This window comes from Hyposmocoma kahamanoa, unplaced genomic scaffold, assembly GCF_003589595.1.
Source record: "Hyposmocoma kahamanoa isolate Upper Pololo Valley unplaced genomic scaffold, ASM358959v1 161, whole genome shotgun sequence".
Classification (NCBI taxonomy): Eukaryota; Metazoa; Arthropoda; class Insecta; order Lepidoptera; family Cosmopterigidae; genus Hyposmocoma; species Hyposmocoma kahamanoa.
In genome coordinates, this window is record NW_020653581.1 from 402,717 (window position 1) to 474,805 (window position 72,089).

Here is a 72,089-nt window from a genome sequence, read left to right on the forward strand (position 1 = left end):
GCTCTACCTCTCCAATTTAAACATAAAAACGTTAGCGACCGATTTCGTTCGTAGAACCTATAAATCTACCTCCTAAAAAGTTGTAATTTTACAAATGTAGCCTTATTGCACGAGGTGCGAGTTAATGTTGAAAAATTTAAGTTATTGCTTCCCTCACTTTAGTTATCACGTGTAATGTAAATGGAAGGAAGGAAGGCTGGAGTGAAAACAAGGGGTTTGTATGAAAAGATTGATGATGAATGTAAGTAAAACAAGAGGGTTTTGTGAGAATCGTACTAAGTGGTGTTCAATTGTTTCAGCTTACTCCAACGGGAATCCAAGTGAATATATAAATAAAAAAGTTATAATTAGTAGCAGCAGAGTCCTAGTGAAAGAGCTTGTCCGGGGAAGTAATGCCACCTTATCTATTTCTACCACCAAGCGGTAATGTGAGTATTACTGCGTTCCAGTTTTTAAGGGTAAGGGTGCTGGTGAAATTAAAGGCACAAGGGATTTGTCAACTTTGCGACACACTTTGACAACTATGAAACAAGCGATTTAAAGCTCTGAGTGGCAGTACAGCTGTTATAGACAGGCGTGTCGCTAACCACCAGTTCGTCACTAGATATAATAAAAAAAGGATAAAAGAAAAAAGTATTAACAAAATTGTCGTTGCTATTTGATATCTTTGTCAATAGGTAGTGTAAAGTCTTACTTAAAACTAAACAAAAGGGATCCCTAAAACAAAGAACGAAGTAAATATGTTTATCAAAATAAATGCGTTTTACTTTGTCATCTGAGCAGTAAGCCGTTGGCAGTTATCGTGGGAAGGGTACAATGAGTAACAAATTACGTAGTAGATAATACCGCAGGGCGCTTATCTCGGTGAGACGCATCACCTCCCCTTGCCGCGGGTCTTTTCTGTCTTTGTTAGGAGATGCTGTTTTGTTGCTTTCAATGTTAATATTAAAATTCAATACATTTTGTTTAATTCTTCAAGTAAACGATTAATCTTTGAAACAAGCATGGATATACCTTACAACACGCGCGAACGGGGTATTTATTAACTTTGAAATGTTTGCGCTATATATGATTGAATTTTGGCAACCATCTTGTGTTTTTAGTAGAACATATTTTTTGTTTTATATTCCCAAATAATATGGTGAATTCCCAAATAATATGGTGAGTGACAAGAATCTAACTTTTATTTTGGATGATGTTGATGGTAGAGAAACTGTACCCATTACTTTATTGATAACGTACTGAAAAAAATTTCACAGTAGAATCTTAGTATCTCTTATTTTCAAAAGGAAGCTTCAATCGCTTTTGCAGTCTGTAAGAATAATTCTATTAACTTGCTTTAGAAGATAAAACGTTTACTCAACACAAACCAAACAAACACAAATATTTACAAATTTCTAATTCACAAAATGTATCATAAAAAACCTGACCAACTTTGTGTTGAAAAGGCACTGGCTCTACATTGTTGCCATTGCGCGTAATCCTAGGTCTGTGGATGTCATAGAACTATAGACTTTGACAGACTATAGCCATTGACTTACAATTATATGGACGTCGGGTCCGCGCTAAAAAGTGTCCGCACTTGTAAGGCGCTAAAATCGTATACAGAGCGCGACACTCCGCTTTAGTCTTCATTTGTTCTACGGACAGCGCGATACTGCGATGACATAACAATTTAAATTTCGAATAGGTTGACTTGGGACATTTTTTTCGTTGTTTTTGTATTAGACCCGTCGTCCATTTATTTGTAAGTCAATGACTATAGCACTGTTATTCTGCCAGTACATCTTGGTGAGCAATCGGACTCATATAAAAATTAAATGTAACTCAATGGCATATTGATTCAATAACATTTTTCGTATAGAATCATAACATACATTGCACGAAATTCAGCATCTTTCTAAATACAATATACGTGTTTTCCAATATTCTCTCTTCTTGAATTCTTTTTCAATTGATGCCATGTAAACGGTACTTCCCTTAAGACTCGCGCTCCCCTACGTCCCAAAGTTCCAAACCTTATCTAAAGCAAACAGTTTTGCAGCAAATGCGGAACTCGTGCGAAAAAAAAATTACCGGTACGCATATCTTCTAAATGTCTTCTTCCTATAGAAACAGCCCGCTTTTATCAACTTTGCGATCTTTTTGGATACATGTTTCGGCACCTGCTTTACCATGTTGTGGCCCTGTTTTAAGCTTTTAAACTTTGTAATTCAACCGCATTTTTTTGGTTCTCTCACAATGATCATATATTTTGTTGAATTTAACGCAAAAAGTTGGAACAGTATTGATATGAAGGACAATTTTCATATACATCTAAATTAAATACTTTGGTTACATATAGCACAAAATCCAAGAATTGTGTGGTTCTGTCCCGACGTAAAAAACGGTGTGATAAGTTTGAGAGTCTTTTCCATGATTCTCCTTCATGAAATATCCTTTACTTATTAATACAAAAATCAAACACAAAGAAAAATGCCATCGGTCTGACAGGACTCGAACATACGTCTGTGTCACACCAGGACGACATTCTACCAACTGAGTTACAGATCGAGTCGCAGACTTCACTAATTCATAAATTTTTCTACGCATTTGTTCATAGATTTCTCACAGATGGCTCTACGGCAAAAAATCCGTTAAAATAAAGAACAAAGATTTGTAACAAACACATAAAAAAATTGTATTGTTTGCTGATTCTATCTGTAGCCCAGTTGGTAAAGCGGTCGCTATAATACAGCCCAGATGACGGTTCGAGTCCTGACGGATCGAAGAAATTTTTCTCTGTGTTCGATTTGTATTAATAATTATAATAAACTAGTCATATTACAAAAAATAAACGAATATCAGAATAGTAAAACATCATAATATTCATTACAATCCATATTACCATGTATCCTTGTTTATAAAATTCCCTTTCAGAAAACAGTGTTGCTAATGTGCCGCACAAACTTGGTCGAGATTATGAGAAATAAATGAGCACATTAGGTAGGACAGTTGGTGAATATGTTTCTATTCCCTACACTCGTAGCCATTATTAGGATGAGGGTGTTTTATCAAATACGGCCAACTATATTTCATAAGGTATTTATACTTCCGAGTTCACAAGTTTAACATTCAGTGACAGAATTACAACACAATGTAAGTATTTTATTTGTTTTGCTTTGTATCTTGTTTACTGTGTATGCTTAATGTCACCATGATGTTTGCATACTTGCGTAAATGTATGGTTTCTAATTATATTATATATACGTTTCAAAATAAATTATGAATAGTTTTCAAATTACTGCCTTTTGTTACAAAATGTATATACTCATCTACAAGGTATTAGAAGCTAAAGTAAATCAGGCTTTTCTTACGAGTAATATCTCTATTCTAACGCATTTACAGTTTCCAAGATATAACTTTATAAAACAAAATTAAATTTAAACTCTATTATCTAAATATCGTTGGTTTAATACTGCAAGCTCGTCGATACAGCCGGAAGACAGACAATGAATTCGGACTAATACAGCAACCCTCGTACAAAATGGAAAGTGCCGTAGGCCCACGATTTCCGGTTCCCCTATTGTCTGCCTCACTGGGTGCAACCCTTCCCTCAATGTCTACAAATTTATCTATGCAGTGAAAGCCGGCGCCATCATTGTTTATTTCGCTACAGTTTACATTTACATCTTCAGTGCAGGATTTTTGCGTCTACTTTATGTAACTTGGTTTTAATGGAACTTGTATTAAAATAGGGAAACTTTTATTCGATTGTCTGATTTGTATGATTAAATTCTTCAATTTATTTAAAATTTACGTCGTAAGGGAGATTGTATTTAGCTCGTCAATGTGGTACCTAGAACAACAATAAATGTCTTTATATGGATAAAAATATATACAACATTGGATAGTAACAGCTGTGTGAATATTCTGTTGTAATGTATGGAGTATTAAATTTAAATTATCTTTTCATAGATGTAACTAACTACAGGCTTTTAGCACACTATTGTAGTGTTTGAGTTTTCTATCTACCTCACTGTGCACTAGTAACAATATGGCACTAATAACGTTTGTGATATACAAAGCCTTCGTGTGTCTTGTTCCGATCATATTATTTAAGCTAGTGATGACGACAAGTACCAAAGTGCCATTATGCGACCATCGGATTTCAATAATTGTTTTGCTTGAGGATGCACTGATATAACACATCGACATATCACATACGCCAAATACATCAGGTAAGAATAAAACGTCCATTCAGTTGTTTAACGTTCTACATTGAACTAACGTCGATAGATTTTTTATTAAGAATTCGTACCTGATTTCGTAGATTAAATAAATTAGTTTTAACTGAGTCATGAAGATTATTCTACTGTTATTGATAATATGCGTTCTGACTCGTTGCAAAGATTTGATAGTAGGTGAAAACCAGGGTGCAACTATCTATGAAGAAACTATAGAATTTTATGGAATACCATACTTTAAAAGAACTCACGAAGTTTTCTACAGTAATATCTCTCATAAGAGGATAAAAGTAAGTACATATAATAAATTTCACTTAAATTGAACCTTTCTGTGCGCGTATATTCTAATAGAAACTGTGAAAAGTAATAATAATAATAATACAAATAAGTAAATATCTAAGTGTGCACCAGAATATAAAAAGTAAATAATATTTATAGAAGTTAGTTAAAACATATAATAGACATTTAAGAAATGTTATTCCACAAAACCCAACATGATATGAACATTTAATAGATTATACATGAATTTCCTCAATCAAGGAACAGAGAGAAGAAGCAAACGTCATTGTTTATCCAACAAATATTCACTTTACAAAATGTACCACTTTAAACCAGGTGAACCGTCTTGGATATTTACCTAGTACAATGAAGCTAACACATAGTTACATAAGCTGATCAACCATCCGCAGTGTAATAGCGCTAGACATTATGCGATTAACAGGAAACCAATTGTTAATTCGTGTTTCCGGTAACTTGAGCATTGATTCCGTTGTGACTAACCCATTGCGTTATAATTCAATAGTTAAGTACTTATTCCTGTTGCCAGTTATCTTTCTGGCATTCTAAAAATTACAATTTAAACAGTGAAATTGCAGTCCAAATTTCAAAAATTTTGATAACCTAAATAAAAATACATAACGTGCTCCATAACATAAGCGAGTACCTCATCTAATCAGTGACTTTTTTTGCAGGGCATCGAAGTGTTGGAAATATTACGTACAAAAGCTACAGTATCAATAACTGCTGGTGGTATTAGCTTCGAGTACGTCAACCTTAAATTCACAAGCCAAAGATCATATGGATTGTATTATAACATAAAAATTTACTAATTATAACATGGAATTGTTTCTTTTAGTATTGCTGTTATACTGTTTGTCATAAAGATAATATTTCCTACAAGATAAAATAAAACTATCAACACTTTCCTCCAGAGAGCAGACGTATTCAAATTCTCATCTGAATTTCAAAATGTACGAGTATCTTTAAAAGTGTACAACGACCCCTTCACGTCAACCTGAAGACATTCTGATATTAGCCGGGAGCCGCGCAAAAGGGCAAATTGTATCAGAAGCGAATACGAGTCGCAAAGTGAGAAGTGACAGCCGGGCCAAATTGCAGACGACAACATGCTTTTAGCGACTTGTGGGCCTTAGATAGCGGTACAATAGGATCACCACTTCAAACTAATTTAAAATATAAGAGACTAGCGATCATTACAGAAAAACGAAAGGAAAAAATCTGCAATTTCTGAAGTTTACAATCTGAGATACATTCAAACCCAAAGTGAACGCCTTCCAGCCGTTGGTATACAGGCTTCTTTTGCCAATTCTTCAATATTACTAATTATGTAAGCGTGTAATATGCATATATATAAATAAAACATATGTAGATATAAAAACAGCGTTACTACGAGTTTCTTGGTTAACGATAACATAATATACGTATAGTCACTATGATCATTTCCGAGCCATTGTATTGTAACTCATACTTCTTGAGAAACGAGAGGGAAGTCCTTGTGTGTATTTTTATAGTTCAGTCCATAATTAAGTAGATATTTTGCTTAATCGGAATGTTACATAGGCATTTTTTTTTTACTCCAACTATGTTCTTTCAACGCATTGCACTATTCATTGTACTCAAACTTTCTATGCTTCCTCATTTCATTCCCCACTTTTCACGAATGAAAGTGAACATTTCATATTCAAGCAGTTGTTCAACATTATTCATTTCCACAAGTCATATCACGCACTGTTCTATAACATAAACCAATTTTTTTTTATTTTAAACAGAGTTCAATTTTAACAATGAAAATTCAAATTCTGTTTTTGTTACTGGTCAATGTTATGCTAATGAAATGTGAAGATATGATTCTTGGCGATGTGTCTGAAAACAGAGTTGTTGTGCATCACACATCTGCCCAATATCCAGGGATTAATAATCTAAGGAGACTGAGATACGTCGTCTGGACCAGTTTGGATCTTAAGCCTATATCTGTAAGCATTTTATTTAAGATTATTAATTTAATTAAAAAGAACTGCTAAAAGTTTCAAAACCTATATACAATAATATATTAGTTCATTATTAATATACCTTGTTCACCTTCGTCCTTTTACGTTTTTGGTGTTATATATAGAAATGTTTCCTGTACTATATTTTATCATAGTTCATTGTACCAGAACAACAATGTATCCATGGAACAACAGCGGTTATTAGACATTATCGTTATAAGGTCTACTGCACAATGAATTTAGACTCATAAAGTTATCTACATTCTTTCTCACACGTGCGATGTTGTGACATTTAATTTAATTTACATAAAAGTAGTTTCAAAATTACCAACGTTCACTTAAACTTGTCTATGTCAACGTTCACTTAATCTACCTGTATGGTAGATTTTTTCTAATTTTGCACAACAAATCCAAAAGAATTGAGTTTCTATAACACGGTTACTTTATATACAAATTTGTCGATATGTTCCAGGGTATTGCAGCAATAGACAAAATGAAATCCATGGCCCATGCAAACGTCCTCGCTGGTGGGATCGGGTTTGGTTTCGTTACCATCAAACTGAAAAGTGAAAGATCCAAGGGTCTCGATTATGATATTAAGATTTATTCATAAAACTACGAAATTTGAATAAATAATTGTAAGTAATAATTTGTGGTAATAATAAATTATTTATTGCCAATAATTAAATTATAAGCATGAATTCATTGAGTTAGAACTGATAAACCCCGTTTCATGATAAAAATTTACTTAATACTAATTTTACATCTACTGCAATAAATAACACAAATTTTCGAGTCCATGTCTCATACTATTTTTAATCCTAAATAGTTGCGCTTTTTCAAGAAACAAAAGAAGTTCAAAGAAAATTAGTTTCTAGTTTCAAGAAAATAATGTAACCTTTAAAAACAAATTGCAATTTCAATTATGATCCCAATGATATTATCTTATTCCTTTTACCACAAGCTGTCTGTTCTCTAGTAACTATTATAAGAGGTTGTTTGAAGCGTCTAAACTTCAGCGAATACTTAGCGACTTTGCACAAGCCTTTGACTAAATTACTTTAATAGTTGCAAAACTGAATAACCACTAGTTTCATGTCAACATACATAATTTCGATCGGCAGGTGAAAAATATCAGAACACAAAAATAATTATTCATGCATTCTATGGTTCTTATAGAGGTAATTACAACTTTCATTAACATATATTAGCTCGATTAGGCTACCGCTAGATATAAGCGTTGCTCAAGGCATACCACTGAGCCCAAATTTGAACTATTTTTACACATACCACCGAAAATCTATACAGATGTCGCATCGCGTCCATTAAATAAAAGGTCACACTACGATACAATACGCTACTAAAATTTAAATACTTTAAAATTAAAAAAAAACTTTAGATATTACGTTTTATAACCGTGAAAGGATTAGATTACGCAAGAGCTTTAATTCGTACATTTGTAGTAATTTTATATATCATTATTTATTACTAATTGTCATGTAATCCCACCAAGCCATTAAACCCACAAACTGCTAGTACTAAACTATGGGAAAGCCTAGTAAATCGGTATGCAAACGAGGCATTAGCTTTATCGCCGTTACTATGTTTACAAGCGCCAAACATAGCTAACTGCCTTATAGTTAAGTGATTAACTTTAATGCAGAAATAATGGTACCATAAAATATGGTTTTGATTATGTTTACTGCTGCTAATAGGGCGATACAGTAAGTACGATTAATTCGGTATGTTGCAAGTGTTACTTATGAAGTGACTTAACATACATACTTATATTTTGAATTTAACAAAAAACTATGCGGTACCTAAAAGGAACCCAAAGACGAAATCAACTGTGCCCAGAACTGGGATGCACATGATAGGATAAAACAATTTTTTTTATACGAGACCAAGTGACTGGACGAACAAGTCGCCCACCTGGTGGTAATTGATACGCCTGTCCATAGCAGTTGCAGTACTGCTCAGTGCTTTAAATCACAAAGATCTGAGCGGCACTGCCACTGCGCCCATCACCCTGAGACATAAGTTGACAAGTCCCATAATGCTCACATTACTGCTTGCCGGCAGAAATAGGTAAGGTGGCTGTACTTCCCTGGACGAACTCTTTCACAAGAAGCTCTACTGCTACTATATTTATATATTATTTCATTACAGCGCTATACTAAAGAAATATTATATAAATAATGTTTGTTTCTTTTAATTTTTTTTTTTTAAAGCGCATTATGCTGTATAAGCCCGTTAAAGGGAACCGTTATAGACAGGATAGTTTTAAGATTTATTTCGTCTTCACAAAGTCTCAAATTCATTTAAGGAGCACTGTATACGCTTCCATAATAAGATTCCGATTGATATTCAAAATTTGCTATTTACGAGATTTAAAACTATAGTTACACCCCGGACACTCCATACAACGGTCGAAAATCATTTACCTACTACTACTACATACAGCAAGGCGCTATCTACACATGCGCAAATGTGTGCGTGAAGTGGCAGGGTTACCCATCACTTTCTTGCACGTTACGTGATTAGAGCGGCAACATAGCGAAAATGCTAACGGGAATCTATTATCTATGATTCTATTAATATAACCCAGAATGCTAATAATTACACACGTCTGTTATGTATATATATAGCGATATAATATAATTTTTTTCATTAGCTCACTAACTAGAGTAATATTGAAGACTTATTTAAAAAATGTATTAAAAGCACTTAAAATGTTATATTTTGGACATGTACTTTTAAATAAGTTAACCAAGGTATTTGAAATTGATTGTCCAAGTTGATCATCATTACTTAGTTAATAATTAGGTATATTCGCTACTTACGTAATATTTATCGGCAATATGAATTGAAAATTCGAGAAATATAATAAATCTGTATTTTTTATACATACATATCTGTAGTAAATAAATGAAGAAAACAATAACTGAATGATTCTTAGACATAAGTTTTTTTACTTAACTACTTCGTTTCATCTTTCGGAAAATGATGATAACCAGCCGTACACAGCACTATTCACGACCATTATAAATAATAAGGTAAAATAATGTTTTATATTAACGTACAAGATTCGTAATGAATAAATGTACACTATATTCAAATATCAAAGCCATCTTCGCGTGAAAACGGCTCGTCGGCAGCCTTGTTGTCATTCAGTCAAAGTGACCGGCAATGTGCGGGGCGTGGTGCGGTATCTAAAGCTAGGGAGGGGCGGAGAGTGTCCGTTCTTTTTACTTTTTGTTCTCTGCTATAGTGAAACAAAATCTTTATACTAACAGCTTCTGCGTACTTGGATCACACATTCGTGATAGCGACCGCCGTTTAACTCTTGCAGGTAGTCTCTGTCTAGGATGTTTAAATTAAATATTATAATGATAAATGTATTCAAATGTATATTTACAAAGAGTAACCCCTAGAGTTTCTTAGTCATTCTTCTCAGGGGAAGTTTAATCGGTATGACGATTTCAAGTGTAATTTGCTTACCTATGAAATAAATATAAAAGATCTTAGTCTTGACCTCACAAGACTAAAAGAGGACGTGACTTAAAGAACCACTGTTACATATTTTGTTTTGGATAATATATGAAAAACATACACAAGATACATTATATGATACAACTGACAATACAATAAGAAGGCAAAGTTAGGGTTAAAATACGTATTGTGAGATACTTTACCAATCCTTTAACGTACGATTGTATGAGTCTTCTCTAGAAAAAGACTATCGGCTAACAGTCATCATTGTTAAATATTAACTACACCCGACGATCCGTTCGAATCATTTGCTGTAAAAAGTTTTCTATACTATAGTGTTAGTACACTTGTATTTTAAGATCGTTAAAAAGGCTTCCGTTATAGCTAGGCTTCGATTCGCCTCAATATTTTTGCATCGTTTTCAAATATGTTGACGCATAAATACACTCTTCCCACAATATGAAAACTAACATAACGTAACAACTAAAAATCTGTACCCCTTAAATTTTTTACTCAAAACGTCATATAAAAGCTTAGAGCATAAAAGGCCATTGGAAGGCACATCTAGGTCGTTGTAGATTAATCGTCCAGGACCCCAATTCAGAACTATTCCATATTTTAACCGAACCGTTCGATTAAATATCGTTTTCGAATCGAAGGGCACTATCCGAGCTATTCAGATCATTCGAGTTAAACGTTCGATTTGGATGCGATATCGTTATCCAACAGTTGACGGAGTTACTCGGTGAAATAGATTATAAGAAAAATGAAAATCCTTCTAAACAGATTTTTAAGACTTTAAAGGCCTATAGTCTCAGTACAGAGTACTAAAAAAAGCGACCTCAAAAGTACGTGGAATTACGTCTATTTGTTAAGTTTTATTGAAATATCCTTAAATTCGATACCATATAAGACCTGACAATGGAGATAATAAAAATCGGTTCTCACTACTCAAAGTATATTGAGAAAAAAACGCCTTGAATTGGAGAAATAGCAAAATCAACCATTAAAATAATTGCTCCTTAAGTAAAATTTAAGCGCTATTTATAAAAATTAATCTTCATGCGTGAACAGCCCCCTTAGAGGTAAATGATTTTCTTCAAAATGAAATGGGACCACTATGGAAGTACCCCCTTTCCAACAACAAAAGAATCATGAAAATTTGTTCACAAATACCGGAGTTATCGCGACATACAAAAAAAACATACAGTCGAATTGAGAACCTCCTCCTTTTTTGAAGTCGGTTTAAAATATAGGAATGCATTAGTCTTGCATTAAAAGAAATTAATAAAATTGAACAAAATCCAGACCTTATTTAAAATAATAAGAGCTATGAATACTACATTCTTGGTCTGTAAACAATAGGTCGTTCGGTAACTTTCTTTCAATAACTGTGTTCTGAATAAAGTTTGTAACCTTTGCCGGTCGAGAAGTATGAGTAATCGTACGGGTGTGACGTCATCTCGGTTCGGTTAAATCGAATCGGTCGACAACTGAGTTGTCGCAAGGTTCTGAATCGACCCCCTGAACCGCTATTACCGGCCGAGTGTTAATTCTCAACTGACGATGACAAATGCGATCGTTAGTGTTATAGACAGGCAGAATTGTTCTACGAGGGATGTCACTGGACTGTGTCAAGGGCTCTTTTTCTGGCTTAGTTTATTTTAGTTATATTATATTTTTTTAAGTTTTTAGTGTATAACAATGACGTGGTTTTAAACTTTAATTGATGGTAACTAGTATTAGATACAGCGTCTAACAAGCTTTAAATAAGTTTTGCTAACAAGCTGAAACCTATTTATGAAAAGAAAATTTTAACCTATTTCGTGATAAAAAGATAGTGTTATGAAAGCCGTGCGAAGTTTCCTTGTTGTGCATTGACGAATACCAACGAGTTAAGGTTGTCACACACATTATATAAAAAAACAAATTTAAATTGTAATAATATGGAAAAAAAATCCGATAAAAGCCTTTTTGTATTACCTCTTTTAATACACATCATCTCTCTGTGGAAAAACATTTGTAATTTAGATGTTAGAATAGAATAGGATAGAATACACATTTATTGCAAGGCTACAATACATAGATGCAAAAAAATATTTGTAACACTTACACAAACAAAACAAAATAAAAAGAATTAGTATAAAAAATATAATAAACAACATGAAATAAGATAAAAAAAACAATATACATATAACGACTACAAATTGTACTGTCATTTATGAGGTGGTGGCGTACGCAAAAGGACTTCATTCATCTTATGCCACAGCCATAATAACCCGTGGCACTGATGTTCAATGAGCCATGTTATCATTCATCATCATCAGCTCACACGCAACCATTGCTGGATATGAGCCTTGCCCCTGTGCACGCCAACTCTCACGGCCCCCTTTCTGAGGTCGTCCATACATCTTCCGAGCTTCATCAGCCGAGACCTCGACTGCAAGAAGTCGTTATCTGAGACCTCGACTGCATGAAGGTAATAAAGACTTCACGCATTAACAGCATGTAGTCGATATCGAGTTCATGCAGCCGAGATCGACTGCATGCAGTTAATGCGTGAAGTCATTATCAAGTTCATACAGCCGAGACCACGACTGCATGAAGTTGATTACGACTTCACGTATTGACAGCAAACGTGTAGTTAATCTGTTAGCAGCCTAAGCCTTGACGTGGTAGCCACTCTAGAATAAGTCTGCTCCTTCGGCCATCAGCCTTCCTGCAGACATTAGTTATTAACCGACTTAAATAAAAATATGATTAAGTAATTATGCGTAATACATATATTACAACATTCAGCAACAGCATTCAAGATCCACCAAACATTTCAGGAATTATTAACCACTTATCTGAAGCACCTAAAGCTAAAAATAAATATGTTCATCGACTCAAAACAAATTCATCGACTACCAGAAATTAAAAAAATAATAAGCATTATATTGCTTGCAACCCTGGGGCTGTTGTCTCAGACAGGACTGTGAAACGTAGCATTTTTGTCCCCTACAGATATCCTTGTGTTATAAGATAGCAGCACCATGCTTTTGTTACTTTACAATTGAATTCCAGTTCTCGCGAGATAAAATTCAACTTCGTGCGATATGAAAATGGGGAGTGACATAATATTTCAACACCATCTTTTCTAAAAATGTCTGTGCATTACTTGAATTTTCTTTCCAAGTCTGAAGTATAACATTTTAGTTAAATTAGATAAAGTAAATTAATATAAATAAAGTTGCCACGTTTTCTAGATATATAATAATAAATATAGAGGTATAATAATAAGACATATTAAAATACACTAATATTAAATAATTGAAAATTCATAACACACTATCGCATAATATACTCAATAACTTGCGTACTCATACAAGGACACACTCCACATACATTCTGAGAAATTAAGTTGTCTTCCATTTTGGATTCCGCGACACAAGCCTAGAGCTTAGTGCGGGGTTCGCAGATAATTGTGTCTTAGTCATAACACTTTCTTTTGCTATGGAATTAAGAAAAAGAAAATCCATTATCTAAGAAATAAACCAAATAACTATTACAATGCTCTAGCTACAAAAGGCAATAAATATGAGTACCAGATTAAGTTACTTCACTCTGAAGTACTACCAAATCACCCAGTATAGAACCAATTCAGAAAAGTCCATTTCTCAAATTGGCCTTACCGGGAATCGAACCCAGGAACCTTCTTTTATGATATGAACCGACGGGCTGAACAAATCGTGGGCGTAGTGGTAAGCCACACGCCTATCCATGACAGCTACAGTGCCACTCAGAGCAGCGCCCATCGCACAGAGACATAAGTTGACAATTCCCATGTGCCTGTAGTTTCACCAGCACCCTTACCCTTCAAACCTTCCCGGGATAAACTCTTTCACAAGGAGCGCTACTAAGACCTCCCTTTTTTGATTTTTTTTATTTGATTGGGCTACTGGTCATCAATAAATAAACTGATCATATTGATCGTATTTCAAAAGGACATTCAATAATAATAATACCGGAGCTCTTTGATGACCAGTGGGGGCAGTTCTGAACCTGAAATACGAAGACGAATTGGGATAGCAAAGACAGCAATGACTCAACTGATCAAGATATGGAGAAACAGGAATATCAGAAACCGAACTAAAATATGTCTAATTCGCACTCTTGTCTTCTCCATCTCTTTATACGGTGCAGAGACATGGACACTGAAAGCAGCCGACTGGCAAAGAATTGATGCCTTTGAAATGTGGTGCTGGCGCAGAATGTTAAGGGCACCGTAGACAGCCCGCCGCACCAAAGTCTCTGTACTTGAGGAAGTCAAGATAAAGAATGCATAGCGTCTGTCTTCAACTTGCATGCAACGTGTGATACACTATTTTGGTCGCGTGTCACGTAGAGATACTGATAACCTTGAACCTTTGATGATGACAGGGAAAGTGGAGGGAAAGCGACCTAGGGCAGGAGTTCCAATAGCAACTTCGAGCAACTGGAGATACCAGTCAGCGCCGCACTACATCATGCGACTGAACGCCACAAATGAAGGCAAGTGGTTGGCAGGATGAAGTGGAGTCACGATCCTCAGCAGTAACGAAGCGATTAAGAAGAAGAAGAGATTCAATAAGAAGAAACAATGAATGTTATGATCGAAGCTTTGTGCCTACAATCAGAAGCGTGACGACATCTGTACCTATTCAACACTAAAAAACTGTAGTTTAGATATTTGCAAGTGGTATAATATTGATGGTCCCAAGGGATTAAATTTCATAAGGCTGTAAATGGTACAAAGTTTTTATTCTTTTTAAGATTCAAATTGCCAACATTCAATTCATTCCATGTTTGTATTTGTGGATTGTGAAGCGACATTACAATATTTTCTCGTTGATGCTAGTAGTGTTAAAAATACCTAGTGATTTTTTTCAACTTGTATTTCTGAGAGGTGAGAACTTGGTGGCCTGACGCACAGGCATTTTTATGCTCAGTCTCCCACAAAATGGTCCTTACCAAAATTTTACGTGTTCCTTGCTATAATATGTATTTTGGGAAAAGAAAATAAACGTTATTAATGTAATTATTTAAAAAAATATCTATTCTCGATATAAAGAAAAAATAATATAATACACTCGGCATATCAGCAATTAGTGCGTGCACATTTGAAGGCTTCAATTCTACAGATTATTTGTAAAATACAACCTCGCAGGACTATATTACTAACATCATAAATGACCCATGACTTTTAATAATTCATCACATTTTACTTTCACACAAAAATAAAATATTTAAAATATATCGCTCTAATGACTCTGTGCAAAAGAAAAGAGCCCAGTTGGGGGTTGTCGAGGAGGAAGCATACATGCGTTTAACCTTACTACCAAATATAGATATAAAATAAGAGAGAGAAATAATTCCTTCGAAAAATTTTTTCAAAAATTAGTTTTTTAGGGCGAGGACCCATGCGCGTCCGGGGATCCCGTCTGGACCGGGTGCCGTTTTCTTTGCTTGAAGCCACAACACGGCTGCACCCAGCTCACCCTCTGACACTTCCGGAATGTCCCCATCTGTCATAGGGCCCGTCTGTGTATCCGTAGGGGCGTCATTACAGGAGAGATGTAATGGGACCTCCTAGGGAACAAAGTGCTCACCACCCTGTTCAGAACCTCGGGTGGCATTGAGGACGTCAGTGGCGGGGTCCAAAGGCGGAGCTTGCTCATTACTAGTTTATATGGCCGCCCCCACGGATCACCATCAAGAATCGCTAGGAGCTCTTCCCAGCTGACCTGTTTGGCTATCCAAATGGCTGTCCTCAGCGCCAGCTTCGCCTCCTTGTACAAGGTATGCAGGCGAGACTCCTCCTCCTCGTCTCGCTGTGTCCGTCTCCGTCTCCGGTTATTTCTGGTTAGGGCGAACAAATGTTATTTCGATTTAAAAAAAAATCGGTTATCTTATTTTTGGTGAACTTATTACGTTTTGTAAAAAGTCATGGAACAAAAATTGTTGTATATGACGATAGTATTCTACGAATAACCCGGTATATACGTCCAGCATAAAAAGAAAATAGTGACTAATACGAGTTTCGCATTTTTTATCGTTCATTGTGAGGGGTTAATCCAGTAGTCTGGCATGACGTGAGCTGGGTATGCGAACAATTAGTGCCTGCATATCGATTCGAGCGCAATTATACTTGGACATAAGGAATACCTAAATTTCATTCTACGTATTGGATGTATTGTCTAATTTTAACACCATTCAATTTGATTATTTTAAGTTTTTAGAGCATGAATAGAAGCTAATTAATAAGTAACTATCGATAGATTAATTTTTTACTGCAACAAATATTTTGTATTTGTCTCTTTCATTTTGTCTTTAGAGGCGAATTTGTAAACTGTTAAAAATAATAACTTATTAATTAGAATGATGCTATTTTTGCACCTTCAGTTTCAGGAGAGATGTTTAAAGATTCTACGAGCGAAATTTTGTTGATAAGTTTATATATTATGTTTTTTGTTGATAAGCTTAACCCGTTTGTGAATAAGTACCTACTTAAGTAGTACCGCACACAAAAAGTCACTACTTTTATGCCATAGTGCTTATTTTAAATCAATATAATAGTTATGCTTTATCACTGACAGCTGATCTCGTCAACATTCTCGTATAAAAAAAAGAATGCAATGATGCGTGCTAGAGAAAAAATATTGGTTAAAACTTACTATTCCTGTTAAAAATTTTAACGTCACTGACATATATACTTATACCACCTCATACAAATACGTCGGTGTCCATGTAAATAATGTCAATACATTGTTGGTATTTCTCTAAAGAAAAGCAGTAGGCGGCAACTACTCAGAAAGCACTTGGAAATCATGCTGTAAAGCCCGTATTTGGTTTTTGGAGATCCATATAGCGAAACGGTACCCCGTATATGTTCTAATAACCAATTTTACGACAACCGCCGTTACTGTCCATAAAAGAGTTAAATAGGAAATTTTAGTTAGAAAATTTCATATTATACGTAATTTGTTTCATGTAGTTTTATGTGACAAAAACACTGACGTATTTGTGTCATGTCACTGAACTATGTTCACTTTTACAAGTTACTATTACAAGTGTACTATTTTTTTGGGTCTAAGAGCCTATATACACGGCGTATTTTATACGCGCCGACGACGACGCGCGTAATCGCACGTCATCTGCGCGTATACGCGCCGCTTCCGAGGCGCTGATAGGTAGTCGCCCGTATTAATCGCACATTTTGATAAGAGATAGTTTTAATTATAATATTGTTTGTTAATTTCAGTTAGTTTTTGAAATTAAACAACTGCGTGAAATTCTAAGTGCTCTGGATCTTACTTGATGCAACAAATTTCGATGGCTATTCAGCTCGGTAATGCTGCCAGTGTTATGGGGACGTTTGAGCCAGCTAAGATTCGGGGCGGTCCTGTTTCATTCTTATAGTTAAATATAAATGACTAAGTCTAGCGAATTAAATTATTAATTTCTTTGTGATGAAGCCTGTTGCTGATTTATATTTGTGTCTTCCCGACAAAGCCTACAGTGCGGTTTGACATAATCATGTAATTAATTTAGTTTTTAAATGAATTGAATTTTAAGTGAATGAATTATCAAAGCGTTGGAAACGTATTAAAAAATGACAAACAAAAAAATTTAGTTTTATTTTATTTTAGTTTCTATAATTGTTGATTAATTATTTTGACCATAACTGTAATTAACATGAAAAAAAAGTGCAAACTCTAGTGGAATATGTAAACTTCTTTGTTGCAACGCGATGTTCATTTGGATATGTAGTCGTTTTGCTACCAAGTCATTATAAGTTACAGTCTTTCTGCAGAGGTGGTCGTTTTGAACATATAGTCATTATGATATCGACCCGTTTTTATTTTTCAAACAAACAAACATTTGCAGCTGACTAATGGCTATCAATAGGGAAAACCTAAGAACTCAATCATTTATAAAGACCTCCTTGATTCTTGATACATGGTATGTCTACGTATGTATGTAACTCAACTACTACGTACTTGACCCGATTTTTGTATAGCTCATATCTGGCACACAATAAACAAGGGTACGATTGTCTTCCCTTTGTTATCTCTGTTTTCGTCCTTTTTATTTGAGAACAACGTAACATCTAGCGCATTAACACAATCTATGAGCCATACTTTTGATAGTAATGGCCTTGTTTATACCAACTCCCAGCGCCTCTTGATACGAGAGGAAATGTCTCTAAGAAAATAATACTAAACTTGTCTTGGAGAAAAATATTTTCAGTTGTGCCCGTCCCCTACGTTTATGGGATTTTCTTGGAGTGAAAGCCGTAATTCTATTTTGCTGGGATTAAAAAGGGGATCGTTGCATGATTTGATAGAATCATCTCTTGCATTTTTTATAGCGAATTTTCGAACATTTTGTTTCTCACAAATTTTTTTTTCTGAGTAGCACATACTTCATACCGGTAATTCTTGGACTAGTGTTCACTACTTCCTTGGCAATTTTTATTAATAAGTATTTGATTTTTTTCTGTAAAATATTCAATAAATACACGATAACACACTTGAACATTTAAATAATAAAAATTGTCACGGAAATTAAGCAGTGAACATTAGTCCGAGAATGACCTAAACAAGGATTGCATTTATTTAGCTATAATAGGACGGTGCATAAATTTAAGAATAAAACGTACCCTTGGTATAAAAAATCACAAGTGATCATACATCGGGGGCAATAATATATGAACCAATTTTTTTTAATATTTCAAGTTACAGGACAAACAAGTCGTGCGCCTGATGCTAAGTGATACGCCTGTCCATAGCAGTTGCAATGCCATTCAGAGCTTAAATCGCAAAGACGTGAAGGACACTACTACTGCGCCTGTCGCCCTGAGACATAAGTTGACAAGTCCAATGTGCCTGTAATTACACCAGCACCCTTACCCTTCCAAACCGGAACGCAATAATGCTCACATTACTGCTTGGCGACAGTAATAGGTAAGGTGACAGCACTTCTCTGGAAGAACTGTTTTAAAAGGTGCCCTACTGCTACTAAAAGAGCGTTTACCTGAAAGAGCGTTTCAGCTTCCTTAGGTCCCAGGATAAACCCTGTCGCTCTCTTGTTAGGTCCCAGTTATCTTTTCCATGCTTCAATTCCGGTTTCTATTCTCACTCCTTCACTGTTCATGCGGTCAGACTTTGGAATGCACTTCCTATTACTGTTCACGAAAGTAAATCGTTAGCTATTTTTAAAGTGAGAGTTAAAGAGCATTATTTGTCTACTATTCCATCCATATCTTAGGTATTATATTATAAAATATGTATTTATCTAAGTATTTATATAATTTAAAACAATTTAATATTTTTATATTATTTTTATATCATTTTTTTTTTTGCTTGTTTTGTTGTGCACATATGCCCGTTCTTTTAGTTATAGTGTCCTGTATTTAGGTCTGCAGAAAGAAATTTCTATTAGAAATAAGCAGAACCTTTTGTTTTTAATTTCGCTTGTATTCTTTGTGACTTGTTGTATTTTTCCTGTACAATAAACTGTTAAATAAATAAATAAATAAATAAATAAATAAATAAAATTACGTACATTATTATGAAATTTTATCTCTCATTAAACTTAAAAAGTTGTCAACTAATTTCGTTCGTAGAATCTTTGAATCGTGGTGAGAGACCAGAATATTTTGTAATTTTGCAGAAGTGGCCTTATTACACCAAGGGTGCGAAAACTCTTATCCAACTTCTAAAGAACTTTGAATAGGAAATCCAATTGATTAAACAGAAAATTCCATAATAGAGTAAACAGAGAGGGCTTCAATGATATTTGCGTTCGCTGGTAATACAATTTAAAGTTTTCGAGCCAATATGAGCCTTAGTTATGTTGACATGGTAACGCCCCATCGCTGTTCCCTAAAGGAATAACACAGACTTTACTACGCTGTTTTGTAGGCGATAAAAAGTCCAAGATCTATCCATTAGCTGTTCCCATTTTGTCAAACTCAAGCTCGAACTTTAAATAATCTTTATTTCTTTGGTAAGCACATTACACTTGAAATCGTAACAATGATTTAACTCTACTACGTACTCATTCGTAAGGCAGATAAAAGTAAGCAAGAAACTTTAGGGGCGGCTCTTTGTTAATTTGAACACATTTATAATTAGCAATTAAAATATTTATTTCAAATATCATTGATCGAGACAACCTGCAAGAGCAAAACGGGTTGCTGTCATGGTTTTTTATCATCCAAGTACGCAGAACTTGTATAATAAATTAATTTTGATTAGAAAATAATTAGTTTCTGCGTAAAAAAATTTTGGTTTTACTATAGTTTTAAAACCTCGTCAATAGCAAATATTGAATATTAACCGGAATCTTATTAGTGAAGCGTATACATTGCCCTTTAAATGAATTTGTGATTTTGTGAAGACAGCTGTGGAGAACTGCCAGTTTAGTTTCATTCCTCGTATTAATGTTATATTTATGAATATTTTTAATTAGTAAATTAGTATTTTAAGTATATTAACTTCTTCAAACTTCTGTTTTCTATTTCAAATTGCAAACTTTTACTACAGTTGCCCTTTTATGAGTATTCTACAGAATGCATCACGGAGATTGTGCGATGGAATTGCATGATTTAATTCCGCCTTCCCCATGCCATCATCGATTGACTAGACGTAGGCTGTGGTTCCATGCCTGTGTTGTGGATATTCCAAACGCATTTCGCTTCTACTTTTACACGGCGAACGGGAAAGGAGTGGAATTCCCTGCCTGCAGACTTGTTCCCCGAATGCTATAACTTGGGCCTTTTCAAGGCGCAAGTGAATAGGTGTTATGTCGCTTTCATAAGGTGAGATATACGTCATACGCGCACTTATATACTTATAAAAAAATCTTGTTAAAAATAATTTTAACAAGCCTAAATTATGAAAGACGAATTATGTACCTACTACGTATAAACATAGTAGGTACATAATTTCGTCTTTTGTAAGTTAAAGGTCAATGTACTAGAATGCATTCTCATAATTATTATCAAAAACCGACAGTGATCATATTGTACTCCATCTGTAATAATACTAAGCTTAAATTGAGTTAACACAAGACTGAGCACGAAAGAAGCAATTTTCCGAAAAGATTAATGTCGTTAAAGAATCTAATCCGATGATCTCATCTTGTTACCGATTCCATTAACTCAACAAACTGAGTTAAACGGGAATATTTACTTAATATTATGAGAGAAATCGTATTTGTGGGTATTTAGACATAATATTGTATCGAGGACCTTTATTCAAGAAAAACAAAATTAATTCTCTAAAATATCATATAATATTATTATGTACTTTAGAGAGACGAATTAAGATTAATAGATCTTTTATAGTGTCGCAGTAAAAAAACTCATATGGCATAATATAATTTATGCCATATGAGGTTTTTTTCAGCAGTTAGGTTTTTTTAGAGTCCCTAAAAAAACCTTTTGTTTCGCTTGCGTAGAGGTATTACATTTAAGAAAAACAAATTTCGAACCAGTGGTGCGCCTGATGGTAAGCTATACGCCTGTCCATAACAGTTGCAGTGCCACTCAGAGCTTTAAATAGCAAAAGATCTGAGGCGCACTGAGACAAAAGTAGACAAGTTCCATGTGCCTAGAATTTCACCAGCGCCTTACCCTTCAAAACCGGAACACAGTCATGCTGACATTACTGCTTGGCGGCAGAAATAGATGGCAGTACTTCCCTGGACGAACTCTCAAAAAAAGGATGCATACAATATATTTTGGAGAGACGAATGAAAGCAGATAGATCAATTATAATGTCTCCACTAAAAATAATTTCATATTATGCCATATGAGTTTTTTTAGTGAGGTATGAGGTTTGTCTTCTTAAAGGATAATTTATATTATCCGACTGGACGCGAATCACTGCGCTACGGATCGAGTTCGTAACTCAGTTGGTGAGAGTTAGCCCCGGTTTGGCAAACAGTCCTTGGTTTGAGTCCAGTCAGAAAAGAAAGAAAAAATAAATTTTCTTTGTTTTTGTTCGATCTTGTATCAATAATAGCAAACGACAAACAAATGGTATTGCCACAAGTCAGCATCATGACACACAGTGTACTATTTATTTGGGCACCTACTAAATATGTAGGTCAGGTGTATCTTTATTTTGGCAAGCTTTCATCCAGATTACATTTACACAGGGAAAAATGTTTTGGCAAGTAGGGACAATGAGAAGACATCCAATTTTCAAAGACCCTCCCTCACTTGAGCTTAGAATACGTTTGGGATCCGCAATATCTACTTACGTTCTGAAACTAAAGCCAACATTTCACATACTAACAACTTAGACTTATTTATTTACGGCAATACAAAAAAACAATTTCTCCCATCCGATACAAACAGCCATTTTAAACCGCCCCACAAAATAAAAACGCCATGGAAGTACGAGATAAAACGAATCGGGGTATATTTTAAGAGGAAAAACCCAATCCTTCGGGTGGGTTGGATATATCACTGTAGGCAATGGAAAAAAAAACATCGTCGCCAACAGTCGCGTTTATACTCCCCCGTATTTACAGTAGGGATTTTCTGATTTTAGCTGGATTTTTCTCACTACCTCACTCCATTTCCTTTGTGGTAGTTATTTTACATAATGCTTTTGTTATTTTTTCCTTCTTACAAGAATTCTGTACATTTTTATACCTAGGGATAAGGATACGATAAGGATATATTTATAAATACTATAAGAAATGATGATGTTAATAATGGACGTGTTGTTAATGATGAATATCAATCGAATTCCTAACAACGACTTGACGCCTTTCGTAGCTCCGAAGTTTATTTAAGCTCTTCCTGAAGAAGATATATAAATATAAAAGTAAGAAACTTTTCTTATATTAGTTGGAATCTATTTTTTTTTTTATAATATCATGTGACGGGACGGACAAAATGTACGCCTGATGGTAAGCTACACGCCTGGCCATAACACTTGCAGTGTCACTGAGAGCTTTAAATCGCAAAGATCTGAGGGGCACTGCCACTGCGCCCGTCACCTTGTGACATAAATTGACAATTCCCATGTGCCAGTAATTTCACCAGCACCCCTACCCTTCAAAACCGGGACACAGTAATGCTGACATTATTGCTTGGCGGCAGAAATAGGTAAGATAGCAATACTTCCCTGGACGAACTCTTTCACAAGGAGCTGTACTGCAACTAAATATCCTGAATCAACCGTACGAACTGATGATTTAAGGAAGGTGGCAGGTGAGCCTGGATGCTGATCAGTGAATCGACTGGAGTGAGTGACAGTGACGCCTTATGGAAGATACCTACATTTAGCATATGTACTAACGAAGAAAAAATCACCAGAGTATAAGTATGATTACAGATATCTCTTACCAAATATTATGATTAGAAAGTAGGTAATAAGTAATTGCGTCGTAGAAAACAACCAATTTTGAAAATTTGATTAACGACCTCGGTGACCCAACCGTTTTGTTTCTTCGTGGACCTTGGATGAGGAAGTCGATTGAGGGTTGGATTCCCGGTGGAACAAATTTGGGAAATGTACTTTTCTAGTGCCCCAGAGTAAATTCCGTTGTTCTGACATAGGGAAACCTAGTTTGAGACCAGGTAATTGGTGAGGTTCTCACTTTATTTTAATATTGTGGAATATATTATACTGGTGAAAGCTATGCTATTCTGAGGGTCGAGCAGTTGAGGTCCACAATGTGAATTTTAATTCATTTGTGGTGAGAGTATCAACTCAATATCTGTCCACCTTCATGAAGGATGACTTTTGGCCGAAAATACGTGTAAATAATAATTACTCCTCAGTATTTTATTATATTATTACGTGTGTTAGTCTATAAGGTTATGTATTTATAGGTCTGTGTAAGCTGAATACAAATAAATAAATAAAAATGTATATATTTTATTTTCTAAAATTGTTTCTAGACGCCTGTTTCTAGATGCCTAATCACTCTCGGCTTGAAAAGGTTCAAGTTATAGATAGGGTGCGGGAAATAAGTCCGCAGGTAGAGAATTCCACTCTCTAGCCGGTCGCCATATAAATGGTAAAAAAACGTGTCTAGGGATCCAGCACGTTTTCGCCAATTACTGAAAATCAGGTTTTTAATTTTTTTTTAACATCAATGTTTTTTTTTATTAATTTCCTAATTTAAAACATAAATAATTTAATAAATTTATACAGATATTTTTATTAAATATTAATCAAATAATAAAAACAACCTTGATCCCTGGACATTTTTGTTGTGGTACTTTAACTTTCCATTTATAAATGACTAGTATTTCTAATAATCTCAAAAACCATCTCTAAAATATATGAAGGCATACTCTGTAAAACAAAATCACGAATCGTCGCTAAAATGTTTGCTCAAGTCGTTCACGTTAGCAGTAAATTGAGAATGACATAAAACAGATTGTGATTACATTATGAACAAAAGCTATCTCAACAAACATGATAAATTGCTTTTAATGCATGAAAAACAAGGTATTTCCTATAGCACCGAAATGTACACCCACGTAGGTTGGAATAGGCTATTAATCTAAATTAGGAACATAACCCTTTTAGCCATTAAGGTGTGTGTAAATTTTGTAGTTTCGTAAACAGAATTTCAATTTACGTTAATTGCTTTCCGTTAGTTCAGCTTTATGAAATTGTATTGGAGTAATTGAAACTGATTGTTGCATTCTAGCCACATTTTATATACAATACGTAAATACTTAATATACATACCCATCTACGTACACTTACATATATCTAAAAATATGCAATTTTCACTATGGATTTATTTTGTGATGATCTACACCACAGACATATATTATATCTAAATAGCCGAAACAAGTGTACCTACTTCGCGTGCCTAATGTAAGCAATAAGCGCTTACAGTACCGGCACGCTATAATGACCTTTTGACATATTACAATAGTGAGGTCAAATCTCAAATTCAATATCGATAAAAATATAATCAAATGCGAGTCGCATCTATAAGTTTTAGATTTATGACTAGTATTGCAAGGGGTAGCTGATTAAAAAGTTTTAATAAAACGAAAATAAAAATATCGAGCTGTTAGGTTTTCGCGATTGTTACACATAGGAAATGAAACTATTTCTCCGGATTTAAATCGCGTATATTTGTTTTTTCAAACAAACCAACGTTTCGGGCCCTTTACAGGTCCCATGAGTCAACCGTGACCATGGAACCTGTAAAGGGCCCGAAACGTCGCTTTGTTTGAAAAAACAAATATAACGATTTAAATCCGGAAAAATAGTTTCATTTTCTATGAAAATAAAAATGTTTATTTAATATATCGTATACTAGAAACTGCTTTGTTTTGCATTGAGCTTTGACGCGAGTTTGCCGGAGGTAGAAGTTGTGCTGGACAGCGATCTTATAAGTGACGATCGTATTAAATTTCGAATTTCGAAAAACAAATGCCGAGTTGTGTCGTTAAATTATACATCCAAAAATTTTATTGCAGGTCACTATTGATTCTTGGCAATACGTTCTTATTACGTACATCAATTAGCTCCTTGAAGGAGCTGCCGTTATGAATTAATACGAAACTTGATGAGCGGCCGAACCTCCATCTTAGCGTGCCGGTACTATAGTTGCTGCTGCTGCTACGGTTCAGAATGCGCCCGTTATTGTACTATTTGTTAAGCCTAATTGTACTAATAAAAACTACAAAAACACCGCAACTGTGAGAAGATAAATAAACAGTGACGTTTCCTTCCACAGTTATGTAAGCAGTAAACAGAACATGCATAATTTGTTTTAAATCAATTATTTTCATTTTGAATGAATTTCAAGAAAACAAACATGCAAACGAGTGTATCCGCGTGACACGGTCCACTTGTGGTCCTTCTTTGGTAGGCGATGAATATCGAACGAGCGGTACTTTGGTATAATGCATTCAGTTTCGTGGTACGGCCACTTCATCATCTTTTTTGTAAAATTTTACGATTATTAACGTTCACTTGATGCAACACAGTTTTCGATTCTAATATTCTAATCGATTTAGGAAACAAAGGGATGACGATTTTTAATACCTTAGAAAATGTTATACAAAAATATTCTATGAATCGAGTTCTTAGGTTTTCGCGAGTGTTACACATAGGAAATGAAACTATTTTTCCGGATTTTTTTTCAAACAATCTGACATTCGGGCCCTTTACAGATCCCACGTTCACGTTCGGTTTGTTTGAAAAAAAAAAAACAAACATACGCGATTCAAATCCGGAAAAACAGCTTCATTTCCTATATTCTATGGAGTTTGTTATTGTTTTTATTTTCAGTTTTCCGGAGCAAACTTCTTGTTTTAAAACACGTCTTAATGAAGGGCTTAATTATCTCATTCTGGTATTATTTTACGATATTGATATTTCACAGCTTCTTATAATCAACAAATAGTTGAAAAATTATTATTCTGAAGACGTAGATATTTCTGTCTATGATCTACACGAAATTTTTCATAATAGAACTTGTTATATGGGAATTCTAAACTGAAATAAAGACGTGAAAATCTAGGAAATGAAACTATTTGTTATCCTGAACTAAATCGCGTATATTTTCAAACAAATCAAGGTTTCGGACCCTTTATAGGTAAGAATCGCGAAAACATAAGAACTCGATGCGTGGAAATTTGTACCTAAATACGAATACAATACGAAAAAGCCTACTCTGTATAGTAAGTAAAAGCACGTAAATGTGTCGTTTCATCGTTCTTTTGAAAATCGACCCTAAAAGGGGTGAAAGAGGAGTAAGTTTTGCATGAGGTAATAATTATATTCCTTAAGTTTATTTGTCAGAAACTTACTTAAAATGCTCTTCAAAGCAAATAGTAACAAAGAAACGCGCGAAAAAAAATTTTTTTTTTTGTCAAAACTGCCAATGAAGGATTTAAAATGGAGTAGTAAATTGAAATACATTTACCGTGTTCAATAAACTGCAACCTACTACATAGATTGTTTATATCTAACCTAACCCACACATAATAATAGTATCTACTATTGTTATGTGTGGGTTAGTTACACACACACCACACGCGCACAGAGGATACAAATTTTCCCGAGATTGACTCTTTAACCGGAATGAATAAGAAACAAATACTATAAATGGTCAAAAATGAATTTATTGTTTCTCAAAATATCCTCCGTTAGCGTTAATGCACTTTTTCAAACGAATGAATCAATTTTGAAAACATTTATGCCGCTCCTATTCAGGTGACAGCCTATTCAGGTGATGAAAATCCTTGACCGCGTAACTGGTTTTTAATTTTTGGAAATAAATAAAAGTCACAAGGGATACGCGGGATGGCTCACAAGATCAACGTTGTTCACCTTCAAAAATTTATTTGTCTGTCTGGCCGTGTGAGAACTGGCATTATCGTGGTGCAAGATGATACGGCGTTTACTGTTATTTTAACGGAGTTTGTCAATAACTTCCGGCAAACAAATGGTGTACCAATCACTATTCACAGTACAACGATTCTCCAAAGCAACAGTCGCCACGTGTCCAGTTTTATTAAAAAAGAGAAGCAATCATCCGCTTAGAGGCACTTTGCACGCTCGCCACTTTGGTTGGTATCGACTCATCTCGACAGACCCATACGCTCGATTGCTACTTTGTTTTGGGATCATAACTATAAATGCATGTTTCGTTACTATGTCCCACACCAAATTCGACGCCCCTTCGTTGAATCTGGTAAGCATGGCATTGCACCAAGTGATGCGATTAGTTATTTGAGCCTCAGTCAAATTGTGTGGGATCCATCGAGAGCACAGTTTTTTCACACCCAAATGTTTGTGTAGTATTGATTGTATTTGACTCATGCCTATGCCTAAAGATCGAAGAAGAAATCTCATGGTATGTCACATGCCTGTATGTTTTGATCATACGACGCACAGCATCGATGTTTTTGTTGTTCAAAGCAGTGAACGGGCGACCATCACGAAATTCGTCACTGAGATTCACACGACCGCCGTCGTGCATGGTGCTTCATCTCCAAAAGCAGTTTGAAACCGAGCGAAGCTCCGCTGAGCTGTTAAATTACACTTAAAGTCGTAGAAAATCATACTACGGAAATTTTAACGAGTTAAATCCATGGTGATGTAGACAACCAATTTCTAAAATGACGTCACAATGTAAAAACAAGTGACAGTCAGATGAAACAAACTGTATTCTACAGCCAAAGAGTTTTCAAATTTTCAAATGTTGTAATTTCTTTTTAATTTTGTTTATGTAAGTGGCCAGTTCTGGAAACAAATAGTGCGCCCTATATATATCCACTGTTGGACTAGAGTTTTCTCTGGGAAGAGGCATGCGCGCGTCATTGCAGGTTGGGGATTTAAAATTACACTGCAAAATACATGAACGAAAACAGCGGGGAAAAAAATCTTAGAACTTTCACAACTTTTTTTTTTTGTTCTTCCAAGTGACGGGACAAACAAGGCGTGTGTCTGGTGATAAGCTACACTCCTGTCCATAACAGTTTCAGTGCCACTCATAGCAATAAATCACATAGACCTGAGCACTGCAATGCACCCGTCACCCCGAGACATAAGTTAACAAGTCCCATGTGCCTGTAATTTCACCAGCACCCATACCCTTCAAAACCAGAACGCAATAATGCTTATATTATTGCTTGGTGGCAGAAATAGGTAAGGTACTAACCCTGGACGAACTTTCACAAGATACTAAGTATAGTAGCTACTAAAAATAATATTAAAATTTCTGTCACTTGTGTGTAGGGTATATGTACACACTGTTACGAAAAATTGTTATTCGTTGAGGATGCACCTTTACGTTCAGTTTTTTTTTTTTGTTATTTGGTATTTGTTTATTTTTTTAGGGACAATCAGTGGTAGGTACAAATCAAATGCAAGTTAACTGTCATATTGTTAAGTCTCAAGTTAAAATTATAGTGGAATTTAAAATATTACTATATTTACGTGTCACAAAATCTTTTCCACTTAAAAACCGTACAAACTCTTATGGAACTAGTAATTACGATTCAAACCTGGCAATTTTTCCTGTAGCCGAGAATTACCGTTCACGCACCCGTTAATACTATGCAATTATAAAACTCCAGCAACTTTCGAAGGCCTATTCCGAACTTATTAAAAATTGTAAAATGTTTCGCGAAGTTCCGAAATTTTCGCTGTCAGAGTTTCTTGAGTGCTAGAAGATTAATGATTGTGTCGCAACCAAAAAAAATTAAAAAAAAGATAAAATTTCTGTTGCGGGCGACAAAAATGCTTGAGGCGAAGTACAACTTTCAGATATCATCTTTTTAATATATTTAGCGAGGCTTTATATTGGCTTATAGTCTCGAGGTTAAAACTTTACTTTTCACTTCGAATGCGAGAAAAAATCAATCGTTTTCGTTCTACAATAAAATTACGAACCAAAATTCTAAAGTTTTCGCGGAATTTTTTTTCAACCAGACACAAATACAACAAACGCCCTAAGCCTCAATTTAGACGAAACGGAATAGAAGCTAATTTTTGTAACTATATTACGCGAGCATTCTCGAGCATGCGCGAGAATTCCGCGGCAGATTTTGGTTTGTATCTACATAGTTTGTACGTTACACAATTGAACATATAGTTCATTATGTTATGTACAATATCGTTACAAAAAACCTCTTCCATTCCGTTCGGCTGCAATATAAATTGAGCTTATTGCTGGAAAATGATACGGCGCCACCGTCTATGCAGAAAAGGCACGGGACTAAAACCAAGCGTAATAATAACCGAAGTATATTAAAAAATGGGATACTTTTTACTCCCTAGGGATTACAAGATACTCTTTACTCCCGCTATGTAAGGCTATATTGAAGTACTTTTAGAGCAGATGTGAAAATAAAAATTATTGTCACTATTTTCGAAACGGTGTTATATTGCATAAGGTCACGAGCACAACTTTCGACTTCATGATGCTTGCGATAAGAACAACCCAAAAGTCCAAAGTGTCAAGCTTGATACTCTGCTGACAATAATACAACCCACCCTTGTTAATATTTACTTTTCACTAGAGATTTTCTATTCATATATTTGTTAATGTTATCAATTCCTAGAAGAAATTTGTTATACATAATTTATGAATATAATGATCGAAACTAAAGAAAAATTCCTTCGATCTAACGGGACTTGAACGCTGTACCGCAGCGTCTCTCTGCCAACTGAGCTATAGTTCGAATCAGGAGGTCGACGAAATTCTTCTATGTGTCTGTTATTGATTTCTTGGGTTTTTTTCCACTTAGTTTAGTTTTTTTACATACAATATAATACACAACGTACATACTCAGCACCGCAATAGGGAAACCTTGTATTATATTGCGGATACCATGGGCATATACATAGACAACTACAAATTACAACCAAGCTCACGAGAGAATCAAATGTATTCCATACACATATTTCACCCGGCCTGGGACTCGAACCCAGAACCTCTGCGTGGCAGTCCAGCGTGGTAACCGTGACAAATTTCATTTCAAATCATTACTAACCAAACGATCCACATCTTTAACGAACATCATTAACTTATTCCCTTAACTACTTGATAATTTACCAAATACAAAAAGGCACAACAGACATTAACAAATGTCATGCCTAAATATTATTTACACAAATTCGTATTTAGTAAAACGGTTGTGTTATGTTCAATTGTTTTGTGGTGCCACACTATCGCTGCCGGAGGTTATCGAGTCGTCATTGGTTAATTATTTATCTGTATTCATTCGTTGTCGGTCTCTCATAAGTGCAGCTTCTCCGTGATTTGTGAAGCATAAATTATAGTACTTTGCTATGTTTAGTGTGATCAAGCCATGCGTGTAATAGTGCTGTTGGTTTTTAGTCTAACCCTCTTATGTTTGAGTGCAGGTTTCGATATGAGAGTGGGCGATACGGTGCACAGAAAAATGGTGTTTCATCAAAGAGTTAAAGACTTTGCTATACCTTTTAAAAAGAGAATTAAGTTTTTGTCTTACGATGACGCAGAAAAGAGAATTATAAATGTAAGTCAATATTATTTATATGTAGTTATTGAACGTTGTGCTATTACGTAGTATCACCCTGTTTATTTTTAAACGTTATATGTTTACTCATTCATCGACGACGTACGTATGCTACCAAGCGTGGGTATTCTTATAGTTTATATAGCATTTATATTTCTAAAAATTGTATACTAACAGTTGTACGTAAGTAGATTTCTCCATTCTTATTTATGTAACATTTTAGGAAGTTGATACAGATGTTAATAAACATAAGTTCCGCTATGGCAATCATTTTGTTAGCATTGATTTCCACATTGTGATCCGGTCAAGAATAGGTAGTATATTCAACCTTATTATTCCAAGTCCATTTCAATTCATACTATGTGATCGATAATCAAGTTAAGCAATCTGTCAGCCATACTTACGTATTTTCACATATCTACTTATGTTTTTTTTTGCAATATCGTTCATCGTGTTAATAACTATTCGTCCGATTTTCTTTGTGTATTGCTCCCTTTGCTCCCTTTTTGTCTGTAAATAAACCGGAACCCGAAAATTTGCTTAACAGTACGCAAATTTGAACTTTTCATTATCCTGACCACAACAGGGACACTACCACTGCGCCCGTCACCTTGAGACATAAGTTGACAAGTCCCATGTGCGGAACACGGTAATGCGTCCATTACTGTTTGGCGACAGAAATATGTAAAGTGGCAGTACTTCCCTCGATGAACTCTTTCACAGCGGCAGCAGCGGTCTTTTTTACATCGCTCGTTTTCTAAAGTCTCTTTCAAAATAATTTCAGGGCATAACAGCAATCGACAACGACTTTTCCCAGGCGACCGCGAACATTACAAAAGGCGGAGTCGGCCACACTTTCGTTACGATCAGAATGAAGAGTCAAAGACACCATCCCTTAAACTTTGAAGTCGAAATTTATGTCTAGTCTACAAAATTGTACAGCGGCTGTAATGGAATTAATGTAATCAAGATCATACAAAAAATTAAATGAGTTGTATAAGAAAGAATAACGAATACTGCATAACTTTGGTATTCCCGTTTATCGTTTCCTTAGTATATTATCTTTGTGTACCAAGATCTCGGGTCCGACTACCTATTTACAGCCTTTGGAGTCGAAACTCTTGGCCCATGGGGTCCCAGTGCCCTTCATCTGTACAAAATTTTATCGAAAAAATTAGTTGACTGTCTGGGAAACCCAAGGGTCAGCAGCTACCTTGCCCAACGCATTAATTAGCATAGCAATACAAAGGGGGAACGCCGCCAGTTTCTTGGACACCTTGCCGCAAAGACCTCATTTTATTCATATAATTTAAAAATCCTAGTTTTACTTTGTGTTGAAATTTTGAAATTATATTGTGGAATCGAAGAACAGTCTGTAATGCTATGCTAATACAGTTCCTAATGTAATGACGAGTTGCTTACATCAATTCAAGAACGACGTAGTAAATGTTTATTATAAAGTTTCGTATTTCTAATTATAAGTTTTGTTGAATGTCACGATGATTGACCACCACAATATGCAATTATTTTTGTGAACTTACTCCACTAGTTTGTTAATAATTATTAATACAAAGATCGAACACTGAGTGAAGCAATAAATTTCTCACAGATGGCGCTACGGCAATAAGTCGTTCAAAACCAAACCCAAACCAAAAAGCACACACAGGAATTCGTAAAGGTGCTTACATATTTTCTTATTTTTTCATTTATTTAATACACATTTCAATAGACTCGATATTGCCGTTCGTTAATGTCGATCGATAATGTCGATTGGGTGCCTACAGATTTGATCGCTATGATGCGTATACTTGCAGCTTTATATTCACTTATAAAGTTGCAAGTACATGCAGATATACAGGGTGTGAAAGGACCCTTAACGAAGTCGAAATATACGCGTAGTGTACATCAAACTAAGATACATTAAGCAAAAATAATTGCTAGGAAACAACTTTTATTTTCAGGTAGGTATTAAAAACGGCTGTTATTTAGGACGCGCAATGTAACACGTGCAACAAACAAAGTGCATAAATGTGAGTGTCTTCAATCCGCGTTCAGTCTGAAAGTAAAATGCAATGAATGATAGATCTGTAGGCAACCTGTAGGCACCTTGCACCTTGGAGCAAATCTGTAGGCACCTTAATGTCCGCTAGTTTGTTCCGTAGCTTAACCTCTGTCTGGCACCGTTTGCTGGAAGACATTGGTTCGCATCTAATCGGATCGAAGGCATTTTTCCTGAGTGTTGTTTTGTTGTGATCTTTGTATTAATAATTTAGAATTTGTTTGCATATAAGTCAAAGTCATGTTTATTCCATAGATAAGAAAATTGCACTTGAAATCGTAATAAAGCAGTTTCTTATCGTTAATAAGCCAGCGGTTTCACAATTTGTAACAATACTTAAAGTCTACTTTGATTTGTAATTTAAAATTAAGTTTAATTTGCACTCTTGGTGTAATAAGGTCCTATATGCAAAGTTACAACTTTTCAGGAGAGAGGTTTGAAGATTCTACGAACGAAATTGGGTGATATTTTTTATGTTTACATAGAAGAGTTTAGAAGAGTGGAAATTTCATACATGTATATATATATATATATATATATATATTATTTTGTTTTAACTAGTTCGTATTATTTTTAATACTTCACCGTGAAAGAAGCGCCCGTGATGTATGATCACTTGTGTCTTTATTTTGTTTTTATTTATTACACCAAGGGTATATATTATTTTGAAAGATAGTGAACATGAAAAATGTCTACAGTAAGAATTGTCATAACATTTCATGTTTCTTTAATTCCTTGTAAGATGTGCATTTTAATAAAACGTTGTTTTATATGTAATTGTTATTATAACCTCGATACTTTGTTTGAACGCTCAGTTTCGCGGAAATATAGGTACATGTAATCACTAGACATGGCATGAGTTGTGTGGGTTTCTTTTTCTTGGTAGAATGTAAATATCTTTACTGTATACATTTTGTTCTACTTTTGTTGTACTCACGAGTATTATTTACTTTTCATTACTCATGACGCTTTTATTTGTAGATACAGGTTTTTACATTGCGGCGGAAAGGAAGCCAATTTTTGTAACGAAGTTGGTACATAGCCTTATGTCAATTATGTAATGTACATACTAGATACAATATATTATACGAGCAACTATGTACGATTACGGTTATTCCCGAGACAGCGCGAGAATTGTCTGAAAGGCGCGGGACCTGCTTTTTTGTCTCGCATCTAGTTTGTACCACTACACATTAAGACTCGACACTACCTCAGTAGCATTTGAGAAGCTTAGCTACATGTTCAGGGGGCCCACCATAACCTTTCCAAAAACAATCTTATTTCAATGTAAGCATAAAGTAAGCATATTATAGTATTACTCATATTCGTACCATGACAAACCTGTCAACCAAGTAATGTATTATCGCTAAAGAGATTGAAAGAACGAATGATTTTCCAATATTGCTTATTACTTACTAAAAATGGGAAAGAAATCACGCTACATGAACTATATAATGTCATCTATTTCTTTTTTGATGTTTCGAACCATGTTATCGTATTATAATGTTTAGGTACTTAATGTTATTTACATTCAGAGAATATTAACTGTTAAAAAAAGAAAAGTATATATTAATAAAATGTTATTAAAATTACGTTGTTTTCAATTATTTTTCCGCATTTTCATGAAGAAAAATAAATAAAACAAGCCGAGTTTCGATAGTTACGTATTAAATTCGGAATTATAGTCTAGTGTCGCCAAGGAGCATATAGATGTCGCTGTTATAATTTTACGAAATAAGCATCGCGTATTTTTATTTAACGTGAAATTATTTCCTATGTACTATTAAATGAAAAATAAACAAAACATTGAAGTGATTTATGTTAATAAATAAGTCCAACATAACTTTTAATCATTGCAAATCAATACTTAGACAATAAATTCGAAAATAATATTGTTTCCACTGCGTCCGAGTAACTATTTTAAGATTGCTAAATTTGACATAAGAACATTATTACTTTAATGTTAAAATCGCGTAGGAACTGAGTGAATGAAAATGAAAATGAATGAAAACATCCTAGTTTTAACATTATATTAAGCTTACTTTAAGCTCGTTATGATACGAAAAGTCAATGTAAGGTTAAAAAATATTGTTTAAGAGGTTGTGGTAGGCCCCCAAGTCGTCAATCCCACAAAGCCTAAAAACTAAAGCATTTAACCAGTGCGTTCTACCAGTTATGCCCTACGCAGCCAAGACGTGGACATTAAGAACAGGCCTCATTCACAAATTCAAAGTCGTATGCTTAGGATTTCTCTGATGGACCGAATCCCTAATGAGGTATTACGTCAGAGAACTAAAGTGACCGACATAGATCGCAAGATCAGTAAACTTAAGAGGCAGTGGGCCGGATGTTTGCAGTAGGGTTATTCGCCGATGGGGCAGACTTGCTCTGGAATGGCGACCACGTCAAGGAAAACGTAGTGGACGCCCTTTTTTTTACGGGGGGAAATTCTTTATAGATACCCCTGAGCCCAGGGATACTTAGGGGTTATGTGGGGACTCTCCCCCAGAATGTGGGCCTACCCCACTGAACCCTCTGCCGGTTGAGTCGGCGCTGTGGGATCAGTGAACATTCACCACGACAGTGTAGGTCGCTCTGAGGTAAGATAGACGGATGACCTGAGAAAGGTGGCCGGCAGCGGCTGGATGCGGGCGGCACAAGTCTGGGAGAGTTGGCGTGCTTAAGGGCTTATGTCCAGCAATGGATGCGTATAAACTGACGATGCATACTACCTCAGCTCGAATATAAATCATTCCCTTACTGAATCGGTTTAGGAATTGTGTATTCACATCGTATACTAATCAGTGTATATCGAAAGCCATTTGAGGTTGTATGATAACGTGGGATGCAATGGGTTTTCGGTTTCATCATAGTCCAATGACTTAATGCGAGTGGTGTTTTGAAGTATTCCCGTGTATATTTTCTCATGTCAACGTTCAGATTTTCGCAGAGTTAATTTCACGGCCGTCAGTCGCCGAACATTGTTTGTTGATGGAGATTGGACGAGCTACCCATGCGTCAGCCTACCGCGTATGAAGCCCGCTAGTTAATTTGCTATTGTATATGAATATCTATGTCTATCTGCATGTAGTGCGGTAATTGCTATCGACTGTATATTGAGGGGGAAAATTTACGGTTGTTTAATATTTACAGGTTTTGATACCGGTAATAGGTTTTGATACCGGTAACTAATTAGAAAAAATAATTATCAAATTTTAAGTTTCCGCGATTGCCACACATAATTATCGAAGTCTAGAAGAAGAGGAGTCATGAGTAACAAAGGTTAGATTTGTATTTTTAAATGCTTCGCTCCCAAAGCCATTCATTTAAAACTCGTTCAGGTAATTTCGAGCGTTTCGTATCCAAGAGAAGACCTTACGGTCACCTATGGAGCGACAAAGGCACATACTTGGTAGGCGTAAACAAAGAATTACAAAGACTAAATAATTGATGCAACCGTATAAAAATAAAATTGAGTTTGTTTGTTTTCTCAAACAAACCAACGTTTCTTCACGTGACCCATGCTTACGGGTGACTAAGAAGGTATCAATCATCAAATAGTTATGTGTAAGACATTAATATTCCTATTAATGCAAGTCACCCTATTAATATTTAATAATTTTCAAGTTGCAGTAGAGCTCCTTGTGAGTTCGTCCAGGATAGTACTGCCATCTTACCTATTTCTGCCGCTAAGCAGTAATGTCAACATTACTGTGTTCCGGTTTTGAAGGGTAAGGGTGGTGTAATTACAGGCACACGGGACTTGTCAACTTTACTTATGTCTCAGGGTGACGGGTGCAGCGGAAGTGCCCCTCAGAGCTTTGCGATTTAAAGCTCTGAGTGGCACTGCAACTATTATGGACAGGCGTGTAGCTTACCATCAGACGCACGATCTTGTTGGTCCCGTCGCTTGATATTATAAAAAATATACAAAAATATGTGAAAATACAATAAAATTCACAATGTATTTTTTAGGTTGCGGTATTTTAACCCGTTTACGAGCTCAATTTGTCTTTTTACAAGACCTATTAAACATATCTAAAGACCTAATAATATTATTAGAAATTAAAATATATAAATAACAAAAAACACTTATACATTAACTCATTCCCTCTTTTTTATACTGTACTTGATTTACTGTTAACTTGTTATAACTGCAACCATCGCGTGATAACAGGCCTTTCCAAATCTGTATCACTAGCAACTTACAGGAAAGTTTAACGTCGACAGCTGTAACAAAAACCGCTAATCCGTTCCACATAAAATGTCCACAATCGTGTGTAACAACTATAACAAAGATTCATACTAGTTCACACATGTCCTATATATATATCAATGCGACAAAAAGTTCGCTAAGGCAAAGGTTGAGTGCTGCTTACGATGCCGGTTTTTGCTTGTATGTCCTAATAAATCAGAGTGACCGGTAGTCCGGGAGTTTTCGTGGTACACAGATGTTCAAAAGCGCGTTACTGGATGTGTCAAGAGAAAAAACTTAATTAAATAATATATTATTAGGTTGTTTGATGTACCAATGTTAAGGCGAGGTATTTCAACGCGATAGATATTTAGGAAGTGACAATGGGGGTCGCCCTTCGCGTCCCGCAATCAACGCGCTTAAAATTAATATGAATAAAATAAGAACAGGCAGAAAAAATTTGACACAGACTTTCGGGTCGCAAACGCCCGATGGTGACAGGGGCAGCGGGCGGCGTGTCGCGTCGTTAAACCGAGACAACATCCTTAGGTGTATCGTATATTTTTTATAAGACCGTTATTTAATATTAAATACCTAAACCATTTGACCTAACAAAACAATATAACCCGCTTCTCTTTAAGTGACTCGCCTTAAACAAAAGTCTTCTCTCGATTTGATGTTACCTGTTCCAACACCGACGTAAGTATCTAGATCATCTTTCTATATTTTTTCTGGAAGACAATGTTAAGCAAATTTAGACTTATGTCAGCTGTTTCAACTCCTATGTGTGTAAGTTCTAGTTAAGAAGTTTCATAAGAATAATATTTGCTTAATGTTCCATTTAGTCGTACTAATTTTAGAATGAGTAGTTATCTACCAAGATCTATAGCATCATTTAACTAACTCAGTGACGACTGTCGCATAGATCTTTTCTGTAACAGCGTTATGAATATAAAAACTATTATGACTAATAACTTCTTTTCAAGTGACTGATAAAGCGATTGTTGTGTTCTCATAGATGTGTTACTTAAGTTATTTATGGTAGTGTTATTTTCTTATTTTTATATGTGGAAACTTTTAATTGGCATCTGATTATTTATATTTAAATTCATATTGTAAAAGTAGGCTGTAAGCTCCCCTAAGATAATAAAATAAATAAATAAAATATAGTATATAGTATAATAATTTTATAATTTTTATACAACATTTTTGCCTTTGGTGTCATATTTTTTAAATAATCTCATTAATTAATACGAAGATTTTAATATTAGCAAGCGCCGATGCCATATCGATTTTTTTTACAAAAATATCAAACCTCTAACAATCATGACGAATTCATAATTGTCTAATATGACGAAATATAGTTTAACAGACTCTGTGAGGGACTACATTAAGAGAGATGCATACTTCCCGGCTAAAATCATAACACTTCTTTTTGTTTGTGGTCGTAGTCAGGCAAAAAGGTCTTTATTTGCGTGTTTTCATCACATCATGGCGGAAATAGCTCAGCGCTCGAGGGATAAACAAAAAGGGTAGGGATTTTCCTTCGTTATTAATGTAATAACTGACATTTTGTTTTATGAAAGTTTGTACTTTACTAGAACTGTATGTAACGCATTTCTCTATTTTAGATACAATGAGAGAGTGGGTAGTCAAGCAAGTATTTTTTCAAATAAATAAAGTGCAGTCACCAGATAAAGCATGTTTGGATGCTGATGAGCAATAATGTGACAACCGATACGATCATAGTTTAGCGAAAATAGCACCTAAAGATTTTTTCGTTGTTTTTGATATTTTCTTCTAAAATTTGAAGTATAAAATGAAAACTTTTGCTGTTGTGCTTGTTGTTGTAATGGAATTATAGGTATAAATCACAACAATTCATCATTCCTGAGATGACAACAGCAAAAGTTTTCATTTTACATGTAAATTTTAGAACAAACTATCGAGAAAAACAAAAAAAATTTAGGTGACATTTCCGCAAAATTACGATCATGTTAGGTGACACGTTATTGCTTATCAGTATCCACTTGCACCTTATTGTTATACCGTAGAGCCAGCACAACAGGGCGCGACTTGCACGAGAGCGACATAAAGTGCGAGATCCTGCGCTTTACATATGTCGCTCTCACGCAAGTCGCGCCGTGCGTACAGCCCTACTGATAGGTATCAATTACATTCACGGACATATAATTTAAACTGCCTTGCATTTTTATTCTTAAAGAACTACAATACAAAAATATGGTTATCTTCGAAGAAAAAGACGTATAGTATAGTTATAGGCATTTAATACTAAAATTACAGGGTGCCTCAAAATAAGTGTCCGGGAACGTAATTGGAACAGAACAATAATGTGCAAGTATAGGTAAATAAGTATATCTTTATCTGTTACTTATTATTATATTCTACTATTATTATATTACATTGATAGATCAGAGTTCTTTTTAAACTGGCTCCAGCATAGTAAACGTAATGACCCAGTATTAGCAGATAACCACCGCCGAAAGAAGCTTTTCGGCTCATGTATTTTAAATTACAGATTATGAAAACATTAAGGTGGTTATAGGCGCCCCCTTTAATAGCACCACCCTCTTTATGGCTAACAGTTCTATCACATAATTACAAATCGAGCACGAAATTAAATTAACACCTTGTATAAATAAATATACGAAAAAAATTAAACATCTGTAAAAATATATACCATAAGGCAAGTGTAAGCCCTTTGTGATTTAGAAATTGTTATAGTACATGTATTGTCTAGGTGTCATACAAAATCGGTTGGTCGGTGCCCTCACTTAAGTATCCACTGTTTGTACTAAGTGCTATACAAATAGTGGATACCTACGTGAGGGCACCAACTGTACAATGTATCTCTATGTATCATACAAAAAGAATTAAAAAATAACAAGATTTTATATAGGGTGACTAAAGATAGCAACACAGTTAATTTACAATGCCATTAGGAACATAACGCAATAGATTTAAAAGCGTTTTTCTAAAGCACCATTATTTCAAAAACACCATTGTTTTTTAAATAATTAGAGTAAAGCATTTTATTAATGAATGATTAATGAAATCGCAATTATTTATTGAATTAAAAATAATGGGACGAAATAATGCCCCACGGTCATCCTGTATAGCAGTAACGATTAGATATAGTATTTTTTCCTACATTATTATTGCCCTAATTCTGTTTAGAGTCTCCTTCTCGATTTCTTGTCCAAAAACACGTGTCTATAATTGCAGGTAATTTATAGCCTAACTCCAATAATCTATATATATATTTCATAAGGCAGATTCCACTGAGAAGAATAAACAAGAAACTCTAGAGATTGGTTTTTGTAAATATACATTTGTACACATTTATCATTTACAATATTTATTACAAACATCATAGATCGAGACTACCTACAAGAGCTAAACGTGTCACTACACTTGTTTACTTGTCTCTTCCACTCGTTGATTATAACACGAAAATATCATTCCAAAACGAATATTAACCCCACATAGTTAAAGTCCATTTCTGCACTTGTGAGCTTAAGATAAGTGTAAAATCATTGAATAGAAAATCGGTTCTATTTTCAAAAGTCAAACAAAATGTGACGTCACGTAGCATAAGTTCCTGCACGTCCGGAAAGCGACTCCTCCAATCGCTGCCAAACTATCGCTCGATACAACTCGAGGATTCTATAGAGCGATTTTCAAATTGATCGAACTTTGGACTATTCACGATTACATTAATTCATAGTTATGGCATTGCTTCGAACTTGATGATTTAAAAGTATTTATGTTTTGAGATTATGAGCATCAAACTGGAACTGGAAGAACAGCAATGAAAATTGTTATGTATTCAGATTGATATTTACTTTGACAAATAAGTAGTTTATGTATGGCAGTTGAAGGTAGTAATGGAAATAAATGAGTTTTGCTTCTGATCTCAATGGCGTTGTATCTTTTACTGGCGACTTCGGTAAGCTAATGCAATTTCGGCGAAAATGGACGCTAATTTGTCAAGTTTGGGGAATGGCACAGGACGCGCCTTCAAGAATCGTGGCGCTGTGCGTGGACGTACGTGCATTGACACTTGTGGCCCCGTAAATTCACTTAAACCTTTAAACAAATTCGGATATTTCTTCTTCCGTGTAATTAGTCTATCTTCCAACCAACACAAAATTATGTCAAAAGCAAACTGAACGTAATAATATGAACTCAACTATTTCTTTAATGCTTTTGTTTGTTTTCGAACTTTCGAAGTTCAACAATTATTGAAATTTTCTCTTACCCATAACGAACAATTTAATAATTGGACACGTGCACGTTTCGGAATTTTCAATATCACGCCTTTAGTTTTTCTGAATTAGTTGGTAAATTTCAATTCCGGTATCGGTGCTTCTTAACGACATGGCTTTAAGAGACAAAATCAAATGTTTAGGTTGTTGCGCAGGTGCAAAATGTTTGGTAAGACTTTCGCGATACTTTAAAGGTGTATTTGAAAGAGTTGCCAGTCGGAAAGCGATTTTTCCGCTGCTACAAAGGCAATGTTAACTCGATAGCTGTAAAAGAGAATTGCTCAGGTAATGGACATTTTCGAAGCAATCAGCAAAACGGAAAGGAAAGCTTTATTTTGGAGAAAAATACACCGAGAGTGTCGATATGGTGAAAATTTCTTTTTCGCGTCGTTCATCATGCGTACGGTAAAGAATTAGAATACACTGTAATCCCAGTACTGCAAATTGAACTTTGTAGATACAGTTGTATTTTTAGATAGAACTTTAGACGCTAAATTGCAATGGGGCCCAGAAACAACTCATTTATCGAAATGACTCAATTCTGCTTCCGTGGCCGAACGGTTACCATCCTGGTCTGCCACGCCGGACCAGGACAAAATATTTGTATGGTCTACATTATTTCACCCACGATACAGGGGCCCTGGTTGCGGGGCTATGAGTGTGTGCGAAAACAAAATACGAAAACTTTCAAACGTACAACCCGCTATATTGGTTTACTTTAGTTAATAATAATAACGTACACACTCAACATAGCCTCGCATTAGGGAAACCCTGTGTCGCGGGTGCCATGGACACACACATAGACAACCACAATTACACCCAAACTCACGAGAGAAATAAATGTAGGCCATACAAATATTTCTCCCGGCCCGGGAATCGAACCTGGGACTTCTGCGTGGCAGTCCGGCATGGTAACCTTTCGATCACGGAAGCAGTTAAAAGTTCGAAAACAAACAAAAGCATTACAGAAATAGTTACTGTCATAGTTTAACGACATACGGCATTTTATTTTTGGGTAAAACCGCCGATATTAAATCTTTGTCTTGACAAAAACGTGCGGTTAGGGTAATTTACAATCTGGGTTTCAGAGTATCTGTAAGAAAGGAGTTTATTTACACAAGCGTCACGGTACATTTATGAAAATTATATTTATGTTAAGAAAAATAGTAATTTCTTTTTTCAAAAATAGTTAGAAGCATAGCATTAATACGAAGAATTAATGATAATAAGAAATAATAAACTGACTGTTCTCTGTAATCTAATAATCTTGATAGTCGTCTTCCCAAAGTAACAAATTCATTTAAGAGGCGATACATACGCTTCTATATTATTTAAGCGTATATATAATACATTCAATATCATGATGTCTTTACTATATTTTAGTAGCTGTGAAAGAATTCATTCAGGCAAGTACTGCCACTGTACCTATTTCTGCCGCCAAGATGTAATGTGAGCATTTCAGCATTTCAGTTTTGAAAGGTAAGAGTGCTGGTGATCTCAGGTTGACGGGCGCAGTGGCGGTGCCCCTCATATCTTTATGATTTAAAGCACTGAGTGACACTGCAACTGTTATGGACAGGCGTGTCAATTACTAACAGGCGCACAATTCTAATCAAATATCAAAATAATCTTTATTTCATAGGTAAGCATTATTACACATTGGTTAAAATCTACCGCTCATTTGTAGAGTAGATTCCCCTGAGAATGAACAAGAAATTCTAGGGGTTGCTCTTTGTAATTATAACATTTGTACACATTCAACATTTATAATATATATTTTTTTTGCTTTCAAACATCAGAGATCGAGACTACCTCCATGAGCTCTATGGGTTACTACCACGGAATTTTGTCATCCAAATACGCAAAAGTTGCACAATAACCTTTAGTATAAAGTTTTTGTTTCACTATAGTTTTAAACCTCGTGAATGGCAAATTCTGTATATCAACCGGAAAATTGTTATAGAAGCGTATACGTTGCCCCTTAAGTGAATTTGTCACTTTGTGAAGACGACTATCAAGAACAGCTAGTTTATTTTTATTCCTCGTATTAATGTTATGTCTGTCATTATTTTCATAAAGAAATTACTATTCCTCTTAACATAAATTACATTTTCATAAATGTACTGTGACGCTAGTGTAAGAATGTTCATTTCCTTAAACTTATCTCTCAAATACAGTCTGGGGCCCAGATTATAAATTGGCCCTTGAGGCACCCGAGCTAATTGCAGACCCTGATGATCTCGTACCGTCAACATCGACCCTCTGTACCCTACCACTCAAATACGATTTAAGAAGGTCGAGGTACACGTCCCGCCACACCATAATGGCGAACTTTCCTGACCAGTGTATCATGGTGCACACAATCAAAAGCCTTGACAGAATGCACCAATGGCAGCATCCGAGTCAACATCAGCATCGGTTGTAGAGCGACCCCGAGTGAAACCAAATTGTTTAGGAGACTTAAGTTATAACTATAAAAAAGTGCACACATCTGATTTAGAATATTTTTTTCAAATATTTTACTGAGAGTTGGTAGTATTGAAATAGGTCTGAAATTGCTGGGGTCTGAAATACTACCAGATTTGAAAAGTGGAATATCTTTACTTTGCTTCATGAGGTCAGGAAACACACCATCACCAACACATTTATTAAAGACACATGCCAAGTAAGGCGCAATAAAATCAACAAACTTGTCCGTCCTGTCACTTACTACCATGAAAAACCCTGATATTCAAATATTTTAATTTTCAAGTTTATTGAGTGAGGATGTTTGACACCACGATGTTCAATTTTTTTTTTTGTGAAATTACTTCACTAGTCTGTTATCATTTTATTTATACAAAGATCGAACACTCAGAAAAAATCCTTCGATCCGGATGGATTCCAACCAACGTCTTCCAACAAATCGTGCCAGATGCTATGCCAAATAATCCACGGAACGAACTAGCGGACGTTACGAATTTATCTAGGTGCTTATTGCAGATCTTTGTTTGTGGTTTTTAACGACCTTTTTACCGTAGTCCCATCTGTGAGAAATTTATTTCTTCACATATTTTATTCATGTATTTTTTGTGACAATTCTCCACTCTTAGGTTTTCGCGATTGTTACACATAGGAAATGAAACTATTTTTTCGGATTCAAATCGCTTATATTTGTTTCAGGCCCACGGTCAACCGTGACCATGGGACCTGTAAAGGGCCCGAAACGTTGGTTTGTTTGAAAAAACAAATATACGCGATTTAAATCCGGAAAAATAGTTTCATTTCCTAAATACTCCACTTGTTTGCTATTATTCCTCATACGAAGATCGAATAAACACAAATAAATATTCCCTCGATTCGACTGGACTCGACCCAGCGCCTGTCTTGACGTGGCTACTTGTACTTTCTTTTGGAATTGTATCCAGTTTAGGAAAGCAACTAGAAAAATGCTGTTTGTAATTGTTTACCACATTATTGTATTAATAAAACTTACATTACACTTACACTATCCCAAGCATTTAAAGTCCGGTCATAACTTATCTTCTTTTCCATGCGTTTGGGCAACTAGGGGTTGATTTCCAATGTATCGAAAGTCATTAGCACTTTTCATTGTACATTTTCCGCACAGTCAGCTATATTATACGTAGAACTTTTGATTATCCTAAAATGTTATAAAGATATGGCACTTTGACGTAAAACCACTTTATTAACACAACTTTATTAGCTCTATATACGTTATACGGGAACCCAGAGAGCTATTTTTGGGTCAACAATATGCAAAGTTTCATCCTAATCGGCGCAGAGGAGTGGGAACGGACGAGCGGGTGTGGCTACACTATAAGGGTTCCTTTTTGTTGAGTATGGAACCATAAAACACACTAGGTACATATTTACTATAAAACGCCACACGGAGCTGACCCTCGGATAGATGCAATACCTCCCTACAGAATTGTTGCTACAGTAACATTGGAACTTAAAACTTACTAATCGTTATTAAAATAATACATAGAAGTTCTGAAACGTAAAGAGAGTTGGTTATCTTCCAATGAACGATGAGCTACTGAGAGAGAAAAATAAAAAAGATGGTTAGAAGCAGATAAAATATGCAAAAGAATTAATGCACATCGAAATCAAAAATAAATTAATTTTCCGAAATGGTCATGAGGAAAATTAATTAATTTCTTCTTTGCAATTTCAACATTTTCTTACGCTTAGTATTTGGACGCCATCTCGCGGAATTTCGAAGAACTAGTTCCTTATTGACTTTTATTGAATATCGTGATTATTTTATTAACATTGTTTTCTTTTACTTTTTTGTGAAATTACTCTGTTTGTTATAATTATTATAGAAACATCGAACACACAGGAAAATTAATTCGACCTCTGAATGAATTTATATGTGTAAATACTTAGAGAAATCGTAGTCCCTGACTTGATCTGTAGCTCAGTTGGTAGAGCGGTGCTACGGTTTGGTACAGACATACATTCGAGCCTTGTCAGGTCAAAGGAATTTTTCTTTGTATTAATAATTCTATATCTTTCTTAAACAAGTTGTCCTTAAAAAGAAAGTGAGAGCAATGCATGATTCGGACGTGTAGAGAGAATGACTGAAAGGAGATTCACAAAAGAGATTTATAAGGCTAGAATGGGCGGGTTTGTTGATAAGAGCCGACTAAAACGAACTTACCATGACCAAATTAAGGACGTCCTAAAGAAAGGCCAGGTCAAGAGTACCCTTAACTGATGAGCATGTACGAAAAGACTGATGCGTGTTGATTAGACGAAAGATGTATGTCAGGTTCGTAGTCGTAGTAGGTTGTGGTCTTGCTTACCCCGACGGGGAAAGAGCGTGAAGTTATATTATGTATGTCCGTAAATACGACCAGATTAAAAGTAGCTAGAATAAACGGACATGTATGAAGAGATTATTATGAATGGAGGAGACAATATTAAGTATGTCGTTGTTGAATCGTAGCAGGAGGGACATAGTGACTGCCTACTCAGATGATAGACTGGGATGACGTATGTATGTAATTTCCTCTTACGACTGAATGCTAGTACCGAAGCTAAAAGAGTACACGGTTATTGTTATAACTTCACGATTTCCACAGAGACAATATTACGAAAACTCAACTATATGGGACTGTCGAATACTTATAGAACTGCTAAATACTTATACTTACCTGTTAAATAAATAATGTGTCGAACCGATACCCTGCAAAACTATAAAAGCATCCTATAGCTATCCCTATCTACAAACATCTAAAATCATTGCCAAAGACCTACACCAAGCCAAAGGGTCACTGAACTGCCTTTGTATTGTAACAAAAGGACGGCGTAATGCAACACACCTAAGTCGGAAATCCCTTTGTTCTATTATTGGAAGGAGGAAATCAAGGGCTTGGATAATGTTATGCTTTAGCCGCCGTTTGTGGTATCTCAGTAATGTTGAAAGGATTTTGCTAAGAAATCTCTTTAGTTGTTTCATATATACCTATTTTAAATTCAACACTAGTTTTGTAGCTTCCTTTTCACTTGTCTTCTAGTTACCAACGCTCTTAGTCTGGGTTCGGCGGTTAGGGATGTGTTTGAGCCAGTAAATCTAAACATTCTGCCTGACTGGAGCTCAACCTCTCTAAATTTTATGCCTTGAGCATAAAAGCATATCGGATTTTAATAGTCATAAAAATGGTCCAATGTTCAAATGTGTAAAACTTATTGTGCTGTGGTCTATATGTATGTAGACGCAAATTATATTTTTCTCAACCTCCAATAAAAACTTTTTGTCGTAGGTGACGAGTAAAAATATATTATTAACTTGGGAAACGAACCCAATCTGAACGATAATCTGCCAAGCATCAAAACGTCGTCGGAAAGTGTAATCAAGCATCTATCAGGACCAGCTCAAAGGATCAACGGCGCAACAAAACGGCCACATTAGCCAGGAGCCTGATTGATTGATGGTCGACTTGCACACTGCCGATAAATCTCGTCCACTATGTTAGATTAACGTTATTACCAGTTTTCTATAGTGTTTTAAGGATTTTGTCAGAAAAATCTCTCACTTTGAGCAAAAGGTTTTGCCGTCGATCCTTGTCTTGAAGAATGTCCACGGTATTTCATCGTCTATATTAAGTAATTTCACGTGACAATAACAATAACTGCCTCAGTGGCCGAACGGTTACCATTCCGGACTTCGATTCGATAGATATTGATATGACCTACATATATTTCTCTCGTGAGTTTGGGTGTAATTTGTGGTTACCTATATATATGAGTTCATGGCACCCGCGACTCATGGTTTCCCTAGTCCGGGGCTATGTTAAGTGTGTGCGTTAATAATAATTAATTAAAATTCAAAACATTTCCTGTCAACGTAATACTATTTTGTGGAAAAAATCAGAATGTCTTCAAAGACGTCGGATATCCAAGAAAAACGTGCAGGTTGGTTAGTGCAAATGGGATATGTTTTAAATCCACGTTATTTCGTCTTGTTTGTTTACAATTATCGCATTAAACCATAAAGTAGTGGTAGCCGAAAGGTTTGTATGAGGCCGTGAGTTCGATACCGTGGTCACTTCTTAGTTTTTCGGAATTTATGTGCGAAATTTAATTTATTTGAAATTTACCGTGAGCGTCTCGGTGAAAAAAACATCGTAATGAAACCTGCACGTCGAAAAAGGTTCATAACCCTCGGAAAACGGGTGAAGTCTCCAAACCTAAACCCTCGCCTCAGAGGAGATCCGTGCCCAGCAATGGGATATATAAATAGGTTGGTGACGATGATGATGATCACATTAACAGTATTGTTTAAGTTGTCCGTTTCTTCCGCCAATGTATTTTCCTTGGTTTTTCGTGTGTACTCGTAGAATACCGACGAATTCCGAAAAGGAGAAAATACTATATCTCGCAGTACAGTCAGATACAGAAATAAAGCAGACAACATTAAAACGTAGTCTCCAGACAGCAAACACGGCATTCGAAGTCGTAAAATAGTTACAGCCGAAACGGAAGGGATTGTGCCGCTGTAAGTACTTGAAATACTTTAGAAAGAAGGTATGCCTACCCTCACGGATCGATGGAACAACACGTTGGTGTAACACCAAGTTACTTTTGCACTGACTATATCGTCACTGTACAGCAAAACACAAAGTATTGCCTGCAAAGTATGTGAAGCAGAGCCGAGATGGTATTTGAAATCAATTTTGCAAGGCTGGCATTGTAAGGCGTACTTTATACTAAAGAGATTCATTGGAGTATGTAATAGTGAATATTGACATACATTTTGTTCAAGTTGTCAGTAGCTGAAATTATTCTTTGCAAAATATCACGGCTTGGCCTGGCAAGGGTCAGACTACAAGCTATTCATTAATTCAATATATACAGAAGCAGCTGACCTCGGTCACTATAAAAACTACACAGGCTACACTTGCTAATCCAAAGCTGCCTTATCAATTTTTCGACTGCATAAATAAGTTTGGTGGGTAGTAAAGGCGAGGGATGACTAAACTAGGGGAGTATTTTATGACGGTTGGAAGAACTACGTTATGTTGTTATAAAAACAAAGGGAATTTGAGTATATAGTTACTTCAATACTATAAAAAGAAAAACTGAATTATTCTATCCGATTTAAAGGGATTTAGATCCCTATGTAACAACAAATATATAATATTATGAATAAATATATAAATAAAATAATATTACCTAACCATAGGAAATGAAACTATTTTTCCGGATTTAAATCGCGTATATTTGTTTTTTCAAACAAACTGACGTTTCGGGCCCTTTAATTCCGGGCGATTTAAATCCGGAAAAATAATTTCATTTCCTATGTGTAACAATCGCCAAAACCTAAGAACTCGATATTACCTAACCAATTTGTTGCCGCTGCTTAACGTCTTTGTTTACGTTTAAATACAGATTTTGTGCTTTGTGATTTTGTTTTGTAATTATTTATTTGTGTCTTACGTGTGAATGTTCTGATTATGCATTTTTAATACTTTTTCTGTTTTGTTTCTTTTTTCTTGTGTAGTGTCATTTTTGGTAGTCAAATAAATGTATTTTCTTTATTATTTATTTCTTCTTTCAACTTGTAAATTAGTTAGTTTAAGTAATGCAAAGAAATATTAGAAATTCGAACGACTTTTTTGGACGATTGTTTGTTTGATTTCTTACACAAATTGGTATTTCTTTTACTATTTTCAACCCATTGTACACGTACCACTGTCGGATACGGGCAAGGAAGAAAAAAACAATGGAAGTGACATAAACCTCGATTACTATCGGAACCGTTGTCGCCAATACTCACACATTCTCAATTTGAAACACTACAAAATCTTGATAGTGATTGGTCGTAGTTTCAAATTTAACAAGAAATAACAAATTCTGGGTTTTAAATATAATTTAAACTTTATACCTTTAGGCATATCGTTGAAAGTTCAATACCATCAACACCTATTATGGCCAGTTACGACGTTTCGATATTAAATTAAAATTTCAATCAATATCCTGCCATCTAGCGGTTAATTGCTGAATCACGACGAATTAGAGTTATTAATTTAGTTCTCCAAAAAATAAGCGACCATATTGCAGCGGTGTAAGCTTTGCTTTCGTTTCTAGCGAAAAAAATATTTCGATAAAAAGAAAATTCAAAAGTTATTGCGTGGCTATGATTTTTGAACTCCAAAACAGCACAATAAATCATTTTTCTACAATTTTATAGAATTTACGCGAAAGAATTGACAGAACCATACCGTCCGGAGCGAAAATGGCGGACTGAGCTCACATAGGACCTACGAGACCTATAAGTTGACACGCGTGTGAGGCTAACTAACCACTTCTACTGTATTTTCTGTTCTATGGATACGGGTCTTCCGTATGAAGAGGGTATAAACCATAATCTGCCATGTTGGTCCTACAGGTTGTTGATTTCACACGTTATCCAAAAATTGTGACCTTCGACGTGCAGGTTTCATCAGTTGTTTTCTTTCACCGTTAGCGAGAGATATTGCTACTATAGTCCATTTCACATAAGATGGATACTGTTACATTTCAAATTTTTACGTTGCATGCTTACTATTTTTAATTAATCTCTTAACCAGCTTACAAACCAAAATAGTAAATTTGTTATAATATACCAAAAACGAACAATATTAAGTAGATAGAAACAGAAATGATAAAGATAAAAATAAATTACCCCAACTACTTGATTCGTAAAATGGAATATTTTTTCTATAGATTGACACCATTGAATCTATACATCGAACCGGCTATTGTGTATCTCGTTTCAACACTAGGGTCGTTTTCTTGTGTTTTGAGTTTTGCGTAGCGGTTTTGGAGTAATTAATTATTAATTTTTTTGCGTTGCTGTTGATTTTATACTTTATTGTTGACTTTTTGTATGGTTATTATGTAGTTTTTTGCTTACTTAATAACATAATAATCGAATCCTTCTTATTATGTTCATTATTTGTTCTTTAATTATAGTCCCTAAATCGATTCTCTCTTCGTTACAAATTATTTCGATAAAATATTTCAATCGATTTTCTTTTATTCCATTTCACGTTGCTACATCCCTAGAAACTTCAAATCTCAAACGTCACCGTACCCATGCTATATGAAATGAACTATAAACTTTATCAAATGTATTAGATTTGAACCTTTGACATCTATTTCTTAATAACAAACTAATTACATCTATTAAGTAAAAAAGTGTATTAAAAAACGATTCAATTGTCCACTTCTGAAGCCCAAAAACTTAATAAACAATTCCAAAGGCGAATTGCAGTTACAACACGACATTAAATACTGCAAAATGTCAATGACAAGGGAGGTTTTCAGCAAGTCTGCAGGACTATAACTCTCCATAGCATGTGCCATACCATTTAGAGTCATTTGTATGGACGGAGCATGCCATACCAAGGAAAGTTTCCCTCGCCAAAAAGCCTTCGTCAACTTCCATAGAGTGGTTCGTGATTGTAATACAAATGAGGGATATTGAAATTGTTATTATATGTATTTTTGTGTACATTGTTTTATTCTGACCCGTTTTTCTAATAACGTGCTTGTTTCTTTTACAACAGTAACTTGTTTTTACTAATAACATAGTATAATAAGAGCAAGTAGGGCAACACCCGAGTGTTTGGCGCGTAAATGTAGGGTTGTCACATTATTATTTATTAACTGCCTCCGTGGCCGACCGGTTACCATGCTGAACTGCCACGTAGAGGTCCCGATTTCGATTCCCGGTCCGGGAGAAATATTTGTATGGGCTACATATATTTCTCTCGTGAGTTTGGGTGTAATTTGTGATTGTCTATTTGTGTATCTTACGTACGTACGGATTTTTTATATCTTTCAATTTTTATTTCTTTATTTCAGTAAAGTACATATAGTACCTTATAAACAATTTAATTAAACCACAGTTCACAGAACACTTTATCAGGCTAGACTGCACCTATCAAAGCATTGTACATTCATAAATATATCGAAGAACGGTAAAAAAAAATATAAAAAATATATAAATAGAGTGTGAACGATAACATAAAAAAGAATGGAACACTTATTTCATACAGGGTAATTTTTTTTTAAAGTGCAGAGAATCGAACAACGACCACACATTAACTGATGTGAGCAATCGCGCCTCTCGCGTTTCGCGGATTAGTATCTTGATTATGAAGTATGATTTTGAAATGGAAATGCTAAATAACTCTGAATTTGAGGTAATCTTATTATAAACACAACAAGCTCTAATTTTGTTCGTAGAATCTTTAAACCTCTCTCCTGAAAATTTGCCATTTTGCAGATATAGTCTTATTACACCAAGGGTGCGATGTTTAGTCTAAATTTAGTTTATTTAGAATGGTTACACACGGCGAGTTTTAGCATCGATGCACACGCGCGTTTGTATCGATGCAGTTGCTTATAAATCCCAAGTGTAGCGATGCAATCGCGTGTTTGTATCGCTGCATAAAACCGCGCGCGTGTGTAAAAATAGACGATTAGCGACTGCATCACGTTTGCACCACTGCTAAAAGTCGCTGTCTGTAACCGCTCTTAATGTTTCATTTTATTTACAAACTTAATAGTCTGTAAACAATAATTTGTTACGTGCACATAAGAAATGATTGCAATATTACATTATGCGTTGATCTCAATTGAGTGGCGAGGCGTCCATATATTTCACCGCCTGCCAAAAATTTTCCACGTATTATCAAATACTACATTTTGTGCTAAATTTTATGTGTAGAATAAGTTAATCAGTGAAATGATGTGTATACATGGTACTAGTATTAGTACCTTGTGTGCTAATAACTTCTGTTTAAGTGTCGCCATTTTTTTCACGCCTCGCCCGTGACAGGGCACATAACTATTTTTTCGGAACTAAATCGCGTATATTTGTTTTTCAAACAAATCAACGTTTCGTGCCCTTTACAGGTCCCATGGTTATTACGACTATTACAATATAGGCGCAAATATACGAGCTTCTAACGCGAACGAAGCTAAGCTAACATAGCTTAAGCTCACGTAGCCAGGGCATCTTTTCATACTTCGGTTCACACCGCTAACTAAGCTAACCGAGTTAACTAACACAACAATCGCGCTAGCTGTGTAAAATATGTCGCCCTTCTGCTGCAATTCAACCCCGCACGTATTCATAGTCACTAGTTACTCCGCATTTTCTTAGCTTAGCTTTTTCATGCTACTACGTGAGCTAAGCTAAGGTAGCTGGCTTCGTTCGCGTTATGGTCTGCGCTTTAGATCCCAAAAAATAGTTTTATTTCCTATGTATAAGATTCGCGAAAATCTAAGAATTCGATAAAGAAAGGTAGTTAAATAGTTAAGTTAAGGATGATTTGCAACGATGAGGATGGCATTATCGCAAAGCGATTAAAGCCCTTTTTGCTTTTATAAAAGATTAAAAAACGACTGCTATAATGCCAAAGAGAAAACTAATAAAAAAGAACTAACATTGATATAAAAAAATACATACGTATTAATAACCAGCAGGTCTATTGAAAAAATATTGAGATCATATATTTTCGCTGACCACCCGCTAAGGGTCTTAACACGTTTACTGAGCATCTTTTTCTGCCCGTGAACATAAATCATTGTAACGACCATTCTTTCCTGAAAATATTTCACACAGTTTTCCTTCTCCGGCACATCAAGCAAGCATCAGACTCGAGTTAGCACTCCTCAAACATTTGTAACATAATGTATTTGCCAATTTTTACCACTACATTAACATTAGTATCGCTTTAGCAAAATGTAGTTTTAGATATTTATTAAGAAAACCAACGGTGGTACACAAGCATTTAAGTTAAACGCTAAAGGAAAAGCAAGTAACTCTTTTTCTGGTTTATGCATCATCAAAAAATAAAACGAAAACGTTTTTATTTTGATTGATAAACGGCAAAAAAAAAACGTACAAACAATACAAAGACCCGCAATAAGCACATAGAGAAATTTATGAAATATGCTGGCTCGTCCCTAAGACACTCACATGCGGGTGCAAATTACACCCAAATTGGCGAAAGAAATAATTGTAGGCCACACAAATATTTCTGCCAGTCCGGGAATCTAATCCGGGACACACCTTCGGCCACGGAGGCAGTTGCAGTTGGCACAGCCGTAGTCATGTTGAGGCAACAGTCGCTGGTTCGTGTCCAGTCGGACCGAATAAATTTTCCTTTGTGTTTATTCAAACTTTGTATCAATAATATTAACAAACTAGAAGTATATAATGTATATATATCATTGACTTACAAATAAATGGACGACGGGTCTAATACAAAAACCACGGAAAAAATGTCCCAAGTCAACCGATTCGAAATTTAAATTGCAATGTCATCGCAGTATCGCGCTGTCAGTAGAATAAATGAAGACTAAAGCGGAGTGTCGCGCTCTGTATACGATTTTAGCGCCTTACATGTGCGGACACTTTTTAGCGCGGACCCGACGTCCATATAATTGTAAGTCAATGATATATATGTATTTACTCAAAGCCCCGCACTAGAGAAACCTTGTATCGCGGGTGCCATGGACACACACATAAACAACCACAAATTACACCCAAACTCACGTGAAAAATAAATGTACGCCTTACAAATATTCCTCCCGGCCCGGGAATCGAAACCGGGACCTCTGCGTCGCAGTCCAGTATGGGTAATGGTTCGGCCACAAAGGTAGTTACTTATTTAGTACTTCTAGTCTTAATTAAATTTTATTGAATGTCAGGATGTTAGCAATATTTTTTTTGTGGAATTAGTCCACTACTTTGTTATAATTATGAAACAAATATCGAACACTTAGAAAAAGTTCACTTCGAAATTACTGGATTCCAACCAACGTCTCCTAGCAAAAAAATTTTCCACATGCGTGTTGCAGATCTTTTTTTTGTTTTTAACGACTTTTTTGCCGTACCGCCATCTCTGAAAGAAATCTGTGAAAGTCTTTCTTCACTTAGCGAGGTACATTTACAGCTACCAGCCGCTGACTAGAGAGTTACTAATTCTTTGTTACATTTTTGTAACCATGAATACTTAGTACGTATACAAAACGGTTACAACAAAAATATCTTAAAAATGAGAAAGGAACACGGTTTGTTAATAAAGTTGAGCAAATAAAGATATTTTTAAACACAAAATGTTCCTTTATTAAAAGCCTCTTGAAAAGGATGTTTTATATCTTGAGGAACAATCGTTACAATCTATTCAGCAAACATAAAAAAAATATGACGAAATGGAATTTCGGTTGTCATTAAAAAAAGATCAAACAACACTCTATAAAGTTGACTGACAACCTCGACAGGAATCTAAACCGTTTCTAATTAGAAGTGACACTTTTATAATTGCTGCTTTTAAAATAGAACAACTACGAAAGTCTCCAGAGGTGAGAACATTAAAACCATTTATAATATTTTAATGTTCTTAAGAAAGAGCCGGGCTTGCTTAATAATATTAGAAATATAAAATTATGTTTGTATGTAAGCTAAGATACGTCTCAACAAAATAATACAGTTGTGGAAGTTTGACGAATGGTAAACAAACTAGGCCATCTACCAATAAAATTTTACAAAGCCATGAGATCAAGATTTTCTTTGCAAGAAATATATATAAATATAAATATATATTCTTTTGCAAGGTGTAACTGAGGCTATCAGCGTTAAAGTGGTGTAACCCCATGAAATACATATAGAAGATAGTGAGGGATTTTAAATTGCCAAATTCATTTTAATCATATAAATCATAATTATAATTTTTTTTAATGAAAATAGCTTCCAAAAACAAAATAATTAAATAATTTTTGTAGCGTTTTAAATAATATTGTAGGGAAAAAACAATGTATGTGGGCTATACCATTTTTTCGCTGAATGTAATTCTTTAACATTTAACCTATATAGCGTAAGTTATTTTTTTATTATAAAAAAAAACGAAAAAAATTTGTTAGTTGAATACCACAACGGTGCACATTTCATCACGTTGCGAAAAATCGTATTTAGAACCATTTTGAAATCAAATTCAATTACCACCTTATTAATAGAATAAAACCATAATTAATTTATTAAAGTTGAAAACTGTCAAAACTATGACCAATGTTGGTTTACCACAACATTAAAGGCAGACAAAGTTACTTACAGAAGCTTGTATAGAATATTATAATAGTCACAAAAAGGAGATGAGAAAAATAATAAAATGGAACGTAAGCGTGAAACAGAGCAACAAACGTCAGAAATGCATTAATTTATGTCCACAATTTAGAACACGGAAATCTCGTGGATTATTCATTTTTGTCTTATACCGTCCGTTTATTTTATGCGATGTTGTTGCCAACATATTTTATAATTTGACTTATTTTTGGGAAATGGAAAATATTTTTATTGATATTTAAATTAACCTCCTAAGGCTCCGTTCACATCAAAATGTGCGTAATATGTGAAGTTAATTCAGACCCAGGTAATATTATTCCCATAATCACGTAAACGCTCAGTATACATTGTACCTTATTAAAATATCGCATTCAAAATTAGCGCTATGTATTCTGTATGACCATATAAAACTGAGGGCACTAGATTAGGACTACTTGCTTTGGGCGGAAACGTGTAAATATTTAATACATTTTAAATTCGCACACACTCAACATTACTCCGCACTAGGGAGACCCTATGTCGCGGGTGTCAAATTACACCCAAACTCACGAGAGACATAAATGTAGGCCATACAAATATTTCTCCCGGCCCGAAAATCGACTCTGGGCCTTTGCGTGGCGTCAGATGGTAACCGTTCGGCCACGGAGGCAGGACGAGGCATTGTAGTTACGAGGCAAAAGCTTGATATGGCTGAAAGTTTTGTGTGTACGTACATAAATAAGTCACAAAGTAAATCTAATATTAGAATAAAAGAACAATGGCACTAAATCTACTACATTCTACACCTTCGACAAAATATGCAAAACTGTTTGAAAATAACATTTTTTTACAGTATCAACGAATTTATTTATTGAAATATATATGAATTAAAGATATTTTCTTTTAAAAATGATAAGTAATTTGTATTTTTATGTAAGTACACCTATATAATTTAAACTTGTATTTCTTGTAATTTGACTTTGCTATATTTAATTTTAAAGTTGCGCACGGGGGCCTACTATGCGCTCTTATAGCAGTTTACGTTCCCCATCCGAAATCCGTTCACCTTTTCTTTCATAGTAAAATCGTATCATGACGTGTCAATTGCCATGCATATGGTGGTCTCATCAGGCAAAATAAGCAATTCAAAGAAAGTTACTCCGTGACTAACATTTTTTTTGAAAATGTCGAGATTTTGTTACATTTTTAAAAAATTTCGTTGAAGTTTTATTTTATTTTCAGTTTCATAATTATTTGTTATCGTTTTACCACGTCAATTGCATGGAACTTGGCTGATTGCTTATAAGCTCATAGTAGACTCCCAGAAGCTTGAATAGAACAATATTCATCAACCTTTACTAATGAACATTTACCAGATAAGCTATAGTGATCATCAACCAATCTAATCGTCCCACTGCTGGGCACGAGTCTCCTCACTGGGTTGGGGAGTTCACATGTTTTCCGAGCGTTGTGAATCTTCTTCAACGTGCAGGTTTCATCACAATGCTTTCCTTCGCCGAAAAGCTCATAGTGAATTTCAAATTAAATTTCATACATAAATTCCGAGTAACTCAGAGGTGGGAGGCCGGCCAAAACCCACGGCCTCTTCTTGAGAGGCAGTATGTCAAACTTTAGGCTATCAAGGTTTGATAAGCCGTTTACTCGATTTTAACTTTCCGAATTACACAATCGAAGATTCAAACAGCCGCCAATTGGCTTGAGTCGAGTGACTTTTAGAAAATGTCTTTTCATTGTGACAATGTAAGGTCAATTTAAGGTGCACAAAGATAGCCTTTGTGTAATGAGGCCAAATCAAAGTGACAGCTTTTCAGGAGAGAGGCTTAAGAGTTTACGTACGAAATTAATCGATAACTTTTTTATTCTAAAAAAGAAAGCATTTTACATTATACACATTTCTTTCATGTAGTTCGTGTTATTGTCTGTTATATCTTTCATGTGATAAAAGCACTTCTGCCGTATGGTCACATCTGGCTTTCTTATACGATATTATACTTACCTTTTTGTAACAAGTGGCGGAACGAACAAGTTATGCACAAGATATTTTATGTAAAAAAACATTAAAAAATCTCATGGTACCACGATTTCATTTACCCAAGGCAAACGACTCTTTTATGGGAAACTGTATACGTTTTTACAATAAGATTTCCTAAGTTTAAAACCCTTATTCAAAATATTTTAATTGAAAAGTTATATTACAATATTGAAGACTACGTGTTAAATAAAGACGTATGTAAAGACGACATGGTTCTAGATTCCACACATTTTCAAAGCATTTAAGATTATCATCCTATATAGCTATCCCTAGCATTTCTTGCTCGTTCTTCTCAGTGAACGAGCAGTAGCTTAAAAGTGACGTCTTCAAGTGTAAAAATTTTACCTATGGAATAAATAATTATAATTTGACTTTGAAAGATCAGAAGGTCACTGCCACTGCGCCCGTCACCTTTCACATGAATTGATAAGTCTTATGTGCCTGTAATTTCACCAGTACCCTTCAAAACCAAAACTCAGTATTGTTCTCACATTACTGCTCGGCAGCAGAAATAGGTAACATAATATACTTATCTACAGTTTATTGTTGAGTCGGTGTTAGACAAAGCTTCAAAAATGGTAATTCGATACAGTTCTCAAGAGCAAACTTCTAAGTGCTGTACATAATTACCTATTTATAACTATTAAAAAAGCACTAAAATACGATATAAATATTCATACTTACTCGAGCCTTCAAATTAGTACTATCTAAGAACACCTATAAAATTAAGTGTCAGGAATGAAAAGCTATAAAGATTTTGAATAATTAATACAAATGTCACTTAATTACGCCGGTGACATAGTAATCAAAGGGCCATATGCGTTAGGAGCAAACGGGTTTTTGAATTGAGGCGATAGGATTTGATGTTTAAAGTATTCGTTTTGAATTTCGCTCGACGGAATGTCAATGCATTTATTATAATAATAATCACACATAAACAACATCAATGAAATTACTTGATTATTTTTTGTTTCTAAATTAACATTAAGCAGTAAATGAAAACTATTTTAATTAAATTTTTATTGAATTGATATTCAACTATTTTTTGTGAAATTACTCCACTAGTTTGTTATAATTATTAATACAAATTATAAATCTGTCATAGATTTCTCATAGATGGCGCTACAACTAAAAAGTCGTTGAAAGACCAAGTACAAAGACACGACGCAAGCACATAGAAAAATTCGTGAGGTTCGTTGGTTCGTTCCGTGGCTTAGTTGGTATAGCGTCTGCCACGGTATGCAAGAAGACATCGGTTCGAATCCGACCGGATCGAAGGAATTTTTTCTGAGTGTTCGATCTTTGTATTAATAATTATAGAAAACTATTTTTTTTCGGATTTAATCGCGTATATTTGTTTTTTCTAATAAACCAACGTTTCGGGCCCTTTACCAGCCCCATGGTCACGGCTAACTGAGATGGTAAGGTCATCAACCAGTTATGTCTAACATTAATGCAAACTTTCACTACAGTTATTAATAAAATACCTTATTTTTTGTTTTACTATTCAATTTTCCAATTTGGTCTACATATGAATTACAAATTATTTTATTTTATTTTAACAATACGATTTTTATTAAATTATATTTGTTATTAATTAATAATGGAAATCAGAATAAATTAAATCAATCGCGAAAACTTAAGAATTCGTTATTAACACTAAATTACAAATATCTGAAATTATTGTCATTATTTAGCTGTGTCAGACTAAAAGTTATGCTGTTACTTAGCATCAATATGCGAATGTTGTGTTTGTGTTATAACGCGTAAATTATATATTATTACTTTTGCCATTATGTATCTAATGTAATACGTGTATAATATATTAATATGTAATATGTTTAGTATATTATGTTGCTCTTCCCATATATAAATATCCTGTGATACGTGGACCGGCAAGGGTGTAAAGGTGGTTAGAAGAGTCTGATCGAGAACTGGAGAACGATTGAAGTGGCTCATATAGCGTATGAGAAACTTAACGCCCAGTTACACGAGGCGAAAGTATTCCCGCGGCCGCCGCGTGGCGTCCGCCAAATTACCACGCCATCATGTACATTAATGGCGAATCTGAATTCTATAATCTAGGCAACAACATTTAAATTCCTCTGAATGACACAACGGCGCGGTCGCCGCGCGGCCGCCGCGTAGACTATATTCATGCCAGGATCGACCGCGTACCCGGGACGCTTATTTAAGTTAAAACGTATTAGCTAAACAAATAGAGCGTATTTTGCCATTACAGTTACATGACGGCAACGCGGACTCCGCTCTTCGACCGCGCGGCGGCCGCGCAGGGTGAGCGCGATGAAATTCGTATCGAATAAATGCGCCCTGCATTGGTTGACTATCTATTCAAGAAGAAGAAATAGAATTATAAAGAGCGATTCAAGAATAAAACTCCTATTTTGAGATCAAGTAGCTGAATGTCGACTTCACAAATAGTTACGAAGAGTGAAGTTATAATTGTGAAGACACGTTACGAACTTGTGTACAGGGAATGCTGTTTTATATAATTACTGGTATACGATAATGGTATGTGGTACCATCAGAACTGCGAAGGTTATTTAGATACATAACGGAGAAATACCTAAACCGGAATAAATAATATATTTAGTAGCGATAGAGCTCCTTATGCAAGAGTTCGTTTAGGGAATTACTTGGCAGTACTTACCTATTTCCACGGCCAATCATTAATGTCAGCGTTACTGTGTTTCGGTTTTGAAGGGTTAAGGGCGCTGGTGAAATTACAGGCACATGGGACTTGTCACCTTATAACTCAGGGTGATGGCCGCAGTACTCCTCAAATCTTTGCCATTTAAAGCTCTAAGTGGCACTGCAACTGTTATGGACAGGCGTGTAGCTTACCATTAGGCGCACCACTTGTTCATCCCGTCACTAGATGGTATAGAAAAAAGCGGGCGGGATGATTTATTGTGTTTTAACCCACAGCCCATCTCTGATCAAGAGTAATAACAAACTAGAGGAGTATTTTCATAAAAAAATACATGGTAGTAAAAACATTATGTTCAATAAAATAAATACTACCTATTCAAATACAAATGCAATAAATATCTTTAAATATATAAATATCCTTCATATGTAATCGTCACATTTATTAAACCATAGATTTAGTATATAAACACTACTTAATTTGTAAGGCAGATTCAAACTCAGAAACTCTAGCGTTGTAAATAGACCTTTTGTTGACATTTCTCATATATAACAAAAACATTTTAATAGCATATACTGTTTATACGCTACATAAAAAAATAGATAATTAAATATGCTTAATATGGAATATCTACATACTTAACATATTAGGGGTTAAAGTATGAAATTGCCGTTTTATTGCAATAGGTTCTTTGAATTTTCATAGAATCTTCATGGTTTGAGGGTTTCGAATGAAACTTTTTTCAAATGGTTTCTGTGATTTTTTTTTTTAAATTTGAAACATTTGAATATCGACTTTCAATTGTTTTTGTTATTCAATTTAGACAAGAAAGATGGATACTGCGAAAATTCGAGTGATTTTTGAATACGAGTTCCGACGCGGAACTAACGCGGCAGAAACAGCCCGCAATATCAATGCTGCGTTTGGAGAGGGGTCTACTAATGAACGCACCGTGCGATTTTGGTTTAAACGCTTTCGTGATGGAAATTTCGACTTAAAGAACGAGCCACGAGGAAGACCGCCCCAGGACCGACACAGGTGAATAACGATGAATTAAGAGAGATAGTGGAAGCCGATCCTAGTCAAACTACCCAGGAATTAGCGGCATGGTTTAACGTTACCTTACCCACAATATTGACTCACTTGCGTCAAATCAATAAAATAAAAAAATACGAAAAATGGGTGCCTCATGATTTGACTGATCTGCAGAAAGAAACGCGTGTTGAAACTTGTGTTGCCTTGTTGAACCGGTACAGAAATGAAGGAATATTGGATCGAATTGTAACATGTGATGAAAAGTGGATTCTTTATGATAACCGGAAAAGAAAAATGCAATGGCTGACCCCAGGTCAAATGCCACAACAGTGTCCTAAAGCAAAACTTACCAATAAAAAGGTAATGGTAACTGTTTGGTGGTCTCAGCATGGTGTTATTCACTATAGTTTTCTCCGATCTGGTCAAGCAATAACGGCAGATGTCTATTGTGCCGAACTCCGAACCATGTTGACAAAACTAGCAGTAAAACAGCCCCGACTCATGAATCGATCTTCACCATTATTGCTCCACGACAACGCGAGACCTCACACAGCACGAGAAACCATTTTGACCCTTCAGGAACTGCAGTTAGAAACCATTCGTCATCCTCCGTATTCACCAGACCTTGCTCCAACGGACTACCATTTTTTTCGTGATTTGGACAATTATCTACGTGACAAGAAGTTTTCTTCCCAGGAGGCAGTACAAAATGCTTTCACACAGTTTGTGCAGTCTAGATCGTCAGAGTTCTATCGCAAAGGCATTAATAACCTTCCCATTAGATGGCAGCAATGTATAGATAATAATGGCAACTATTTTGATTAAATAAATTTGATAAAAATTTAAAAAATAAACAATTTAAATTTTTAGTACAAATCGGCAATTTCATACTTTAACCCCTATTATTAATATATAATATTCGATTCCCGTGCCGAGAGAAATATTTGTATGGCCTACATTTATTTTTCTCGAGAGTTTGGGTGTAATTTGTGGTTGTCTATGTGTGTGTCCATGGCACCCGCGACACAGGGATTCCCTAGTATGGGGCTATGTTAAGTGTATTTGTTATTATTATTACTTATAATAAGAAAAATACTAATACACTGTCAAAATAAAAATAAATAGAAAAAATATGTAGAAATTGCAAGTTTTTACTGTTATTTAAGGTCAGAAGTCAGTAAGCTTTTATTATTTTAATATAGAAAAAAAGAAGAAAATCAGAAATTCAGAACATTACAACCAAGCTCGCGCCCTGTGATATCCTAACCAGGAAACTGGCAAAGTTACACCCCTTTAAATATCTAAGCTTATTCTTTAGAGGAAGTAGCTGCTAGCCCTCTAGTTATCGGAGGCTGCACTACTAGTGTACTGAAGGCTCTTTAGCGAGGCGTTTTACTGTAACCCCTAGAGACTCACGTTTAATTGCTTTGTTGCTTTGTTTTGTTGTTTGCTTGTTTTAGAAATCGAATTTCATTTTTTTATAGAGACCTACTTAATGTATTTACACTTTTACTTTAGCTTCAAGAAAATGGGATTTACTTTTCATGACATTCGATAACTTGTTTAGAACTGCGGAAAAGAGTGAACTCACAAGTAAAGGGAACACGGAAAGGTAATCGTGTTTGCACCAACCTTCAAACCAAGATCTCCAACTCGGTTCAAGGTCCCAATGGTCACAATAGACGCGCACAATAAATTTTAATACTAATGAGAGCCTATAGATGGCGTTACCAGTATCATTGTGTAAAGCAAAGGGAAAACCGTAACAATGCCCAATTAGCTGTGATTTTAGCTCGTGTAATTAGAAATACACTCCCGGGGGAAATTTTTCGTTGAAATAGGAGAAAAAAATTGCCAACGACATTAATCAGTTGGAGAGTTAAAATGGGAGAATTAAATTGGGCACTCTTGTAATTAGATTTTTGGAGGAAAATTTTAAGTTTCGTATATCCCTCTTCAGAAGAATAGACAGAAGATATAAACACAATAAAGTCGTCCTTACATTGGACATAACATTTAAAATTCCAACATAAATTTGATTTAATATAAACTATTACAAAAGTTATCAACAGTAATTTCCTATTAATACTTGAATGACTTTTTAGTGCCTACTTTACACTGTATCAACCTATGCAGAATGAGGTTTGGTGACCTTTGGTGACCGGGAAAGTACCTTGCCACTTGCTGGATATTGTATATCGCCTTGTCACAACAACCTATTCTAAGTATTTTTCTGTAAAAAGGTTCCTTCAGTAAAGAAAATTCAATTAATCTAATGATACTCTTATGCCTTTCACCGTAAATTAAATTATTGAACCGTAGTCACTTTAATGCTCTTATAAAGAATTGGATTCGTACTATTCGTGACAAACACACACGGTAAAACCAAAACTTTAAACAATGTATAAATCGAATAGGATTCAAAAGTAACAACAAAATAAAAGGCATAGTGAAGAATACAGGGCGTCCCGAAGTTGATGGTGTTGGGGGAAATAGTTTTATGACCCTCCACCCCTGACTGTTGCTGGTCCGAGCCGATTTCTTGAAGACATAGTAAAAGGAAAATCACGAGATGAAATGCGTAGTCATACGAAGCATCGCGAAATAATGCTAGACCATGTAATCCAACTTCTATACTTACGTTGAGCAGAAGTACTTATTTAGAATATAATTTTAATTAATTAATGAAGATTTGGATTCTATATGGAACTGGGCAAACAGAAACTCTTTAATGTTAAATCCTTCTAAATCCAAATGTATCGTGCTGGGTAGAAAACTTCAGTGTGAAAAAATTCTCAGCTATGATCCTGCTCTTGTCATTGCGGACATACCTATAGAAAGAGTAAAAACTGTTAGGAACCTGGGTCTGCTGATGGACAGTGAACTGCGTTATGCTGAGCATTTAAACGTTAAAATAAAAAACTGCTTCTATAGGCTTAAACTACTATATAACATAAGGAAGCATCTGACTCTACCGGTCAGAAAAATCTTGGTGGAATCGCTTGTTTTGTCCCAACTCAATTATTGTGATTCGGTTTACGGTCCGCGACTTCTGGTGAACGCAAAGGCGGCGATTCAGCGGGTACAAAATGCATGTGCCCGTTTCTGCTATAAAATACCTAAACGGGCGCATGTCACGCCATATTTAAATGATAACAAAATATTGAAAATGGAAGCGCGCAGACACATGCATCTCACTTGCCTTATTCACAAAATAGTATTCACGAAGCGACCATTATATCTATATGAAAAACTGGAATGGAGAGGAGATGAATCTGACAGAAATCTGCGAAGTAAAGGTACTTTGTTAAGAATTCCATCTCACAAAACAACCGGATATAAGGGTTCATTCAAGTACTCAGCATCAAAGATCTGGAATAACCTCCCTCCACCCTTACGCGAACGCAGATCCCTTTTGGGCCTGAAAATGCATCTAAAGAGGAATATGCTGGTGGATCAAAAGTGAGTGCTTTTATGAAACGCAAAATAAAGGGAAAAATACATGAAAAATAAGACTCTGTGCGATGTCTATGGAATGTCTATAGAAACTATTTTTAAAATAATTGTATAGAATTGAGATAATTTAATTAATAAATTAAGATAATTCATAATTTTAGATTTGTTAATGATATTGTTGGTTTATTGTCATTGTTATTATTATTTCATTTTATTATTATTATTGTTATTATTATTATTACATAAATAATATTTGATGTTTGTTTGCGATTTGTGTGTGTGATCGACAACGTAGAGCTGCCATGGTCGGGTCGAGCTGAAAATCAGGGCTGAAATCACTACAAAGTGATTTCAGCATTTCCCTGAGCTCGTGTCCGTCACACACATATTTTTTTTTTTTTTACATTAATTTTTTTTTTTAATAATTCAGTAAATTGCGTAATTATACATTGTTTATCCTCATTTCTGTAAATTATTATTATTATTATTATTATTTATAGTTTTTTATTATTATTATTATTATGTGTGTGAAAATAAATGGTTTAAATGGTTTAATTGAAAGTGTATCACCACGTACAAGAAATGTTAGTAACTTCACTTGCCGCTAGATGGCGTTCGAATCAAAATATAACGCGCTATCGATGTGTTCACTAAATTGCCATATACTGTGTTAAAGTAAATTGTTTTGTGTCAAATCATAGGCTCATATATAAGTGACACTCCGGTACTTCCATCTGGTGGGATACTCTAATGAAAGCTCATAGAATCGTCGTTCTCGATCGCCGGCTGCCTCTACCACCAAGTGGGACGGTGAGCTGACGTTACGTCTCCTATGCCGATCATACGACTACATCAATAAAAGCCGATGCGCATTTGGAGATTCAACCTTCCGTCTGTCGCTAAGTGGGACACAGTATTGAGTCAAAACTATCGATACTGTACTCATGAGTAGTGTCGCATTAAAATTATCGTACTCAAAAAAGTATCGATCCTTTTTAGTATCGAGTACTTTTCCCTCCGATACCTATACTTTTCAGGTATTAGTACTTTCACTTCCGTGTCCCTATGCGTATACCTAACACAAAAGTATTTTCCACGCACTAAACTGAAGAACTGATTAATTAATGCTACAATAAACTAAAATAATTAGTGAAATAAATAATAGGTACTTCTGCAACTTTAGACGCATCTATATAGGTACATATGACATGAAAGTTTGGCAAGATTTCTCTTTACCATTTCCATTTTACAACAACTGGCTAGTATTGATGATTATAATCACTCTTTATAAATAATAATAATAGTTTATATACGCGATTTAAATCCGGAAAAATAGTTTCATTTCCTAAGTGCTACTTATTTTAACGATGTCATACCTTATAATGCTTGCCATAGTGGACAATATTGTGGTGAAAAGATTTGTCACTCGGCGTAAAATACTTGCCAAGTGGGCCCAAGACACGTCAGATGTACAGGAAAGGAATTGTATGTAATATGGGGAGGTTCTTTTCGTGCACCCCTGGTAAAAAGTCTGTCAGAAATATTTCCAGAAAAAAATAGAATAATTCAAATTATCGGATATACAGCACACATATTCTACATGTAGAATATAAAGCGCGTGTGCTGTGCTGCCGAGGAAACCGTGACCCACTCAGCATGTCGTCGTCTCACTTAAAGTGCTACGATGCTGATTTTCAGCGGATCCGGCAACAGAACACACGTGACACGGAACATAGTAGCCGTCACAGATTCACACTAAAACATTGAATGAAACAAGCACATATTATAACTTTAAACACAAAACATGAGCAGTTTATTCCATTAAAGTACGGACAACGGCACATCACACTACACATTTTTGTTCGAAAATCGCCTCCATTACAACGGAACAAGATATGTCAATGTGTAGATTGATGTGCTGGCGTGTGTACAATTAATGAAGTTATCATTTACATATTATGCATGAGTTAAAATGCGTATTATTGTATAAGAAATTAATTTCATAAAACATGAATAAACATTTCAATTGTAAATAACATTGTAAATTAAATATAGTTGTGTATGTTTATGTAATAGCAAATAACAATTTTATAAATATCTTATCACGTCACTAGGTATTTAAAAATAAAGTTCGGATGGTGAACAATTTAATAAAATTTTAATAAACGTTTAAAAATTAACAATATGTAGACGACCCCGACACATCAACAGCCACATTGAGATTGCTGAACATTAAGCAAGTATGCTTTGAGTAATCTTTTATAAGTAAAAATTGACTTTTGTTAGACCTTCAACCAATAGGTATCACTCACAAAATCGATTTCTACAGAACCTTCATTAAATACCAGCAAAAAATTATGATGGTTGGACCAATACCAAAGTCTAGATTACGCAGCTTACTATGACTAAAGTATTTGTTCAAAAAGAAACACAAAGTTTCTTAACAAAATCTACCTATTTCGATTGTACGTTATTGCAGGTGTGCAAGATTTATGCGCCGATTTTCGATGTACTGCGGCAATAAGAATGCACAGGCGTCTTGAGACGTCTCCCTGCATGCAATTTAACGACTAGCTTCCCCTCAGCCTTTAACCCTAGTTGCCCGCAACATTCACTGTACAATACGGTGCATGATTTCGTTGTGTTACGCGGCTACACGGTTTCCTTCAAGGCCAAATGCAAGTTATCGGCTCCTATATCTTCAAGTTAGATTTTCGGATCTTCTTCCATAGAGTATACGTTATGAGGTTGATATTCGTTCATATTTGACATTATGTTTATAAATAGGCTGTGTACTTAACGTGTCAAAGTCGTGAACGTTTAAATATTCGACTACAAAAGCAGATTCTTTTTATAACCTCAAGTGACGGGACGAACAAGTTGTCCGCCTGATGGTAAGCTACAAGCCTATCCATTACAGTTGCAGTACCACTCAGAACTTTAAATCGCAAAGATCTGACGGGCACTAACACTACGCTGTCACCCTGAGATAATAATATATAATAATAATAATAAATAATATATAAGTTGACAAGTCCCATGTGCCTGTAATTTCACCAGCTTTTACTGCTTGGCGGCAGAAATAGGTAAGGTGGCAGTATTGCCCTTAACGAACTCTTTCTCAAGAAGCTCTACTGCTACTAAAGTAAGACTCAGTCTCAGGGTATTGTCACAATGAACATGTCGAGCGCCTGTTGATGAGCGACACGCCTGTCCATGACAGTTGCAGTGCCACTCAGAGTTTTAAATCGCAAAGGTCTGAGGGGCACTGCCACTACGCTAGTCACCATGACACATAGGTTGATAAGTAAGACCAGTACTCCTTACCCTTCAAAGCTGGAATGCAGTAATGTTCACATTACTCGTTGATGGCTGATATAATTAAGGTGACAGTACTTCCATGGACGAACTCGTTCAATAGAAACTATTACTACTACTACTAAAGATGAAAACATCGAGAGTAAACTGGACTAAATCAGTACAAGGCTTTCGGAAAAAGTTTCGAAAGCATTTGGCGGCGACTGTCCTTCCACTTTTCACTTAATGGCAACGATTAAAAAAAATTAAATGTTGCCGACACATACGTTCTAAAATGTAACCAGTACCTATATCTAATGATCTATGAAGAAATAGACCAAACGCCTACATTAAATTGATAGGGCCATATAATCGACAATTATCCACACACGCATCTACATATCTCTTTAAAAATTTACGCAATATGCCATTTGTCAGTCAAGTAATAACTAACTCCGCTGTAATAATAACGATCAGAAATCGGAATACGAGCACTATATTTACCTAAATTTCAAGGAAATTATCTGCATAGTTATTAATATCTCCCTATGAAATTCTGAATTTCTTATACAGTAATTAGAAAAACAGTTTTCTAGTTTAAATAAAAACATGACAACATATGAGAACACAAGGAAAGGATAGCACTCGAACCGGATATTTAGATAATTGTAACATTTTTATAAAAAAAGACCTCAAAAGCTCGTGGAATCATATCTACTACTGCTTTGCCAAGTTTTATTTCAATCGGCTACCGGAAAGTGCGCGAAACCGGATGCATCCCCTAGTTTGCCACCTTTAGAGGTGGAATATTTTCTTCAAATTTAAATCAATACGAACGTACCCTCTTTCCAACAAAAAAATAATCATCAATATCGGTTCTCAAAAGTAATTCCGGAGTAATCGTGAACACACAGAAAAAATACAGTCGCAATGAGATGTGAATGTATCACATCCTCCTCCTTTTTGAAGTCTGTTAAAAATACTTACATGTCACCATAATAACTTCATAAACGTACCTTAATGGTAACAAGTTTACCTTAATAGTTTAATAGTTTGGAAATTAGACTATTGTATAAAAAATTACCGAGTCGAAATCAGTACCTGTGTCAATAATAATTGTACTCAACAAAACAGAACTGTTTTTGCAGAGTGACAATAAATTGATTTAATGACATCTAAAAATCATACGATGAAAATTTCGGCTTTTCAGTTCATAGATCATCTCATAGCAGCTCTAGTATATCTCAGGTAAGTATTCAGAGTTTTATAGCCCAAGTGACGATGATTTATTACCAGCACTATTAATGACGAAAAATAAAAAACATCCCAATTATGGATCATTTTACGGACTCATGCATATAAATCAATGTAATCATATAATGCAGTTACAGATGCAAATTTATCAATGCAGTTGAACAACTTTGGAAACAACTTTAATGCGTAAGAAACTTAGTCGACTGCAAACATGTACAAATGCTTTGAAAATTTCAAAAGCATGACAGCTAACAACGAAGCGCCTTCTCGTACAAACAACGCAAACACGCGATGGCAAATTTAAAATTCCATTTCCAGCCGTTGCAAAATTTCAAATTGCCTCCAGTTAAACTTTAAACTGGCTACAAAATGAACTTGTAGCAGTTTGATCGCGTACGTCTTCCGCAAAATCTGTTTTGTCGTTATATTACAGTTAAATTGGCAGAACCTATGTATACGATTCAAAAACAAAACGAACACTACTTTTGGACGTTATCATAAGCATGATAGAATTGAATTTCGTTGGCTAAATTCGTAAACCTCATAACCTCAAAATTTGGGGGTTGATGTTGCTCGCTTCCGTAGGTTTACCCTTGAGACCCTACAAGTGACCCCTGGGTGGTGCTAAAGAGCAATAACTACTGGTGGTAGGCTTCGGCCGTGGCTAGTCACCACCCTCCCGACGCAGTCGAGTCGCCAAATGGTTTTTACCGTGTTCCGACTCGTGTTCGGGAGTTGCCATTTGGAGGTCGGGTCTGAACAGTTGCATTGCGTCTGACGGCGAGTTGTAGCTGCTTGTACTGCCACACTGAGCACTCGGTTCTGGAGGCTAGCGGGATCCGAAGCACGGTGCACCGCTGGCCGACCGTGGGAAGTTGGGGGCCCAAGTAGCGGGAAAGCCACCCGTGAAAGGCTGCCCCGCCACCCAACGAAAAATCCCGGAATGCTCCACCTTGCCGGTTGGCGACCGGAAGGGAGGACCAGGTGGCCATCTCCGGGGGGGTTCGGGCGTCCCCGCGGTCTCCAAGCCGATTGTAACCTCGTGTGGCAGTATGAGTCTGCTGCTTGGTTGAACACGACGCAGTGCCTCGTTCAACTGCCTTCCTCCTGCCTATTCACTTCTCCAAAACAGAATGAAAAACTTTAAAAATGGAAAAAAGTATACACAGCGGTTGCACGTCCTCCCACTAAAAGTGCACCTCACTAACATCCGAGGTCTGCACTCAAATCTCGATTCGGTCCACTACCACCTTGAAACCGACAAACCGCAGCTGCTGTTCCTCACAGAGACGCAGATCAGATGTCCGACTGACGCAGCGTACCTCAGCTACCCCGGGTATACTCTGGAGCACAGGTTCGTACCTCGTGCCGGAGTCTGTGTGTACGTTCGCGATGACATCTGTGTCAAGCGTCTCAAGAACCTTGAGGCACCGAGTTTTTCAATTTTATGGCTTCTGGTTGACACAGGAGTTACACAAATAGTGTACTGCTGTGTTTACCGATCGCACAGTGGAGATCAGGAGACGACCAAGCTGTTCCAATATCTAAGTGAGACGTCTGATGAGATTCAGCATAGGTACCCAGCGGCGCAACTAGTCATTCTGGGGGACTTTAATGCACACCATCAAGAATGGTTGTTCCCATACCAGAAGACCGATCACGCTGGGAGAGAGACGCGTAAACTTGCGTTAACGCTAAGCTTATCCCAGCTTGTCAGTGGCGCCACTAGGATACCAGATGTTGAATCCCATACGGCTAATTGCTTGGACCTTCTGCTGACAACTGATCCGGACCGATACTCTGTGGTTGTGGAGGCCCCACTGGGTACTTCCGACCATTGTCTGGTGAAAACTGTATCCGTATACTCCCCACCCGATCAGGGCCCTAGTGGTATGAGACGGGTGTGGCGATACAAGTTAGCAGATTGGGACGAAATGCGCCATTTCTTTGCGTCATATCCCTGGCAGGCGTGCTTTACTTCAGGAGACTCGTCGAGCTGTGCTGATGCTGTAGTCGAGGTCTTGCGTTTGGGTATGGAGTATTACATTCCATACTCTGATGTACCCAATGGACCCCAAGCTCGTCCATGGTTTAACGCTAATTGTAGTTGTGCTGAAGCACGTAAACAG

At 35.6% G+C, this 72,089-nt stretch overlaps 1 long non-coding RNA gene across 2 annotated transcripts; it reads left to right on the forward strand.

Annotated features, from left to right (window-relative positions):
* Positions 1–5,494: 5,494 nt before the first annotated feature.
* Positions 5,495–17,564, forward strand: LOC113225511. 2 transcript variants are annotated; one of them, XR_003310026.1, is made up of 4 exons: positions 5,782–5,853; positions 6,296–6,499; positions 6,987–7,152; positions 17,289–17,564. It is a non-coding gene; the product is annotated as an uncharacterized LOC113225511 (long non-coding RNA). The 2 variants fall into 2 exon arrangements; XR_003310025.1 differs by having other exon boundaries at positions 5,495–6,499; positions 17,289–17,563.
* Positions 17,565–72,089: the final 54,525 nt, after the last annotated feature.